Consider the following 72,089-nt stretch of genomic DNA (forward strand, 5'->3'; position numbering starts at 1 on the left):
TCGATCTTATGCCCGGTACCGCGCCTATTTCGAAGGCCCCCGTATCATATGACACCGTTGGAGTTGCGGAAACTGCAGAAGCAGTTGGACTAGTTGCGTGAGTTCGGCTTTATTCATTCGAGCAGTTCATCATGGGGAGCGCCGGTACTCTTCGTGAAGAAGAAGGATAGCTCATTGAGGCTCTGCGTGGATTATCGCGAGCTCAACAAAGTCACGATCAAGAATAAGTATCCACTCCCGAGGATCGATGATTTATTTGATCAGCTGCAGGGTGCACAGTTCTTTTCGAAGATTGACCTGCGTTCTAGTTATCATTAGATTCGGGTTCGAGAGGAGGACATCCTGAAGAAGGCTTTCAGGACGCGTTATGGTCATTTTGAGTTTCAGGTCATGTCCTTCAGACTGACCAATGCACCCACTGTCTTCATGCAGTTGATGAACGAGGTCTTCCGTCCGTATCTCGATCAGTTTGTAGTAGTCTTCATCGACAACATTCTGATCTATTCGAGGATCCATGAGGAGCACGAGCAGCATCTGGAGATTACCTTGCAGACCCTCCGCGCACACCAACTATATGCGAAGCTGGAGAAGTGCGAGTTCTGCCAGGAGGAGGTGAAGTTTCTCGGTCACGTAGTGACGAGGGAGGGCGTCGCAGTGGACCCCTCAAAGGTTGAGGCAGTGCATTAGTGGGGCCAGCCCATGAATACATCCGAGATTTGCAGTTTTCTTGATTTGGCGGGCTACTACCAGCGTTTGATTAAAGGCTTCTCTCATATTGCAGCCCCGCTGACCAGGTTGACTCGGAAGGGCGCAGAGCTTGTTTGGAGCGATGCTTGCGAGCGAGCATTTATGGAGTTGAAGGACCGCCTCATATCTGCTCCTATCCTCACTCTTCCCTCTGGGAGCGATGGATTTATTGTATTTACCGATGCCTCGCATATTGGTTTAAATGTTGTCTTGATGCAGCACGGGAGACCAGTGGCCTTCGCGTCTCGTCAGCTCAAGGTCCATGAGTTGAACTACCCCATGCATGAACTGGCTGCAGTTGTCTTCGTAATGAATGTGTGGAGGCACTATCTCTATAGGGTTAGGTTTGAGTTCTTCTCCAATCACAAGAGCTTGAAGTACCTCTTCTCGCAGTCTGAGTTGAACATGAGGCAGTGGCTCTGGATGGAGCTCCTGAAGGACTATGATTTCGATCTTCAGTATCACTCGGGCAAGGCGAACGTGGTGGTAGATGCCCTCAACCATCAGCCACGTGGCTTGGTGGCGCATATGATGGTCCAGGAGTGGAGGATGCTAGAGGAAATCATAGAGTATGATTTTGAGTTCGGCCTGCAGTCTTCTATCGTGCAGTTATCGAGCCTGTCAATTCAACCCTCTTTTGTCGCAAGGGTGATCGAGGCTCAGCAGGCTGATGAGTCGTTGCAGAGTTATGTGCCTAAGGTGGCATCTGAGAGTCAGGCAGATTGGCAGATTGGTTCAGATGGTGGACTTCGCTTCAGAGGTCGATTATATGTCTCGAATATTCTTAAGTTACGCAGAGATCTTATGATCGAGGCACATCGATCGTGGTTTTCTATCCATCCTGGCTCGACAAAGATATATTGTGATATGAAGCGACAATATTTTTGGGCGGGGATGAAGCGCCAAATCACCAGTTTTGTGGCCGAGTGTGACACATGCCAGCGTGTCAAAGCCGATCATCAGAGACCCCCTGGTCTATTACAGACATTGAGTGTCCCGATGTGGAAGTGAGAGCACGTATCAACAGATTTTATTATGGGCTTGCTAGGGACTCAGCGTGGTCATGACGTCATCTGTGTTGTTGTGGATCGCCTGACAAAGTCGGCACATTTTCTTGCGATGCGTGCAATTTGGTCTATGGACTAGCTCACGTGGTTATTCATCGAGGAGATTATGAGACTGCATGGCATTCCAGTCTCAATCATTTCTGACCGAAATTCGAAGTTCACGTCTCAGTTTTGGGGGAGCTTTCAGAGAACGATGGGAACTGATTTGTAGCTCAGTACCGCGTACCAACTGTAGACCGATGGCCAGACTTAGAGGGTTAACCAGATCCTTGAGGATATGCTTTGGGCCTGCGCGATTATTTTCAAGGGTAGCTGGGATGAGCATCTGCGATTGGCTGAGTTCGCATACAACAACACCTATCAAGCGACCATCGGCATGGCTCCTTTTGAGACACTATATGACAAACCATGCAGATCACCGAGTTGTTGGACCAAGGTTGGAGAGCACCGTCTCCTGGTCCCGAGTTTGTACAGAAGACATCAGAGGTATCAATATCATCAGGCAGAGGATGCGCACAGCTCAAAGCCAGCAGACGAGTTTTGCTGATCGCCTGCATCGTCCCTTAGAGTTTGATGTAGGGGACCATGTGTATCTCAAGGTCTCGCCTATGAAGGGCGTAGTTCGATTTGGAGCGAAGGGCAAGCTTACCCCCAGGTTCATAGGACCTTTTGAGATCACTGGGTGCGTTGGCGCCGTGGCCTACCGGCTTGTCTTGCCATCTCAGTAGTCTGGCATCCACAACGTTTTTCATGTCTCTATGTTGTGGAAGTGTGGGTCAGACATCGTTCCTTTTATTAATTGGCAGTCGTTAGAGGTTCGTGAGGACGCTTCCTATATATATTAAGCAGCCGATTCGCATCCTTGATTGGAAGGAGCAGGTCCTCCGGACCAAGGTCATTCCATTGGTGAAGGTTCAGTGGGGCCACCATTCTATTGAGGAGGCTTCTTGGGAGAGCAAGGCCGAAATTTGAGAGCATTATCCCCATCTTTTTTATGATTAATTATGTGTTGTATTTTGTATGATGTCCCTGATTTTATATAATGATGTTATGTTTCTCATTCCTCATGAGTTATGTCTAGTTGCGATGATTGTGTAAATTTCGATGATGAAAATTGTATTAGGAGGGGAGAGCTGTAAGTCCCGTATCCTAGACCGTACCGTTCCTTAGGCTTTCGTGGTCTTCCTAGTCGAATTCCGGCAACCATCGACTTGTATCCAACGTTTGTGCGCGATCCTAAGCCCAGTCTTACAAACCAGAGTCGGCTCGACCCGAGACTTATACCCTAGCAACCGTGCCGTCACCGCAATTTCGATACCGTGTCTCGCGCGCTGAGGAGATACCCAGGCCAGGAGATGTGGGCTCGCGTTCAGTTCGAGGAAAACGCTACGCGTTGTAAAACCCAAGAGAATCTCTACAACATGTCACCTCAATCAATCAATCAATCCCATCAAGGGTCAAGTACACATCACCTCACACCCATCCCCAAGCAACCTCATAAGTCAACAAAGTTCTTACACCTCCCATACCTTTCTTACACTATCTACCCCTAAAGTCAAAAAGTTCTTACACACCCATCACTCACTACATCCATCACTCCATCACCCATCCCTCTCTCTCTTTCTCTCTCTCCTTACAACACACTCTCTCTCATTTCTCAAACTCATTTCCAGCAACCAAAGAGCCACATGTCCAAGCTCTCCCAAAGCTCGCTTTAGTGTGGCCCACTTCCTACCCTCTCATCTCCCATCTCAACCATCCAAACTCCATCTCTTCCGTTAAGATCGAAGCTAAGGAGTAAAAGAAGCCAAGGGAGTAAGAAGAAGTGGACGGTGGGTGATCTTGGACCTACATTCTTATTTTTTTGTGATTTAAGGGTCCACTTGTTGTAGGACCCACTTGATGTATGTATTATTCAAGGGAGGGCCCAATAGTGGCGGGGTCCCTCCCCTACACGTCCCTTTCTCTCTTTCTCTCTCTCTCTCTCTCTCTCTCTCTTCCTATGATCAATGGCCCACCTATGATGTGTGTATTTTATCCATGCCGTCCAACAAGTGGGCCACTTTGATCCCGATTCGGGGTCCGTATGAATGGACGGTCACACAGGCCCAGATGAAAGGGAAAAATAAATATCGGCTTAATCCAATTCTAGTGGCCCACTGTGTGGGACCACCATGATGTAGGTGCAATCGTCCAGCATCGTCCAGCTTGCTGGACAGTGGCTGGACGCTGGATATAATGTGTATTATGTAAGGTATGTATATATTATAATATATTATATTATATGAGATGATATAATATATATATGTGTGTGTGTGCGCGCTGTACGTATGGGCCCCATGTGGGACCCACCTGTTTTGGGAATGGATGGTTGTTGTACGTGTACAACAGCTGTAGAGCTGCTGTAATGACGTTGCCCAGCAATGTGGGACCCACCTTAATATATGTTGTATATTCCCACCGTCCATGGCCTAGGACAGTGGGTCTGATCATGGGGTGTGTGTTTTATACACACCGTCCATCCAATTCAGCTGGGCCGTTCATGCATGTTGGACGGCCAGCAGCAGGACGCTACATCCTTGACGTCAGCAAGTTCTGTAGGCCCCACATGAGATCCAGACCGTCCAGATAGTTGGACCCAGATCCATGACTCAAATGGTAGACGGAGTGATAGATACCTCATTTCAACGCTGAGGTCTTGGCATTGATTCCCTAGTACGGTAGCTGCCAGTGAAGTGTAAGCTGACGGTGGGACCCAGATCCATAGCTCAAGAGGTAGACCGGGTGAAAGATACCTTGTTTCAATGCTGAGGTCAATGGGGTCCATGGGAACCATCTATGCCGTCCATCCATTGGGGTGGGCCACACAATCATGTATGTGTTGTGGACGGTGGGACCCATCACATGTGTGGGGATACCCCCCTCCCCTGTTGCATGTGACTATCCAAGTCGTCCAGGCCTGGACGTTGATATATATTTTATATATTATATATTATATTATATATACTATATGTTATATTATATATAAATATTGATGATGGTGGGCCCTACATGGGACCCACCACTGCCTTTCTGTGCAGTAAGTTGCACATACAGTAGCTATGTGGCTGCTCCTCTTGACAGCAGCAAGCCTGCAGGCCCCACATGATGTATGTGTCATATTTACATCGTCAATTGTTTTGACGATGGGGCCCACCATGATGCATACATTGTATCCAAACCATCCAACCATATCGAGATATCATTTTCATGGCATGAGCAAAAGGATGGGTTAGATCTAAAGTTCAAGTGGACCCCGCCATTTAAATAGTGGACCGTGACATCCACCGTTCAAACTCCTAAGAACCACAATAGTTTCCAATTAAGTTGATATTTGTTTCCATTTCATCTCTCTCTATGTTAACTTATGAATAGGTTAGATTACAAAATACATAAGGGGTGGGCTCGATTGTTATACCTGAGGCCCATTGGTGCGGCCCGATCGTTATACATAAGGCCCATCGGTGTGGCCTATTTGATATACATGAAGCCCATTTGATTCAGTCCATCAATTCAGCCCATTTGGTCAGCCCATTTGAGTTGGCCCATCTAAATCGGCCCATTTGATCGGCCCGATGCGAGGTATGTAAGGCCCATGAGCGAGGCCCAATGTAATGTATGTATGTGGCCATTACATTATTTATGAATTCCTTATGTGGGCCACTCCTTGGGAGCAATGTTGGATAGATGTCTACATTGAAGGGCAATGATGGTTAGATGTCCTCATTGTGACCTTCCCTTAGGCCTTGTTAGACTCATTCTCTTCGTGGGTTAAACCAAATAAGTAGGCCCCATTTGCCGTAGATGGATGGTTTCTGCCATCGTATTTGATATAACCACGGCCAAGGGCCAATCTTTATATTATGGTTTGATCGGTTGTTCATGTATGGGCCTCGCCTTGCTTATAGGCCGATTATCGATTTCGATTTTCGATTCCGATTATCGATTTCGACTTTCGATTTCGATTTTGAGTATGTGGCAACATAACATTATGATACATGACCATACGCATCATCTACATGCTTGTGATGAGATGAGTGATTGATCATAGCACATGCCATTGGGCAGATTGTTAAGGACTCCCTGGTAAGGGGAGTTGCCCACATGAGCGCGCGATACGTGCATGTTTGCCGTATGACTGAATTGCATGATTCATGCATCTTGCATTGTGTGACATATATACTGAACTCCCTAGCGACATCAGGGTCGTAGCCTTGACAAGCGTATCGTGGTTAACAGGATTGGATACCAGAAATCTTATTTTACATGGGGTACTATAGATATCCCTGGGTGAAAGTCCCTAAACCCTTATGGTACTAGGAGGTTGCTCCAATGTCTACACCGAGTGGGTGCATGAGCGTCAAGTGCCGATTACCAGAAGGCCGCACTTTCCACTGTGTCATGGTTGGTTGGAAGCGGGTGCGGCCTTACCCGCCTGAGAGGAGGGGGCAAAGCTAGGCTGAGTTTGACCAGCTTAAGGAATGGGTCCAGTATTGACGAGTCGGGCCCGATATTAGCAGACGGATAGTGAGGTCTCTTCCACTTACCTTGTTATGCGCGATGGGGCGACAGTCTAGCTTGGAGTGTACTAGACCCCAGTGATATCCCAAAGTTGAGCTGTATTGATATGTGGACTTAGATGAGGATTCGTATGCTTGAGTTGCATCTCGCATCGCATGGCCTTGGTATGGCCAATATCATTCATGCCTTACATCGCATAGCCTTGGTACGGCTAATATTATTCATGGATTCATCAACATATTCTGCATTACTCTGGTACTGCATAATTATATTACTACCTTGTACACACACTTTCACCACCCTCTAAGCTTTCTGTAAGCTTATGCACGACCGTTGCGTGCAGGTGATGTTGGACGCAGCCGCGCTAAGGCAGGAGCGCATAGTAGATCATCTTGGAGCTTTTGTCCATTATCATTGTATTTCCATTTATGCTCATTGTACCTGTAAGTTTTTTATCATAGTAGAAATGTGATGGAGTTTTTGGTTGTTGTTTATGGGTTATGCCTTTGGTTATGCTTATTACTAATTAAACTGATATTGAAAATCCTCATCATAGCATCTCAGGATCGGAACCTGGCGAATGGACGTTGGGAGCCGAGAATAGGGTACTACGGAGGCTGTCGGCGCCAGATTCGGCGATGGAAAATTTTTGTAAGCCTGGTTTCCGAGTTTGGGGTGTGACATGTGGTGTTTTCTTGAACTAAATGCGGGCACACATCTCCCGGCCTGGGTATCGCCTCAGCGCGAGAGACGCCGCATCAGAATTGCGGCAACGACGCGGTCGCTAAGGTTCTAGTCTCGGGTTGAGCAGACTCTAGTTTGCAAAACTTAGCTTAGGATTGCGCGTAAATGTTGGATATAGGTCGAGGGTTGCCGAAATTCTACAAGGAGGATCGCGGGAACCTAAGGAATGGTACAGACTATGATGCGGGTCTTACAGTCCTGCTTTATTTCTAGGTTATCCCACTGAATTTCATGCTTGCCTCGCTGAATTTTCAGTTTGCACTGCTAAATTTCATGTTTGCCCTGCTGAATTTCTAGTTTGTCCCATTGAATTTTATGTTTTCTCCACTTAATTTCCAGTTTGCCCCGTTGAATTTGATGTTTGCCCCACCGAAAAAAAGACTAGTGGGGTTTATAATTACTTCCCTTTGTAGTATTGAACGACAATGCAGTGACAATTCACTTACTACCTGTGGAAATTCAGCTAGTAATTCGCCAAGAGTGCTTGGTCAAACTTAGCCATTGCACGCTCAAATTTGAAGAAGAACTCACGGAAATTGAGGCGAGCCCAAGTCGATGACAATTGATTGACTACTCGTTCAATTTCATGTGAAGTTCGGTATACTCCATGTTAGGTTTAGTGAATTTTATGTCAGGCTCGTACAATTTCATTTGTTAGGCTTAGTCCATTTTATACATTGATCATTCAAATTCATGTGAAACTCGCTTAATTCCATTTGAAGCTCACTCAATTTCATGTTAGGACTCACTTAATTTCATGCTAGGATCGTTCAATTTAATGTTCGCCTAGCTCAATTTCATGCTAGGCTCGCTCAATTTCATGTTTGCCTAGCTCAATTTCATGCTAAGCTCGCTCAATTTCATGTTTGCCTTGCTCAATTTTCAGTTTGCCCTGCTAAATTTCTAATTTGCCTTGCTTAATTTCATGTTTGGCCCACTCGATTCTAGTTTGCCACACTGAATTTCCAGTTTCCCTAGCTGAATTTCATGTTTGCCCCGCTTAATTTCTAGTTTGCCCCGCTGAATTTCATGTTTGCCCCGCTAATTTTCATGTTTGCCCTGCCCAATTTCAGTTTGCCTCGCTGAATTTCATGAGAGGGAGTGGGTAAGTTTAAAGGGTTGTGTGATGCATGATAGAGGTGGTCTTTTTGGTTCGTGGTTTTATGTTCTTGATAAAGATTACAAAAGTGACTTGCTTCTAATTTTCTCCTCAGCTTTTGGTGTTTCAATGGTTCCCTCAACCAATGACTATGTCAACTTATGGAACGATTGTGAATTAAATGGTCAACATGAAGTGAGTTTGGCGTAGTGTTGCTCCTTTTAGACTCATGCACTTGAAAATTGGAACCCGAAAACTGAAGAGATTCTCAAAGAGAATAACCAAGCTGCCCTCCTACACTGCATCTGGCGATGGAATTGGTTCGTAGAGAAGGACAAGCTCTTTATACTAAATGACCTACAACTAAAGAAAATGTTTATGCAAGCTAGCGAAGATGGTAGTCTATTTGTTTGGTACCCGCAAAATTTCATGTTTGCCCCACTGAATTTCATGTTTGCTCTTGTTGAATTTCATGTTTGCCCTGCTGAATTTCATGTTTGCCCCGCTCAATTTCTAGTTTGCCCCGCTGAATTTTCAGTTTCCCCCGCTGAATTTCATGTTTGCCCTGCTTAATTTCTAGTTTGCTCCACTGAATTTCATGTTTGCCCCGCTTAATTTCTAGTTTGCCCCGTTTAATTTCTAGTTTACCCTCTGAATTTCATGTTTGCTCCGCTCAATTTCATGTTTGCCCCGCTCAATTTCATGACAGGGAGTGGGTGAGTTCAAAGGGTTGTATGATTCATGACAGGGATGGTCTTTTTGGTTCGTGGTTTTATGTTCTTGATAAAGATTACAAAAGTGACTTGCTTCCAATTTTCTCCTCAGCTTTTGGTGTTTCAATGGTTCCCTCGACCAATGACTATGTAAACCTATGGAACGATTGGGAATTAAATGGTTAACATGAAGTGAGTTTGGCGTAGTGTTGCTCCTTTTGGACTCATATACTTGAAAATTGGAACTCGAAAACTGAAGAGATTCTCAAAGAGAAAATAACCAACCGATGGAATTCGGTTGGTAAAGAAGGACAAGCTCTTTATACCAGATGATCTATAGTTGAAGAAAATGTTTATGGAAGCTAGCGAAGATGGTAGTTTATTTGTTTGGTACCTGCAGTCCAGCTTATAGACCATTGATTCAAGTAAATTGTACAAGGTTTACAGTAATCCTGGATTGCAGAAAATTTCCAAGTCTGTGCATTTCAGTCCGAGTTCTTTTTCTAATCACGATAGCCTTAAGAGGGTTGATTCGAGGGATGGATTGATTGCAAAAGGGCAGATTAAAACTATATTGGGTTATCTTGTTGGTCCTCAAATCATTATGCCAGTTAAAGAGAGGCACAAGGCTGCACAAGCTCTTATTGATCTTGTAGTTTTCAAGACAGGAGAATTAACTGTCGATGTTTACTTGTCGCTAACTTGTGCTGGTGTAAGTTCGATATTTAAGTTACAACATTAGGTATTTGGCATACCGTGAGGGCCTGTTTGGATACCACCAAATAAGTTACTTTGTCTACTTACAACAGTAGATAAGTAACTTATTCGAGATAAGTAAGCTTGGTTTAAGATCAATTATGAGTAACTTTTTTTAAGGTTTGAAGTTGGTAACATCCAAACATGAAATTGAGGGAACTCGGTTTTCTTAAGGTTTGACTGTGAAACAGGTTACAATGTTCATCTACCATGACTCATTTATGTTATAGCAACTAGCCAATCATGTGCATAAACATGGTATGCATTCATGCCAATAAGCTCACACAAATTAGGGCCCCTATTGTGGATGGAGCATGGCCCATAAAGCCACATGTATCAGAGAGTTCCAAGCCATCAATATTAGCATAATGTACCATCTTATTGCGCTAATTGTTAGTTAGCATAAGGTACCACCCTATTGAGCTAATTGATGATGAAAGCCCACTACATGAAAGGAGAGACTAGTTGTAACAAAAAATAAAAATAAAAACCTAAAAAATAAAAAATTTGTAAAAAGTGCTCCTCGATAATATCGAGTACCCTTCGATAATATCGACATAAGTTATCGATATTATTGAATTACCATCGATATAATCGATGACTCAAGTCATTTTGTCTAGTAAGCCAAGATCTCGAAGCTAATATTGACATATATCAACCATACATCGATATTATCGAAATCAACAGCTCGATATTATCGACCATGGTTTGATAATATTGAGGATGAATGCCAAATGGTCCAGCAACAAAACTCAAAAAATGGATGAATTTTCGATATTATCGAGAATGGTTCGATAATATCAATATCGATATGCAAACCTCGATATATCGACCCATTATTGATAATATCGAGTAAGGACATTCTTCTATACGAAAAATTTGGCCGTCGATATTATCAATCTATCGTTGATAATATTGAGCATAAGTCATCGATAATATCGAGCAATGATTGATAGTATCGATGACTAATTATTTTGGTCCAGTGATGTAGCTGTAGAAGCTTGTATCGACATATATCGACGACCTCTCGATATTATCGAAATCAATAAATTGATAATATTGATCACTGATCGATAATATTGAAGATGATAGCCAAAACCGCCCAACAGCTAACACACAAAATTACATAATTTGTCGATATTATTGACCAAACCTCAATAATATCGAGATTCAAATCTCGATATATCGAGCATTGCTCAATAATATCGAACGGGGCCTGATTTTTATAAAGACCCTTCATGCGTTTTCCTTTTCATCTCCACTTTGCATTGCTTTTTCTCTCAAGCCATCCTCTCAAGCCCTTCTTCAAGCCCTCACTCAAAGCCCTTCTTCCAAGTCGTTTGGAGTATCGGAGACCATCTTCCAAGCCATTCCTTGAGATATTCGTATTGGTTGGGTAAGATCCTCATTCTATACTTGTGATTCTTGAGAAGCATCAATAGAGGTTGTGAATTTTCTGTGGGATATGCTACTTTATATAGAAGAGAATCAACAATAGTTTTGGATCTCATGGGTTTGAGCTAACAATAGTTTTGAGCTGATTTTCTCTGGGTTTTTGTTTTTTTTGTTTTTTTTTTAAGATGGAGAAATTGGTTTTTGGAAGATGTATTTGATTCTTTCTCTTCCCCACCACAATGGGAAGAGACTGACCATAAACATATCTTTCTTTGCTTCTATTCTCCCTTTTTCGAAGGTGGCTGTGTAAGGAAGCATTTGGACTGGATTCTTTGATGTGAATTCTGATGGAAATAATGATGGGCTACAGAAATGTTGATATTTGATATGATAGAGAGATGGATTGTATATTTTCATGCAAGATATGTGTTGTAGATTTTCATACAAATAGAAAAAATTCTATTATGACAATTCTATTATGTTTAGAGTTCTATAACAAGTTCCGGATCTCAATTCCATTTAGCTTCCAATAGTGTAGTCTGTTTGTCTTGGATATGCAATTTATCTTTTCCTTGTACTGCGAGATTTCGTTATGTAGAAAGGTGGGGTGGATGGTCTCTATATCTTGCATAAACATATAAGATGCAGGGAGGAAAATGGATTTAAAAAATGTGGTTATATTTTAGAGTTCTCCATGCAGTCTCTTTCTTTATATGATGATACAAGATGTTCTACGCTTGTAGATAAATCCTTTATAAATATATCAGTTCTTAGTTCTATGACTGTACTTTATAATTTCCCAAATCAAAATTCAATGAAAATTCATGAATTGGCCAGTTTATGGATTTATTGAATTTATGTTCTCATTTCCTTTGTCTGAAACAGGCCCTAACATCCAAACAGTTGTAATGCCGAAGGATAAAGGGAAAAGGGCTACGGTTGGAGAGTCCTTGAGGGGAGATAGAATTAAACTCCGATCAAGACCTAGATCGGAACAGGCATAGGAGCCAACTTCCCCAACTGAATCGCCGGCTAGACGATCTCATACTCAACGAAGTGCTCCCACTTAGGCTCCTCCTCCACTTATTCAATCAGAATTATTGATCCCACAGGTTCCTCCTCCTCCTAAGAACCTGTATGATAAATTTCGTGGCCGAAAAATGGTGTACGAGAAAAAGATTGATCGAGAGTGCATCCGACCATTTGGGATACTTGAAAATTTGGAGAAAGTTGGGTGGAGTAACATCCTCGATTTTGGAGGGACAATTAGAAATGAACAAGTGATCAGATTTCTATCCCATCGTCACTCACTAGTGTTGCACCCCGCATCTTTTGTAGTCACCATTGGAGAGACCTCCACTACCATTACTCCTGGGGTAGTTGCCTCACTTATAGGGATTTCAGCCTCATTTTGAGGGTTAACTAATCATGACATTGATTCCGTAGATGTACGGATACAAATCACCAAGTATTTTTATAAGGGACAGAATGTGTCGAGGTATCAAGGTAATTCACTGAGAGCATCAAACATGGAAGACAAGTATAGGGTGCTCCACAATATCTTCTGCCTGAATGTTTATCCGAGGGAAACAAACAAGTTTGACATTACCCCGGTTATGTTAGATATTCTCACCAACATCTGTGAGGGTATTCCTTTGTGTCTTCCCAGCATCATGGTTCACCTCATTGCCGACTGCATTCAAAGCACGAGAAGCACGGCCATTCCATTCCTATACCTATTATGTTTACTCTCTCGCCATGTTGGCCTGATGCCCACCACTGACAGACCTAGACCAGTTCACATGTTTATAAAAAAAAATATTAAGCGCATGAAACTGGGGACAAAAAGGGCATCAACATCAAGAGCGCGCAGTGAAGATTTTGAGGGAGAAACAGAAGCACAGGCAGCGGAGACAGAGGCTGCAGAGACGGATGCAGCTGTGATGGAAGCAGCCGACACCAACTATCCTATAGAGGGAGAGCAACATGAGGTGTCACGACCCTCATATAGTCGTACCAGTCGGCGGATGCCATACCGTGACCGCAGGGAATCCATTATTTTATGACTGGATGAGTAGGACAGACGACTTACGCTATTAGAGTAGCTTTCTGAAGCTATGCGGAAGGGTTTGGAGTAGGTGAAGCAGAAGATTCAAACCCTTATCGCCACAATCACCTGTCAACGTGATGATGTCGCTCCACCAGAGGGGGGGTCCGTCCAGCTAGCCTGAGCTTAGTCATGACTGTTCGCTTACACATCAAATATCTTTTTGGGTTGCCAAGCCAGATAGATCTTATTTTCAAACATTTTCCTTAGATAGTCCAACTTAAATATTATTTTGATTGATGATTTTACTACCCAAACTTGGGGTAGTTATTTTGATTACAGTATGTGGTTTTATGATGAAATTTTTTATGCGCTTCATGTTATTTTGCATGTTCTCATTTATCCCAATTCAACTTGTGCTTGATAATATCTCGATCTTATCGGTATCGCAACATGCACGATATTGAGACCACAATCTTTCATTTTCCTTCCAATTGTTGATGGATTTCTTGCTGAAGTTTCACTGAAAGTTCCAATACTATGTGCAATAGCATGCATATTATGGTTGACTAATATATTCATATTTACAAGTTTATCTTTTTGTAGCATTTGCACAAGGAATCATTGGTTCTTTCAAATTCTCATGCATTTAGGGCCTGTTTGGCCAGTGGTATTAAGTTGTATTAAATGGGATTGCATTGCTAATCCCACTTCGAAATTGAGAATGGCATGTTTGGAAGGAGTGTAAGATGGGATTAAAATTAACTTTATAGGCTTTAGAAAATGAGCCTTATGTTGGAAAGTGTGAGATGGGATTAAAATTAACTTTATAGGCTTTAGAAAATGAGCCTTGTGTTGGAAAGTGTGAGATGGGATTACAAATCCCATGGATGATGAATTTTTCCTTTATCTAAGTTCACGGAGATGTAAGCTGAAAGTAAATCCCAGGATTTACTTTTTAATGCATACGTTCTAAACATGGTATTAGAAAATATGGGATACACCCAATCTAGGGACAATACCTTACACATACATTTGTTGTTACTTTTACAATTCCATCCACCTCAATCCCACCAAATGCAATTGGCCAAACGGGCCCTTAGTGCTGTAGATTAGTTTCATTGCCTAGTCGAAGTGATAATTGGGCTAAAACTGAATTTCATTTCAGCAAGGCATGTCTTCTTGTTGCTTTGCCTATTAATGGAAGCATGCCATGTGAAGCTTGAGGCTCCTCATGTTACAAGTTCCTCAAGTTCAGGGTGTTTCTCATCTCTATCGCCTTCACATGGCATGTTTCCATCAACTAACAAGTACTTCTTACGACAAAATGGAAGGGGTAAGCCTTGATATGTATTATTCAATCGATTCTAACAACTAACAAGAAAGTTGCTGCATTATTCAATTGATCCTTAGACGTAGCTGACATTGGTTCTCTCTTAGAAGTTTAGCGGGGGAAACTAGACATTCAGCGGGGGAAACTAGAAATTCAGGGCAAACTAGAAATTTAGTAGGGGAAACTAGAAATTCAACAGGGGAAACTAGAAAATCAGCGGGGCAAGCTCGAAATTGAGCGGGGCAAACTACAAACTGAGCGAGGCAAGCTGAAAATTGAGCGGGGCAAACTAGAATTTTGGCGGGGGGAAACTGGAAATTGAGCGAGGCAATCATGAAAATGAGTGAGGCAAGCAGAAATTGATTTCATAATTGTTGAGGGTCAAATATTGCATATTACACCCTAGTTATTACCTGAATTTACAAACATGATACTGTTTAACGGCCTATTTTAATCGTGTTTGTGTTGCAAGGTGAATTTGGGAGCTTGGACTGAAAAAAGGTACTAAAAGTATGGATTTAACGCTCAGAAATCACCATGGCAAGGGAAGGACCCCAAGGGACCGAGATTGAAGAATTTACACGCCAACGATTCGAGAAAATCAAGTGATTAGGTTTAAACGGGCCTGAAAGTCGTCCAGAATGCAAGATCACAGGGTTCTCACCATCCGTTCGGCTCGAAACTTTATATCTGGCTTGAGGACCATAAATTAACCGTACACATTAAATTTTAGCCATTGGATTCTTGTGGAAGTGGCCTAACGGACAGATCAGCCCCTAAAACACTGATTTGGGGCCCACCTGATATCTGGATATGCTTCAATTTTAGTCTCAACCCCTTAAATGAGGTGGCAAAACGGATGGATGGAGCAGATTTCTCACATGCATCACAGTGGACCCCACATGACCTGTCCGGTTAACACGCAGATACTCGACTTCTCTCTCTCATGCATCCAATGGACGGACGCTGGTCGTCCGGGTATGCTCAGTGGGCCACCATGACTGCTCCTTTCGATGATCTGGACCGTCCATTCATCCCAAGGGGTAGGCACGACCCTGGCCATACTGGCCTTTTAGCCCCATGCACACGTATACACGTGGATCGCCAGAAAACACAGGATGAATGGCGAGTTGATTTGATATAGTGGACCGCACTAAAACTCGACCAAAACCACTCATTTTTTACTGAAACTTCACCAAGAATCCAATGAACAAGGTGGATTTCACCAAAAACATTACTATGGGGCCCACCGAACACGTTAGCGCAATAAAATTCGCAGGTTACGCACGTCTGGTTCTTCTGGATGTTGCGGGGAGTTGTGGGCCACTGTTTGTGGTCGGATGGGTGATCCAAACCGTTCAGAACCTTCAGAGGGGGGTCTTTACCCTAACCATGGAGCCAAAACAGGTTTCTTTGCCATGTACCATCCTGAAACTCAATCCAAACGCAGGTTCTTACGCTTCTTTCTTATGCACAGTGCTGCGTAAGAGAGCACCGACTTCCAGCCCTCTAAACCGCCCCTGGGGCTTATAAAAGAGAGAGAGAAGGACGTGGGAAAGCATCTTGGGACATGAAGACGCAAGGAGGAAAGAGAGAGAGCGTAGAGCACGGGCTGGCTAAGTTTTCTTCTTCCCCTTCTTTAGTTTTCCTTGTTTTCTTTGATATTTTTCTGAGTTTTAGTTTGATCATGACTATGATGAACTAAACCTCTTAGCTAGGGCTAAGAGGTGAAGCTTGTAGTGTGATGAGATTGGTTCTATGTCTTTGATTCAGGTTTAAGTTGAACCGATTTTGCTTCTAGTTTGATTATAAGGAATGCTTTTAGTTTTTAATTGTTTGTTGTCACTTAAATTACAATGGATCTGCAATAGCTTTGAGCATGTTCTTTTCATTATTGTGATTATGAGTTAGGAAGCCCTGTTGTTCACCATCATCTCCTGAGCATGGTTAGATTATGGAACCCTTCCTAGCGTTCATAACTCTCTCAAATTGGATATAGATTGGTTAAATTCTGTTGTTTGTTTTGTCTCATGGGCATGGTTTTGTGATGGAATCAAGTCTAATTCACATCATTCTCATCTCTTGAAAATTAGATCAAAGGAAGTTCAGATTTCATTTTTATTGTTATATCCTCCAACTGGATGAAGATGAGACTCTAAATCCAGTTGTGTTCATAAATCAAGCATAGACCTCCCTGATCTCTACAAGTGGATCCTTGGCACCCTGGTTTTCCACCTTTAATTTCATTAGTTTATCTCACTTTAATTACAATTATTTCCTCAATTATTCCAGATTTAGATTTCATCTTTTTCTAGTTCTAGTTCTAGTTACTTTCAGATTACGTACAAGGTTTAGTCCCTGTGGATTCAACCTCGGTCTTACCGAGATTATTACTACATCGCAACCCTATACTTGGGGTGTGAACAATAATCCACCAAAATTTAATTACAAAGCATGTATCATACAAAACACTATATATCATACATCGGGTATAGGAAACTGGCACTCCCGGCGATTATGTCATGTTTGTTTGCATTGACCGCATTTTATTGTTTTCCTTTTCTCTCCATGCGAGAGAATTCTTAGCTTTTTTGGTCTTCTAGCTAACATCCTCTGCCTTGGGGGTTTAATCTGCGCACAATACTCCTTGAAGGCCGTTGAAATTTTTCATTCGCTCTTGTCACGTACTGGGTACACCGATTCGCTATATGTGGTTAGGTAATTTTGCACCATGTAGAATGGAGAGTAGTATGAGTAATGAGGAAGATTATAGTGTATACATGCTGACAGGACATGCATACAAGGGTACCCATTCACGTCAAACTCGCGACATGTACACGTAAACTCACTGAGCTTGACTGTATAATTATACTCTCCCACAAAAGAATACTCATCTCGAGAAATTGCGACACAACGAACATCTCGCGCCTTCTACACGATCCTTTAACTGTTCCTCCGCCCATGGTGTGAACGGACCTACAAACGATGCTGCAGATTCTCTTCTCTTGTAAAACAATTCTTGTATCTTAAACCTTACCGCCTCTTTCAATTTAGTAACGGGGTATTCGCGTGCTTCTTTGAAGAGAGCATTAACACACTCGGATATGTTTGTAGTGACCAAGTTGAATCTTTTTCCTATTAAGTGCGAAGATGCCCATCTCTCGTACCCGATTTCTCTCAACCATACATGAACTGGGGGGTTGGCCATTTTCAATATCATGCATTAACTTATCGAATTCAGCCCTCCTGCATGTTTTCACAGCCCGCCAATAGTACATCTCCAACGACTTGTCTTTAAAAGTGTCCACCAAGTTTCTATAGATATGGTACGTGTAGTTGTCATGTATTGCATGTGGGAAGACTTGGGGAACCTCTTTCATTAAACCTTTATGTTGGTCGGATATAATCACAAGATCCGAAAGAGACCCTAACGTATGGTTGAGGTAGGAAAGGAATCAATTCCAGCTGCTGTTGTTCTCTGATTCTCCGATGCCAAACGCAATTAGAAAAATATGATTATCCCCATCTAAAGCCATGACAATGAATATCACACCCTTATATTTGCCCTTTAGGTGTGTCCTGTCAATGGCCAATACCTTCCGCGTAGAATTTTGAAAACTTCGAACACATTGTCCGAGTGCTACAAAACACCTCTTGAACATGTTAGTCTCTTTGTTAAGTTCCAATGCAGTCACCGTCCTTGGGTTGGCCCTCTTCAACTCATGCAAATACAATGAGAGTTGATTATAGGAGTCTTCATAAGATCCCATCACGTGATTTATTGCAAACTCCTTAACTTTCCATACCTTCTTATAACTGATAAGAATATTATATTTCTCTTGCATAGCGAAGATAATATCACGTGGCCTCAACCCTATGTGTTGCTCGATGCGACTAACAACCAGTCACACGCTAACTTACTGCTTGCTTGCCGGTGATCGCTCTTCATCCATGACATGCAGCATGTGTGTTTAGACGTATAAGCCCGTATCTTAAATATCCCAGAATCATTCACCCGAGATACATGAACCCTCCATTCACATGTATCTTCGAAGCACGCCACGATGAATCTCGTAGAATTTGAGTACAATACTCTATACTGGAAGTTATTGCGAATTGCAAATTAGCTCAAAACATACTGGCATCGACTTTTATCCTTAAACGTTTGCCCTACGGCTATCTCCACCTGTTCACCCGACGAATCCGTATATTCTAGCATTTCTGCATTGGTGAATGTCGCATCATCGAACAGCACGGGAACTTGACAAGTGATGAAGTTTGATGTTTCGGAAAGTTCTAGAAGCGAAATGTCGCTTTCACGTTTGATGTATCTTTGGGTGGTGGATGATGACGGCAAATCTGTTATTGTTGCTAAAGGCAGTGTCATGTAATCATAAATGAGATCAAGGTCACGTGCACCGCTGACTTGGCTACTTACAAAGTTTGATGTTTGGGGCAGCTCGGGCAGTTGATCATTTGTTCCTCCCACTTATAATGGACTTGGCTTATATTCAAATTCAACGCCATGCTCCTCAACCACACTGTCCACGTGTGTTGTCACATTAATGTGTTGCATTGTCTCGATGACTAAATTGATGAATTTTTTCGAATGCTCCAACAATGTTCCCAGGAACTCTCTCACGTCATCGTCGTCTTCGATTTCGGTTGGAGGGATTGATTAATTGGAGCAAGGATACAATACTTTCATCCTAATATTACAATCTATTGGTTAACTCTTAATAATCCTGTACATTTTGGATAGAAGCTCCTCGTACATAGTATCGACACATAGCGTAATAGTTTTCATACTTCCACTCGTGTACGTCCATGTCTTGTTTTCACATTCTAACTCCTTGCCATAACAAGAGATGATCGTAGCCATTATCTGAAAACCAATACAATGACAAATTATCAATGAATCGTTAAACAATGGAAGCTTGCCATGAAACAAAACTCAATTAAATAATAGAAGACTGAGAACTCACTTTTCCTTATAGATGAGAATGATACAAAGCTTAAGGAAATAAAGAGTAAGCAACGCGTTACAATTTCAAGTAAACAACCAGATCTTATAGGAATTAGGCCTTCAAAGGTACGAATGATTTCATGTGGTATTTTATTAAATTAAGCGAGGCTATTTATCATGACATTGAGCGGGGCAAACTAGAAAAATGAGCGAGGCAACCTAGAAATTGAACGGGGCAAACATGAAATTGAGCGGGGCAAACATGAAATTCTGCAGGGCAAACTGGAAATTGACTGGGACAAACATGAAATTGAGCGGGGCAAACATGAAATTTAGCAGGGCAAACTGAAAATTGAGCGGGGCAAACTGAAAATAGATCGAGCCTAGCATGAAATTGAGCTGGGCAAACATTAAATAAGCGAGCCTAGCATGAAATTCAGCTGGGCAAACATTAAATAGAGGGATCCTAGTGTGAAATTGAGCTGGGCAAACATGAAATTTAGCGATCCTAGCATGAAATTGAGCTGGGCAAACATTAAATAATTTCATCCTAGCATGAAATTGAGTAAGCTTCAAATGAAATTGAACGAGTTTCACATGAATTTGAACGATCAACACATAAAATTGACTAAGCCTAACAAATGAAATTGTACGAGCCTGACATGAAATTCACCGATCGTTACTAGCTGAATTTCCACAGGTAGCGTGAAATTGAGCTAGGCAAACATGAAATTTAGCGATCCTAGCATGAAATTGAGCTTGGCAAACATTAAATAATTTCATCCTAGCGTAAAATTGAGTGAGCTTCAAATGGAATTGAACGAGTTTCACATGAATTTGAGCGATCAACGCATAAAATTGACTAAACCTGACAAATGAAATTGTACGAGCCTGACATGAAATTCATCGATCCTTACTAGCTGAATTTCCACAGGTAGTTAGTGAATTGTGATTGCATTGTTGTTCAATACTACAAAGGGAAGTAACTATAAACCCCACTAGTCTTTTTTTTTTTTTTTTAAAGATCTGTACTTTCAACAACCGTAGTACCGGTTAGATGCAAGTTGAGGAAGGGTGCTTTGGGGTGAGGGAATATTTTGAACCTTTTCAAAGATTGCAGCTGCAACCAGTTTGGAGGATTTCACGTAACCCTAACTAAGATGGAAAATGACAAATGTAGAATAATAATATGTAGATGATAAATGGAGATTTTAGTAAGGAAAATGGGAAGAAAAACACGCTTACGAGTGTTTTTCGTTGAAATAGGGTGAGAAAGGCATGTGTTTTGAATATGCACGTATGTGTTATCTGTTAAAGAGAGTGAAAGCAACGGCAGTGAAGCGTAGGGGTATTTTCATCCTCAAATGCTCTGGCCGTACATGCCAAGTCTAAGTGGGGAAGTTAAGGTTTGTATCGTTAGTAAAAGATGCTGGATAGAAGGTGGGGCCTACGGTGTGTGTGTGTGTGTGTGTGTATAATCCTAAAACCTAAACTCGATGCTCATAGGCTCGGGTTCAAAATCGCTCAAAAGATCAAGCTCAAGCTCGGCTCCAGCTGGCGGAAGCTGTTGACTGAGCCAGGCCAAGCCGCCCAATTAGGCTTGAGGACCCCATTGGGGTAGCTTGCGGGCCAAAGCTTGACTTGATTCAGCTCCTGTACAACTCTATCCATGCCGTACATCCGTTCCGCCAGTTCATTTTAGGGCATGAGCCCAAAAATGAGGCAGATCCAAAGCTCAAGTGAACCACACCATAGTAAACAGTGGGTATTGAATGCCTACCATCGTTAACTTCTCGGGGGGCCACATAAGTTTTGGATAGAGCTGACTTTTATGTTTTCCTTTATCCATGTTTGTATGTCTGTATGACCTTATGAAATTTGGGTGACAAATATACATCAGTGTGTTCCCTGAGAAGGTTTTACCTTTCAACGGTTAAGGTCCGTCCAAACCACTGTTTCATGCAGCGTGGTCCACTTGAGCTTTGGACTTGCCTCAATTGCCCTCAAATGAGTTTATAGAACAGATGGATGGCATCGATATGACATAATCATCACAATGGGCCCCACAATTTGTAAGCGTGTAAAAACACATGGAATTAACATAAGATTTAGAGAAATTGACCATTGTATAGACGCAACTTTTTACCCTTCTTTTTTTTTTTTCCCATCCCCCGAAGAGTCCAAAACTTACCTTCCCAAATTAGACGTTGAATGTACGGACGACGTCCGAGGACCAAAATACCCCTGCCTTCCTTTCGGAAGCGGATTGGCTGGTGTGTGAGACGGATGGACGCGGATTTCCTGCGCTTGAAACTTAGGAAGGGTCTATCGTGATGTTTTTCAGAAATCCACTCCATTCATCCGTTTTGTGAGCTCATTTGAGGAGATGAAACCAAAATTGAGCAGGATACAAGACTCGAGTGAGCGTACTAAAGGAAAAGGTAGTTAGGGAAATTTCCACCGTTGAAACCATCCTAGGTTCGACAGTGATGTTTAAATGTCATCCATACCGTTAAAAACGTCATTTGTATTGGGATGAATTGAAAACACAAATAACACCATGATTCAAAACTTTTTGGCCCCATGGATATTTCAACTGTAAACGTTCAATTATCACTTTTTTGGCCTACTTGAGCATTGCATACAGTTCATTTTTGGCCAACTGAACTCAAAAAATGGATGAACGGAGAGGATTTATCACAAATATGACAGTGGGCCACACTTGGGTTCCCAGCACAGGAACTTCCTACAAGGCTTTTCATAGGAAATTTGCGTCCGAGACGGATTGGCTACTCCCCCTGACACCAGCATGTGGATGGTGGTCGGTGCTCTGTGGGCCCCACCATGATGTATGTGTTTCATCCATCCTGTTCATCCATTTTTACAGATCATTTTAGGACTTTATACAAAAAATGATAGGGATATAAATCTTAGGTGGACCACACCACAGGAAAACAATAATGATTGGATATCCACCATTAAAATTCCCCTAAGGCCCATTAATGTAGGACATGAAAATTAAATATGATATGCAAGATCTCAGGCTTTAAATCATACTAATTCAAAACAATCACATAATAATTCCATATCCTACACAAAAGCTCAATCATTCAAACAGGGAAATCTGCACGGGTCTAGGCTTACACAGGCTAGGGCTAGATCTGTAAAAAATTATAAACCAAACGATGCTAAAAAATAAGTAATAATCATCCACATATACATAGTAATCAGTCCCTAATCCAAAAAATTCACCAATTTCAATTCAAGGAACCCTAGGATGAGAAAATGGACAAATAAATTAAGGATAATGCAATCTAAAGTTAGGGTTAGGGAAATCAGGTGAGAGAGGAGTGAAGGAGAGGAGAGAGAATACCTGTGATCGGCCCGCACGAGTGGACAGCAAATCGGCCTGACGCACGTGCTTGGATAGTGGCCCGCACGTGTATGGGGCCCACGAATCTGGGATCGGCCAGCTAGGGCCTGGTCGGCCAGGGATGGGCCACATTCCTTCCAAATTTTAGGCCAAACGGATGATCGGTTTGAACACGGTGCTCCGCCGAAGTTTCAACCCTCTTGCAGGGCCAAATTCTGAAAATCCGCTGTAAGGAAAAGATTAGCTGCAAACGTGGGTGGATTTGATGAGGGGATGGTTGTAGGATATGAGGAATATGGATGGTAGGAGATGGGGATAATTTGGGATGGATGCGGCTTCGCACCAAGGTAGTTAGCCATTCGAATAAGGGAGGGTTTCGCACTCAATTACGCTTCACAATTCAAAGAGAAGCAAGAAAACGTAGAAATTTTATTCAATCTTTAATGAGATAAAAGACTATAAGGGGTGCCTATTTATAAGAAAAAACCTATACTCCAAACTCGCGCTATGTGCGCAACCTATTACTTGGCGATGAAGTAAACCAAAATAAAAACTAATTAAAGAAATCTAATTCGTCCATGATATTCTAAATAACATTATTAAGCAAAACCTAAAATATAAGATCAATCAGATTAGTGGGCCACAATCATGAGATCTCATTATGGGATTTACTTAACTATCGAGCCCACTCCAACGAACCAAAAGTCCATCTTCTAACTAGGAGGCCCTCCTTGGACATCGTCATCGATCCAGATCGACGATGGGGCCCTCCTCCTTGCGTACAACGTAGGGGGTGGCATGCATGTGCATGATGTCCTCATCACCCACTGTACTGTTTATTTGACATCCAATATGTTGATTAGGTCATAAAGACCCAAACGAAGGGAAAAAGTAAATATCATCTTGATCCAAAATTTTTATGCCCCAAAACATTTTTAATGGTCAATGTTCATTCAACATTGTTTCCTGTATTGTGGTCCACTTGAAATTGAGATATACCTCATTTTTTCCTTTATACCATAAAATGATCTACAAAATAGATGGATGAAACACATACATCATGGTGGGGGTGCTCTATATCATGGTGGGGCCCATAGAGCACCGACCAACAACCAATGACAGGTGGCAGGGGGAGTAGCCAATCCGTTTCCCTGGTGTGCGCTGACGCTCCTTGAACTCCGAGTTGCACGATCGGTTCAAAAGAGATCAAAGTTACATGGGCCCACAGTTACGTATTTATTATATCCACAACGTTCATCCATATTTCGAGATCATTTCAGAGCATTATCAAAAAAATAAATAAATCATATCCAAAGATCAACTGGTTTGGATCAATTGGACCACACCACAAATAGCAGCGAGGAAATTGATTTTCACTGTTAAAAATTTCGTAAGGGCCCACCATAATGTTTATTTTCCATCCAATCTATTCATAAGGTCACAAAGACCCGATAATTATGGGGCCTATGTAACTTTGATCTCTTTTGTACCGTTCGTACAACTCGAAGTTCAAGGAGCGTCAGCACTTAGGGTATTTTGGTCCTCAAATGCTCGTCTATACGTCCAACGTCTAAGTTGGGAAGGTAAGTTTTGGACTCTTCAGAAAAGAAACTGGATAAAAAGTTGCATCTACAGTGGTCAATTTCTCTAAGATTTACACATATTTTGAGACAGAAATCCTCCTTCAACCAAACAAATTTGAGAAGTAATAATAGCCCATTTGCAGGCATTTACCATGTAATTGGAAATCAATCTGCACTTTTTAGCTTCAGCCTCAGCACTGAACCTTGTTATTTATATTTGGTGTGCCAAACACCAAAAAAGCCGAACCTATCTCCAAAAGACTCCTTCCCTAGGGGCCATACCAGGCCCCCCTTTACATCTGGATCTTCAGTTGCAGACTTGCTCTCTCATGCTTTATTCCTCCTCATTCTGAAAACAATGCATATGGTTGGCCTGCAAAAGGTAATCATATGTTAAATCAAGGGTTAGATGCAGCATTCATAGCCATTTGCTTAATGGTGGGAGTGAGACTTGTCTAATGTACACTCGGCGTACATGAAGGTCAATCCATGCCATCCAAATCATGGGCCCCATTATGGATGGAGCAAGCCCAAAGATAACACTGGATGAACAATCTTAACCATTTGATTTACCATCAAATTTGGACTGCTAAGTTGATAACCACCAAAATGGATATCAGGATCAAGCAATCAGAACTACACTAGTTAGACGATCTGGATTGATGTACACATACTGTGCGTATGGTGGATGAGTCACTCCTTTTTTTTGGTGGATTCATATTGTGCTTTTGTCCAAAAATCAACTAAAATTCAGTCCTGTGCTCTTCCTCTCCATATATGGCAACAGAGGAGACAACTCATCAGTATTCTAACCATCGACAATGTGGAAACAAAACTCCACATTAGTTGAACATTCACATCATATCAATGACAAATTGTCGATATTTGTTGATATATCACTGTACTGAAACTATCATGATATATTAGCGCACTTTTAGTGCAAAGTTACGATTGAAACTAGTGATTTTTTGCAAGTCTTGACCAAAACCAGCATAAATCAGGGCAAGGGGAAAAAAAAAATGTTTTTTGCCCAAATTTTTTGGGTATTTCCTTTGTTGATGTCTTGTAAACTCCATGTGAGTTGCCTTGCATTAAAACATGGATTTGGTGGAGAAATTGTGATGGAAGAGGGATTTCAAAAAGTGGAACCCCAAAGGTTCAAAAATTGTGATTTTTTTTATTATTATTAAACATTGTAAAAATTTACGTGATACCGTGATATTTCCAATCTTTGAAGGTGAGAAACTGTGTGATGACAATATTTAAAACATTGGAACTCACTACCAGTGCTGTTAACATCCTCTTGGTGGACAGCATCAACGATTGAGATCTGTATCAATGCATGATATGTTGGCTACCAAGTGCCGCACTTGCTTTAATTCAGCCTGTAAAATATAACAGAGTATTTCAATGTAAGTTGCTAGGAACTTCAGAATTTCTTTTGATCCAAACCAAGACCATCCTCAGCTAGTAGAGGAGTTTCCACCATCAAGCTAGAATACATGTGAATTTCCACCATTTCTTAAATATTTGTGATGCATCCACCATAAGTTTGGTCTACACGTATGTCAATCTGGACTATCCAAATCATGAGCACAAAATCTGAATGGACAACATCTCCAATATCACACTCATTGGACAATCCTTACCATCTAAATTGGTAGCCATCAGATGGGCCGTTAGAAAGAAAATGATCAACAGTCCAGAGTCAATAGCTGAGATCAGATCAGCATGATTTTGGGATTCTGAGGCTCCATTGACATTGAGCTCACAACCTGATTGTCTAGATTGACGTAGATGTATGTCGAGCGTATGGCAGCTGAGTCACCACTATCGAGGAAACTGTAAATGTGCATGTAGTAGTGCAGACCCAAAACATTTAATCGTGATCTAAAACTGTTTGTTGTCCATGTTACAACCTGTATAACTACAAATATCAGAAACGAACAGCAAAATCCATTTCCCAACAGGATGCATGAATGAGAATGCATATTGGTGCCAATAGTGTTAGAATGTTAAATGGTCATAGGGTTGGTCTTTATGGGCTGTTGGGCTTATTGTCTATGTTTGGGTAGTATTTAGGCCCGTAGGAGAAGTCCTTTACATTACTTAAGCAAGGAGGGTACTTTGTAATTTTACTATTTTTTAAGCGAAAGCCCTAATAAAACACTAGAGGTGAGAACTTGGGAGGGGTGGATCCACTCTTTTCTTCCTTTCACTTTTCTCTTCTCTATTTTCATTGATTCCTCTATTTCACATGAGTTAACATGGTATCAGAGTACATCTGTGTGTGATTCAGGTCCAAAATCTCCTCCATTCAAAACCCCAAAACCCGTGTGCTGATTGGACCTTAAGGGAAGAGTGTCTCCTTGTTTTTATTGCAGAAAACAAAATGTTTTTTTTTTTTTTTTAATCATCAAACAAAAAATTTTGATTGGAGCCTTGGCATGAAGATGAAGGCTTGCTGAATTTCTCACAAAGGTGATATTTAAATTGATTTTCTTCTGTTATTTTGTGTTGGGGGTAGTTTTTTGGTAGATTTTTGTTGTACGTAAGATGGGGTTGACACATATGAATGATGATGAAGTGGATCCTAGATGATAAAGGGCTGGAAATTTCTGTGGTATTGTTGTAGCGTATAATTGTGTGCAAATCTGATCATAGGTCAGTGTTTCCATGTAAGTTGAATTAAATTAGTTACAAGGTGGTTATGAAGCCCAACAGTGTTGTTATTGGTCCCTCATCACTAGGAGAAATACCTGGATCTTCACTTAATGCATCAAGAATATCAGTGAAACTGAATGGGAAAAAGTATCTACTCTAGGCTAAATCCATTGAGGTGTTTCTTTTAGCTTGAGAGAAGGATCAATTCCACATGGAATCTAAACCAGAGTATAAACAGTGGATGCATGATGATGCTCACATTAGATCTTAGTTTTGGAATAATATGGAACCCAAAGTGAGTTCCAACTTGGTGTTCTTGAATACTGTGAAGGATGTTTGGGATATTGTGAAAAAGATATACTACTCATAACAGTCTCTCAGGTGTATAAGTTGTACGAGGAGAATACTGCAAAGGATGTTCTCAATTACCAAGAAGGACCTTTAGGATACTGTGAAAAAGATGCACTCCTCATCATAGAATCTCTCTCGGGTGCATCAGTTGTAGCCTGTATGAGGAGGATGAAGTCTCCTGGCGAGTATTTGGCCAAGCTAACTAGCATGTGAAAAGACCATCAATATATCAACCTGTTACTTCAAATGTAAATCTTATGAAGAAGCAGTTGGAAGATACGGAAGTTGTGAAACTCTTCTCCAACTTGCCAAAAGAATATCAGTCTACTAAAGATCAAATTTTGAGTGGTGCATTAGTCCTTTGAAAATGCACCACTTATGCTAGACTTCAGAGAGTTGCTATTACAAATGGCTTTGACAATGCTCACATTAATGCTTTTGATAAGGCTAGCTTATCTGGTTACATTGGTTTGTGTGGAAGTTGTGGTGGACGAACTAGTCGTGGTAGGGTGCTAGGGGGATGTAGAGGTGGTCATGGTGGTAGAGGAGATCATGTATGCATTCACTGTGGCCTGATTAATCACTCGATAACTTTAATTGGGATCTTCATGGGAAGCATCCTAGGGCCAACCAAGCACATGGTTGATAATGTTTCTGCTGATGGTAGAATCGCTACTTCCACTTCATCTAATGTCACTGGTGATCAACTTAATGTCAAATTATCATGAGAAGAATGTGCAGTTCCTCTCTTCTAGTGGCTCTACATCCAACAATGTACCTTCCACCTCTACAACCACTTTGAACCAATCAGATAAAGCGTGTTCTGTCATCTCATCCTTCCCCTTGGACATCAATTTTGGGGCGTCAAATTATATATCTAGTAACCGTAGCTCTTTTTCTTCCATTGATCGTGTTTCATCAAATATATTTGTTATTTTAGCATATATTATCTCATCTAACATTGTTGGACTTGATACTACCTAGCCTAATGCGTTTGTGTCCTTATCATCTGCCTTGTATGCCCCAAAATTTCTTTTAAGTAAACTAACAAAATCTCTAAATTGTTATGTCATCTTCTTTTCTTCTTATTGTGTTTTTCAAGACCTCAAATGGGCAAGACGATTGATAGAGGTTGTGAGCGGAAGGTCTACACTATTTGGAGAGGGAATTCGTAGATGTTGCGATGCTTCCCGAGGGTCCTGCAGGCTACAATTCAGTGGAGTCATTGTTTGGGCCATCATCTATCCAGAAACTACAAACTCTTGTTCCATCATTTCCTAAGGTATCTAGTTTGGAATGCAAAACGTGCTGGTTGAGTAAACATCATATAGTTCATTTTCCTTGTAGGGTTGATGAAAGGATTGATATCTCATTTAAACTAGTTTATTGTAATGTATGAGGAGTAGCTCGAGTCCTTAGTTTGTAAGTTACTAGTACTTTGTCCTTTTTATATCTTATGAAACATTGGTCAGAAATCTTTTGTATATTTTAAATTTTTCATAGTGAAATAAAAACTCGATTTGGTGCAAATTTGTGTGTTTAGATCTAATAATGCTTTGGAATTTGTCTTGGGATTTTTTTCATAACTATTTACAAAGTCAGGATATTACTCATCAGACCTTGTACTTGCACACCTCAACAAATGGGTGGTTGAGCGCGATAATAGGCATCCAGTTTGCCGACAATACCCTTATCCTTTCCGAAGCTTCCTCGGTCTTCATTGACAACCTGTGCACAGCGTTACGCTGCTTCGAGGCCGTCTCAGGTCTGAGAATCAACCTGGCTAAGTCAAAGCTGTTTGGAGTCAACCTGTCGGAAGCTGAAATATCCAACTATGCAGACACCCTCGGCTGTCCTTCGGCTTCCTTCCCTTCTTTCGTGGGGCTCCCCCTTGCTATAGGCCCTCCCACGAAATCGATGTGGGATAAAATAGTTGGTAAATTTCAGAAATACCTCGCCAGATGGAAGTGCCGTTACCTATTGTTGGGAGGCCGTCTAACCCTCATCAAGGCAGACCTGTCCAACCTCCCTTTATACTACATGTCCCTGTTCAGATGCCCCTCTTCTGTGCTCCTGTCCATTGATAAGCTAAGACGCGACTTCTTGTGGTGCGGGAAGGAAAATCAGAAGAAGCTACACCTTTTAGACTGGAAAGAGGTCTGCAAACACTTCCAAGAGGGAGGAGCTAGTGTCAAAATTTTGAAAATTATGAACCAGGCCCTTCTCGGTAAGTGGACCTAGAGATTGGGAGCTGAAGGTGGTGCTCTTTGGAACACAATCATCAAAGGTAAATACGGTGCTTCTCCAGGTGGGTGGTGGACAAAAGATTCCTCAGCCTACAGGGCTTCTTTCCTATGGAAGGGGATCCTTGGTCAAAACAGGCTGTCCTTGAGAGTATCAGCTATGAGCTAGGCAATAAAGTTTCCATTCGTTTTTGGGAAGACCTTTGGGTGGGTGAAGAGCTGCTGAAATTCCGCTACCCGAACATTTTCTGCCTCGCCCCAGACAAGAACATCCCCATCGCTGATTGTTTTACAGTTTCGGCTGCAAACATTATGTGGGATGTGAAATGTATTAGAAATCTTCATGACTGGGAGCTTATCGAATTTGTGGACCTTCTCGACTGCATCTCTAAATCCAAGCCTGATCAGTCCTCTCCAGATAGTCTCAACTGGACGCGCAATAAATCCAGCATGTTCACGGTCAGATCCTTCTATTCCCAACTCCTCCCCAATCTCAATCCAGCTGCTCCCTCTTCCCCCTTCATCTGGAAGTACTCTGCTCCCCCTAAAATCATCTGTTTTGGTTGGTTGGTTGGTAAGAATAGAATTCTTACGATCGACAACCTTAGAAAAAGGGGAATGCAAATCATCAATGTCTGTCTGTGCTGCATGAAAGAAGAAGAAACGGTGGACCATTTACTCGTTCATTGCTCGTTTATCACTCAAGTTTGGTCGGATTTCTGTAAACGTTTCAAAATCAGTTGGTGTATTCCTAACTCTACCCTTAACCTCCTGTCGTCATGGCCTGGGTTCAAGCTAAGAAAAAACAGAACGTGTGTTTGGAGATTGGCAATCCTTGCTATTTGGTGGTCCGTTTGGGAAGAAAGGAACGACAAATGCTTTACTGACAAGTCTCCTCCGTAGAAGTTGTTTGCTCCAGGGCCAAAAGCCTAATTTTCGAATGGGTGGTCAATGTAAATTGTCTGAAGGATTATGACCTTCATTTTCTAGGCTGTTAGGGCTGTCTGCTATCTCAGCAGATTTTGTTCTTTCCTCCCTGTTCTTCTTTTATTTTCAATATATTTCCCGTTACCCTTGAAAAAAAAATAAAAAATGAATGTTCCACAGTCTTTCTATGGTGATGCAGTTCTTATCGCATGTCAATTGATAAAATGATGTTATCGTCAGTTTTGGATGGAAAAACACCATTCTTGTTGTTGCTTCTTGCGGTTAGTATTTTCTATTCCTCCCAAAGTGTTTGGTTGTACCTGTTTTGTTAGTCTGTTTGGGTCAGGTCAAGATAAACTTGCACCTTGCTCTGTTAAATGTACTTTTCTATGATGCCCTTGCACTAAAAAAGGGTTAGTGATGCTATTGTCCTTCATTTAAAAAGCATTTTGTGACAACTGACATTACCTTTTTTAGAATATCCCATTATATGTTAAAACTAAACATGTTACCAAAGTCACTCCTGTGGAAGTTCCTTTACCTACTGTATTTCCACCAGGTACTGTCGTTGAAGAGCCACCACCTCAAAAAAAATTCACACAAACATATTATAGGAAAAGAGAAAAAGACCAAGTCTTATAGACTATTCCCTCTCACTTCACACCATTAACTACTGCACCTAATGAGGTTCTCACTCCTGAGTCTACCAAGGTAGTCAATGATCTACCTATTATGGTTTATAAAGGTACATTCCTGTGTTTCACATCTAATTTCCAATTCTGTTTCCTTTAACCATTTATCTACAAATTATTAGAAGCTTGCCCTCGCTTTGTTTGTTGTTTCTATCCCAAGTCAGTTTAGGATGCATTGTTGGATGAAAATAGGAAAGGGCTATAGATGAGGAGATGAATGCCATGTATTCCAATGATACATGTGGGTTAATTGATCTTCCATTAGGTAAGACACCGGTTAAATATAGATGGGTTTACACTGTAAAATTTCTGCCTGATGGATCAATTGATCGTTACAATGCCAAATTGGCTTCCAAGGGGTACACCCAAGTTTATGGAGTAGATTATTTGGATACTTCTTCAGCGGTAGCTAAGTTCAATTCAATTCGAGTTGTCATATCTAATAGCTGCAAATCGTGATTGGCTCCCTTTTAAGCTAGATCTGAAGAATGCCTTTCAGCACAAAGACTTTTACGAAGAGGTCTATATGGAGTAACCTCCTGAGTACGTTTCTTAGGGGAAGTCTTCCAAAGTGTGGGAATTAAATAAGTTTATACATGGGCCGAACAGTTACCAAGAGCATGGTTTGAGAAATTCAATAGTGTAGTGATATTGTACGAGTTGAAGAGGAGCATAGCAGATCATTCAATTTTATCGAGGCATACTACATTTGGTTATATTGTACTTGCCTTTTTTTATGTGGAGGACATTATAGTGATTGGTGATGACTTGGAGGGTATTGATAAATTGAAGTTGTATCTGCACTCTCAATTTCAAAGCAAAGATTTTGGTTTTCTTCGATATTTTATGGGCATTGAAGTGGTGAGATCCAAAGCTGGAATAAATTTACACCAAAGGAAATATATTTGTGACTTATTGAAAGAGGCATGTATGCTAAGTGCCAAACCTACAGACAATGTTTTAAATATCGACGATATCGGTTGATATATCCCACGATATCTTGTATCCCACCTATGCAATACGAAATGCACAAGTAGTGCCGATATATCCCACATGTTCGATCCGATAAGCATTTTCAATTTCCGATCCATTTTTTTTTTGTTGAAAATATATTAAAGCAGTGTCAAATAGTTAAAAATCCATTGGTTCATGTTTTGCACGAAAAATCATAGAGTTGGAGCTTTGATTTTGATATCCATAGCTTCTTCATGTTCTTTATGTTTTTTTCAAAAATTTCCTTCAACCAACTGTCAATTAAGACTAATTTCGAAGTATTTAGGAGTATTTGATGAAATGGTCATCACATACACTCTAATTTTAAAATTTGAGTGTAGGTGGTCTGATTTGGAAAAATTCAAAATTTTCCTAATTTCTCCCAAATTGCTTGCAATGTTGCACTCCAAACATGAAATCAAGCATGTATGAGGGCTGATCTACTGATTTTTTAAGTCCTTGTCAATTTTCGGAAAGTAAAAATTAATTTTTAATTAAAATTAATAAAAAAAATATTTTTTTTTTTCGAAATTGCCCTTCAACCAACTGTCGATTGAGATTAATTTCGAAGTATTTAGGAGTGTTTGATGAAATGATCATCACATACACACTAAACGTTATGCATTTAATTTGAACATAGTTCAATTAGTTTAGTCAGACAATGCACAGCTTAGGACCCCATAGAAAAGAAACTTATTATTTGCACTTCTTTTTTGAGATATTATGATTTAAAAGAGTGTTTTATGGTTTTTTTTTTTTCTACAATCCCTGAAGTTTCATTGAAAAATTCAACCATTTTCTCAATGTTTCCCCAAAAGTGCGATAAATTACCCGATACAAACGATATATCCTATGCGATAACCGATACGTATATGTATCCTACAGGTGCAATGCGTAATGCGATACCGATATTTTGAACACTGCTTGCAGATACACCAATGGACCTCATTTCACACTTGAACTTGAAGAATGAGAGTTATTGGTAGATCCTAGTGTGTACAAAAGACTAATTGGCAAACTCATCTATTTGACCACTACTAGACCGACATTGCCTTTTCTGTCAGCATGATCAGTCGGTTTATGCATAGTCCCAAATCTCCATATATAGTTGTAGTTATGAGTGTGCACCTCAGAAAGGTATCTTGTACAAATATCATAGGCATCTCCGGGTAGTAGGTTATATAGATACAGATTATGCAGGGTCGAGGTATGATAGGCGGTCCACTACAAGTTACTGCACCTTCCTTGGTGATAATATGGTTCCCTGGAAAAGCAAGAAGCAGAATGTGGTGGTTAGGTCGAGTGTTGAAGCGGAATATAGATCAATGGCACACATAAATTGTGAATTTGTTTAACTAAAATCTCTTCTTGAAGAATTGGGGTTTGTAGTTCAAGTTCTAGTGCCTTTACATTGCGATAATTAAGTTGTTATACATATTATCAACAATCCAGTGTTCCATGAGAGAACAAAGCATATAGAGGTCGACTGCCATTTCATCCAGGACAAGATATTTAAGAAGGAAATCTAAACTACTTATATATTTCATCCTATGATTATGTTACAAATTTGTTCACCAAAGCACTAGGGGAAGTCTTAGTTAAAAAAGCTTATATCCAAGCTAGACACGCATGATATCTATGCTCCATCTTGGAGGAGAGTGTTCGAATGTTAAATGGTCATAAGGTTGGTCTTTATGGGTTGTTGGGTTTATTGTATATGTTTGGGCAGTTTTTAGGCCCATAGGAGAAGTCCTTTACTTAAGCAAGGAGGTTACTTTTGTAATTTTAGCATTTTAAGTGAAAGCCCTAATAAAACATAAGAGGTGATGACATGTGAAGGGGGCATCCACTGTAGTCGATCCACTCTTTTCTCCTCTCTTCTTCCTTTCACTTTTCTTTATTTTCATTGATTCCCCTATTTCACATGAGTTTACATAGAGAATAGGAGAGACAACATTGATTTCATCACGTGATGAAATCAAGGGTAATTCAAACTTGCCTTCACTCAGTGTAGGCCCTTCCCCTTCATTTATTAGTCAGAGAGAAGAAGATGACCTTGGAAAAGATGAAGGTGGGCAATGTGTGCATGTGCATTCGTATGAATGGGTGTATACATTCAAAAGAATGAAAAGGAAAATTGAGAAGAGAGGGCAAACCATGTGAGACGAACAAGAGGAGATTAGCGTCTAACAACCATAATCACAACTTCACTAATTTAAAAAAATGAGTAAAAGGACAGAAATGCCCTTAAGCATTAAAAACCAACTAAAACACCACCATACACACATGAACAGTAAGTACACATGTTCGCATGAACACACAACCTCTTTAATAGTTCATTCACCAAATTTAATTGCCTGGGGGAATTTCTTAAAGTCTATCAGGGCATGTTTGGTTTTCCAATTACAACAATAATACAAAGTAGATGAGCCATCACTATCATTTCAAGGTGTTTGTTTAAACAATAATTACGGCTCATAAATTGAGAGTCAAATATAGTTGTAAAAGAAATAGGTAAAGGAAATTGTAATTATTACATTTTTAAATCATAAAACTACCATTTTTATAGCGATTTCGGGGTGAAACAAATGATGGCAGCAAACTAATCATTGCAGTCAAATGTAGGTAATGTCACCAAACAATTACAAAAGTAATTAATCAATACCCATTTCCAGCCATTTACCGTTGTAATTGGAAAACCAAACACCCCTAAATGAACTTGTGATAAATAAAACACATGACTGTGTGAGAGTGCACCGATGACACATACATGTACAAGGGTAGCATGTATATTACATGCATGGGCCAGAAATCATGTTACTTTTATAGTTAGACTTAAGTCATGACTCATGTGTGATAGGTTAATCACAAGCAACACCAAGTAATTTGATTGACAAGTTGGCCTTAGTCCCTCAATATGAATACTTAATGTTTGAAATTTGGTCATTTCTCTTTATTGTATAGTTATTGCAATTCAATTCTTAAGAGCATCAAACCACAGCTTTAATCAGCATGATGAATTCCTCTAGTCAATGCATGGTTAAAAGACTTGGGGACTTGGACCAACTCGTTGGGTCCTGACTCCTGAGTCAAGTCAGGACCCACCTGAGTCAGGGCTGAACTGGCCTGACTTGCCCAAGCCAGAGTTGACTCAGGGTATCGAACCAGATCGGTGCTTACTCAGTCCAACTCAACTCAGACGAGTCACATCAGAGTCATAAAACCATGAATCAATGTTGACATGTAACATAAGGTATCATAGAGGTAGCAAGCTTAAGAAATTCCTTCACATCCTAATGGTCTTCCTCTGATTCAAAATCAAATCAGATATGGGTCCTTACTCTTGCTCGGGTGGTAGACTCTCAGGAGTTTCAGCATCCAGTCAAGGGTTCGAGTACCCATAGGTGGTGAAATTCCACTAGCATGAGTGTGTGTAAAAAAATAATAATAATTAATAAATAAATCAAAACAGATATCTTTGGGACAACCAAATGTAGAAAATATTCCAAATAAACACTAGGAACATTTGTGTATAATGATCTTCTGACTTGATTCCTAGAAGTGGTTTCAGCATAACTCTTCCAAATAGTGTCAAGGCTGATGGAAGGGCTTTTGCATCACATACAGTTAATGCTTAAATTGGAAGTCTAACTGTGTAAGAGATAATTGACTACCAGTCTATTTTTCAAAAAATAAATGCAGTCCCTTCCTCTTCCTGGCACAATGCACATTTATTAGGTAATGTCAGCTCTCAACTCTTAATATGATCGAGGGTGAGAGCCTTATTAAAAACAGTAATCCAGATGAAAGCATTAACCTTCAGAGGAATTGTGCATTTCCATATTTTAGATAAGAAACCTCTGGGGGATGTGAAGATCCAAATAAAGCAAAGGGAAAGAGACCTCAATGATAATCTACCCTTGGTATCAAACTCCCAAATAACATATCAACACCTCAGTGGGGGATATGAGTCTCTTCCAACAGAGCCAACAACAGCAATAACAGCAGGATCTTGCATCCTTCAAGTCGTCTGAACAACAAGCACTACAGTCTTGCCCCAGATATGCCAAAAGCACGTGTTTATAGTTCCCCCTTTGTTTGAAGTTTGAACCCAATACAAAAGACCTCTGAGCACCATCGGTACTCCTGGAACCACACTTTGGCTCCCTCTCCCAGTATGAATCTAGCATGACTGAAGAAAATACCGCAGATTGACGACACAACTCTCTGAATAGCTGAGCTAATCTATGATCAGCACATCCAACATCCATCCATTGTCAGCCAAACTAGATTTTGCAATCAAAACATCCCTCATGATCAAATCCTCACCGCTTCCCATTCTCCACCACCACTTCCCCAATGAAGCAGAATCAATAAGCTTAACTTGCTTGAACCCATGACCACCAAATCTTACAGGCTTTACAAAAATCCTTCCATGCCAGCAAATGGTATTTATGAGCCTCATCCATATCATTCCCCATAAACCTTTTCTGCACAGATTTAATCTTAGCCGCAACTTTTGATGGGCATTTGAGAATGAATAGGAGATATATGGGACTGTCCTTTAAAGGTCAGATTTCCTATGATCTATAGTTTGGTCAGAGAATGACACATCGCCTTGAAAGAGTGATCGAACATAATTGGGGAAAGAGTAATATGGAACATTGTTCTCAGAAGAAATCTGAAGGAAGAGGAAAAGGAGGATTTCCAATCCCTTCTAAGCATGCTTGAGGGAGTCCGTTTGTCTCATTTGGCATCAGATGAGAGAGTTTAGAAAAGGAATCATCACGTAAATTCTCAGTTAAGTCCTTTTATCATTGCACGGTAAACAAAGAAACAGTCAAGTTTGCTACCCCTCTTAGGAGTATGTTTGTTCCCCCCAGAGTCTCAACTTTCTTATGGCTCATGATTAGACAGAAAGTCCTGACCGTCAACAAGTTGCAGTGTGGTATCTCCCTCCCTAACTAGTGTATCATGTGCCAAGCAGATGAGGAAACAGGCTCCAATCTGTTTCTTGATTGCCCGGTAGTGGCCGCAGTCTGGAGTTTTTTGCCTGGCAAAATTTAAGATGTCTTAGTCCAGGAATCTTTAATGATGGCTGACCGAGAGGGCAGTGCCACTGATAAGCTGAGATATCTCTTTGCGCTGTTGCACCTGTGACATCACGGTCAAGGTAGTACAGTCCATCATGCCCATGTCCACCACCAATCTTCATCTTCATCTTTAGGTCCTAGAAAATACTGTATGAAGGATAAGAAGGTGACACAACAATTAAGGGATTTTGTAAGTTTGCTAATGAACGAAAGGCTAAAAGAAAATTTTAGAACAAACGGAACAAATGATAATGAAAGAGAATTTGTCTGAACGGTACCCATTCCACATACTTTCGATTAAGTACTATTTGCCAAAGTGATAAGTGAACCTATTAATGAGCCATTAGTGGACAAGAGGACACTAGACTCACCTGTCATATAGTCAGATGCTCCGGAGTCAATGACCTATCGAGTCAAAGACTTGGATCCTAAACAAGTAATACTAATACCTGAAGTCACAAATGTAGTCGTAGAGTTGGAAGTGGCTGCAGTAATAGAAGCAGACTGATTTTGTAGATTGCTCAGCAACTTGGAATATTCTTCTTGAGTCAAAGTAATTATTTCATCAATCGTATGTGGTTGTGGAGCCTTAGATGTAGAGTTCGCTAGAGGAGGCCCACTACTCTCTCCAATATGGGAAGCTTGATTAGTCCATGCAAGCTGCCCATGGAAGTCCAACAATTTTCAACAGAATGATTGGGGAGCCACAATATGTGCACTTTTTAGGTTTGCAACCTCTATCATGGCCACCTCCCATGTTTCCATGAACAACTCTTCCACCACGGCTGCCATTGCGGCCCCAACCAGAGAATGATGTGAGAACCGAGCTATCATTGACTCCATTCGTAGAGCCCAAAGACACGTTGGAAGCAAGCATACACTTCGTTTAAGGATGACACATCTTTGCACCCAAAATTTGTGCACAAACTAGTTCATACTCACGTTTCAAACCTAATACGAACTTGCCACACAAAAATTTTCACATTGCTGACGTAACTTCTCCAAGTCGGTAGTCAAAGGCTGATACATATTCAACTCTTCCCACATTCCTTTGAGTTTAGAATAGCATTCACCTAATGATTTCTCCTTATTGAGCTCGAAATTTTCTTCATATAAGTAATAAGTGCAAGAGATGTTTTTTCCAGAAGAATATATCTCTTGCAATGCATGCCACATTTCCTTTGTCGAATCCAGAAACATGACATTGGCACTTATGGAAGGTTCCATACTATAACCAGGTCATTATTTGGGTATTTTCCTAGATCCATTGGTCATAAGTACTGGAGTCTTCATTAGGTTTCTCTATGGTTAGATATTTTAATTTTCACTTGGCCATGAAAAATACTTGAATTGACTTAGACCATTGTAAATAATTTATCCCATTTAACTTAGAGCTTATCTGAGCTCCTAAAAAGTCAGATGAGTTTATAAATCCATATTTTCCATCACTTTTTATCTGCATGACGAGAGAGAGAGAGAGAGAGAGAGAGAGAGAGAGAGAGAGAGAGAGAGAGAGAGAGAGAGAGAGAGCACCTCACTAGCACAAACGCGAGCTGACCTGCACAATCGAGGAGCACCATACTTGTAAAATTCACACAATCCGCACGTCACCTTCGATAAAGAAATCTACCCACACGCCCACTACTTCCAACTAGCCACGAACAAATATGATCGCAAACACAACGTCTAACACTGGTAAACAACCCACATGTTTGCAATAATCACATGTGAGGTGATATAATTCAAGAAGCTTTTGTCTTCATTCACCCATGCACGCACGAACTATTAAAAAAGATCTGACACAAAAGAAACAACAAAAAACCCTAGGTTTATTAAGAAGTTTTCAGCACAAGCAAGATATGAGACACCAAGAGATAAAAGAAAAGAAGAAAGGATGAAATAAGAGAAGATTTGGAGAAAGGTTGGATCAAAACCAATGTAGCTCTGATACCATGTAAAAGAGTAGAAAGAGAGAATAATGGAGAAGAGAGATAGAGAGAATAGGGGGGTGAATTAGGGTTCAAGCCCCCTCCTATATTAATAAACTTCAATAATCACAATAAAACCCTTAAGTAACAAAACCAAAAATCCCCAACATGTCCTAGACCACTAAAAGCACAATAATCTGCCTAAATGGGCCCGCATAGGCCCATATCACATTTATTAACAGTATTCATTTCTCACCCTCAGTTCATAGGTGATCCTCTATACCCATTTTTGTTCACTATTGTTGTTAAAAGTCTAGCTTTGCTTCTCGAGGAGCTTCCCATCTAAGATGAATTAGTGGATAAACAGTTGGATCACTTGTGGTATCCATTTCTCAACTTCAATTCACAAATGACCCCATATTCTGTGGAGCGTCACTTGAGCAAGAGAACAACCTTAAAGGTGTTTTTTGATGTTATGAAGATGTATCAGATCTTTGTCTCGATTTTGGAAAACCAAAAAGCTCTATAGCAGGCGGGGCAATTTTTAATGATATCATTCAAGGCTTGGTGAATCGTATGGGATTCAATAAGGTCAATCTCCCAACTAAATATCTTGGCCTCCTACTTGGAGGCAATTCCTCTGCTCAAGCATTTTGGGACTTGGTTATTGAAAAGATAGGAAAAAAGGCTCGTGGGATTAGGGCTGAAAGTCGGGTAGGTTGGGTCGGGTTGGTGCTCAACCCTAGCCCAACCCAAGGTTCCTATACCTTAACCCTAATCCAACCCAACCCAACCTCGGGTTAGGAATTCTCAGCCCAAGCCCAACCCAAGCAGGCTCGGTCAGGTTGATTGGGTTGGTCGGGTTGATACATACTAATATTTTCGTTATTACATTAGTCCATATATTTTCAATACACATCTTATTTTTTGTACCTATGATTTTATTAATTATATATGTCGTTATTTATCGTAAAGAACTTCACTTTTTCTAAACAAACAAGCTAAAATATAAAACAACTACTTAAAAAGTTGTATTGTGTAGCACAGAATCTATTTGGGAGAGAGAAATTTGATGTATCTTGTTAGCTTGAATCATCGGAAATGACGTGGACCAATGAAAACCGACGGCACTGGAATTTCTTGTGCCTTTAACATAGACGATCAACACTCAATTATAATTTACAAGTAAATTATATATTGATTGGGTTCGGGTTGGGTCGGGCAATCCGAGACCTCAACCTGAGCCCGACCCAAGTTTTATTGGGTTGGTATTTGTATAGCCCAAGCCCAATACCGAACCCAATACATCCTGCACAAGCCCAACCCATTGTCGGGTTGGTCTGGTTGAACCCGCTCGACTTTCAGCCCTACGTGGGATGGAAAAAGTGTCTCTAGGGGGGGTTAGATTGCTCTCATCAAGTCAGCTATTGCTAATGTCCCGATTTATTACTTATCCTCATCCAAGTTGCCAGCAAGGAAAATTGTTTAGCTTCAAATAGACTTCTTATGAAAAGGGAATAGCAAGGTGAAGCATTGGCAGGAAGTACAAAAACCTAGAAGAATGGTGGCATCGATTTGGGCAGGGAGAGGGAAAGAAAAGATGAACTCTCTTAGCAAAGTGATGGCAGAGATTGGCCGAACTGTAATCTAAAGGAAATAAGAGATTTAGCAGGGAGGACACTTTCCAAGTGTCCCTCCTAGGACCAAAAGCTCAGTTGATAAGAGAGACATTACTTGGGTTGGCAAACGCTCCTTTGGTGGCGATAGGAATTTTGCTCACAGGATCTACAAGGCGTTTAAATAGGGTATCAGGCAAGGTATTAAAAACAGTTATGTAATGGTCGTAACATAATGGTAACTGTGGGAACTGTTATGTGTTATGAGCCAATACAATTTTTTTTCTTTTTTTCTTTTTTTCTAAAAAAACAAAAGAAGGCGGTAACGGCTGCTATGGCTCGTATCATAACGGTAATGGCGGTGGCCATGGCCACCATTACTGTTATTGAATACCTTGGTATTAGGTTCATTGTTGAATGTAGTGATAGCATAATCTGAATATGTGTATCATATTGACCAATATGGATGTATCATATTTGCATTAACCAGATACGATACGCAATACAAGGCCAATCGACCCACTCAAAAAATTTTGGGTCATATTGACTGACACAGGTTTGTATTGGCACCGATACGGGGCCGATATGGCCATAAAGGCTCAAATTTGTTTCTTATTTCTAGTTTGTTATATATATATATATATATATATATTAAGATTCTCTCTTCTTTTTTAATTTCAACCATGAAGTAAGCTTAGAAGTCATTTTAGACTAGATCTAGACATGTGTTGGAGTTCAAAACAAAAGATCTGAGCCGAAGCAAAATGGATCATTATGGAAAAAGAAATCAGAAAAAGGGTAAATCATTACTTTTCTTTTTCATATTTCATCTTCCTTTTGTTGAATTTTTATGTGATGGGCCCTAATTCAAGAAACCATGCTTGATTTGTGTTCAATCAAAACCCATTCTTTGGTTGAGTTTTGACGGAACAAGCAAATAGATAGCATCCCTTAGTTCTTTGGGCTAATTTTTTTTGCCTAATATGGGCCGATACCATTGCACAACAATTGTATCCTATCATTTTTCATCTATACAGATACGCCCCTGGTACCAATATCAGAACCATGGGTGGTGATAGGGTGAGCATTTGTAATAAATGTGGATCGATGGGTCTCCCTTCCCCCCTCTTCAATCTAGTTGTCAATAAAGAAGCTCAAGTGAATTTTTTTTTTTTTTTGAAGATTAGCTCAAGTGAGGGATTGCCGCCCAATTAGTGGCAGTTCAATGAATGGAATGTGACTCTGCACCTCAATCTCAATGATGAGGGGATGGCCAGCCTCCTCACTATTCTACTTGAGAAGCTATACAAATTACACAACGATACCCATGCTTGGGAAAGGTCCAAAGATGGGAGCTTCTAAGTCTTTTCTTCTATTTTTATTTTTAATTTTACTTTTCATGCTCTTTCAGATACGGAGGGGTCCCCCTCGTCACTTGCCCAGATGTGGAAAGCCTTGGTGCCCCCAAAGTTCAAGCTTTTGTGTGGTTTAGCTATGGAGAACAAGATCCTTATCGTCAAGAATCTAAAAAACAAAAAGAAATATGACCATTCCTAATAGATGATCATCTGCAAGAAGAATGAGAAGACGCTAAACGATCTTTTTCCTCCATCGCAAATACGTTAGGCTGCGGAACCATGTGTTTTTCCAATTCAGCTTGTCCTGGGTAATCAGCAGTTCTAACTAGGATTTTACTTGTCAGCTGGGGAAATGGTCCCTTCAACCCCCATGGTAAGATTTTGTGTTCATGGATCTTTCATGAAAAAATCAGCATGTATCTTATATTGAAAGATTAAGAATTTCATTCTAGAGCTTTTTGAGGCATCATGGGTCTTTCATGAGAAAATAAGTATCTTATATTGCAAGTCCTTTAAAATCTTTAATTATAATTTCTAAACTATCACAAGCAATCTTGTTCCTCAAGTAATGTAAGTTAAAAAATGAATCATTGGATTGGCATGCTCACATATAAAACTTACTCCTGCAGCCAATATATTTTTTTCATCGATTACACCTCCAATATAAATTATCTGAGGGTTCGTTGTAGCCAAAAGTGGATAAAGAGAGCTAATCCAAATGATACACAATGCTAGTCCTTAATTCCGTGGACCGCCAATGAGGTGGCCAATAGGCTCACCAAAGGAAGTGAAAAGAGGGTCTCGGTCTGTTGTTTCTTTTGTTTTTGTTTTCAATAAATTTTGTTGCCTTAAAAAAAACATCAAAATCAATACCAGAACTTAGTGCTAAGGACCATAATGGCATTATTAGTTCAATCTGTTTTCTAAAAAATTGTTGATACATTGCTTATGAATTACATTTGGAGAATTATATAACTACTTGAATAATAGAGACCATTGAAGCTCAATGCATAATGTTACCATTTCTTTCTTCACCGGGAGAACTATGGGTGTCTTATCACCGATAATAGGTCTAACTGTGTGTTAAAACTGTCAGTCAACAACATAAAATCTAAAAACTGATCCTTCTGATTGATAATGCTAAAAGTTTCATCAATGGCAAAAAAGAAGGGATCAACCAATGCACAAAAGCCAATTGCCCAGTTAATAGACTATGTTGGTGAATCTCATAAATACAAATTTCAAATAAAAACAATTAGATCACTATTATCAATTAAGATAATGCACTCTTTACCTGTATGCTTCCAAAAAAAAAAATTGATATGGGTAGTCAGTCACTCTTACCTTTCAATCTCCAACGGCGATTTAGCTTTTATTTGAATGCACCGCCCCTTAGTTAGCCACTGTGCATGGCATCAGTGCCAATCAAAACATTCCCAACTTCAATCTGCAATACAATATAATAAAGCGCCTGGTATAAGCACAGAGTACCAAATCATGGTGCCCGCGTGTGTGTGTACCCAAATTTTTTGTAGGCATGGTGAAGGCAGCTATGGAGAATAATAATGAGATACAGAACACATTATATTAACTGATACTATGCAAGATATAGAATACCTTATCTAAGAAGAAATTGTGTTATTTCTTGAACTGGAAAACATTCATTGAGCACAACTCATGGATGGTTCACCAATAAAACGCCTGCAATGGAATAAACCAGAAGCAGGCATCAATGAAATATACAGGATTTATGAACCCAGTAATTACAATTTCAAAAAAATAAATAAAATAAGAATCACTGCTTTAAACAAAGCAACTAAAGACTCTATTTGAAGCCACATGCATATCCCATGGATTCTAACCTGTTAGCATTTGTTCAGAGGTCATTAATCAATATCGACTTCCACCCCCACTCAAAGGGCCCATCCCAAAACAGAAATGATTTATTGTCAGGGTACATAGCAACACCAGCATATTATCAAATCTGGCATATCAATCAACGTCTCTAGCTGTCTTTCTTTGAAGACTGTTTATCAAGCTTGGAGAGGTCAGCAATGGATGAAAATGGTTTTACATGCGGAGGAACCAACTTCTGCTTGATAAGGTTTTCAGATATCAAACTAGCTTCCCTTGAAAACCCAGAACTTGACAGTCCGTGAACCAACGTAGTATATGTAATTTCATCCAAAACATGACCACTTTGAGACATTTGATCACATTTCTCAAAAGCCTCCTCCATTTTCCCTCCCTTGCAAAACCCATTAACCAAGGCATTGTAAGTGACAACATCTGGAGCCACACCATTCTCCAACATCTCATCTAGAAACTTAATTGATTCTTTCATGTCACCCATTTTACAATACCCATCGATTATGACAGTGTAAGTAATCTTATTTGGAGGTATTCCGTTCTCACGCATTTCCTGCAAGACATCTATTGCTGCATCCATCTGCCGCATCTTACAATACCCATGAATCAGTGCGGTATAACACGCAACATTTGGCAACAATCCTTCCCTTCTCATTTCATTCAGAAAACGCTTTGCCTCCTCAATATGACCGACACCGCATGTCCCATCTATAAGTGACGAATATGTCACAACACTCAGATCAATGCCCTTGCTTCTCATTTCATCACGAAGCTTCAAAGCCTCCGTCATATTCCCACTTTTACAGTACCCACCAATGAGCGTGTTATACACAACATGGTTCGACTCTAAACCACGAATGCCCAATTCCTTGAATAACTTTTCTGCCTCATCGAGTCTATTAGCCTTACAATACCCATCAATCATTGCACTGTATGTAAAAACATCAGGCATGAGACCATCTTTCATGCTCTCATTCCAAAGCCTAACAGCCTCTTTCATTTTACCCAAATTACACAGCCCATGTATAAGTGCATTATAAGTGAATTTATCCGGTTTCAGTCCCCGTTTAACCATATCATCCCTCATCTTAAACCCGTCTTCCACCTTCCCAACTTTGCAACACCCCGAGATGAGCGTGTTATATGTCACGCAATCCAACGCCACCCCCCTCTCTAGCATCTCCTTCAGAAGCTTAACTGCCTCTTTCATATCCCCCATCTTACAAAGCCCGTGGATCAAAGCATTGGAAGTAACCGTATTAACTGCAAATCCCTTAGCTGACATCTTAAACCAAATCTCCATTCCCTCCTGACATCGCCCTTCCTTACATAGCCTATCAACCAACGTCGTCAAAACCGCATCATTCGGCTGCAGATTCCGCAACAGCATTTCCTTAAAGAGCCTAACTGCAGAATCCAATTTAGATTCCATGCATTGCCAATAAATAACTGAATCAAATGCATTGCTGTGTGGACTAATACCACTTGATAGCATTTCTTCCAAAACATATTCCGCCTTTTCCATCTGACCCCACTTGCACAAACCTCGCATAAATGAATTATAAGTAACTGAATTCGCCTCGATCCCTTTACCCACCATCTCATCCCATACCTTCGATGCTGCCCTGAAATCACCGGTTTTACAGTGCCCACCAATCAACGTATTGTAAATTACCACATTGGGCTCAAGCCCCTTATCTGACATCTCATTTAAAACACAACCCACATTGTGAAATCTCTCCAATTTTACCATGCCATTTATAATAGCACTATAGGTAATAAGACTTGGGCTTATTCCATTTTTTATCATTTTGTCTTTGAATTGAAATGCAGCATCCAAATCACCTTTCTTGCATAACCCATCGATTAGGATATTATACGTAATGACACTTGGTGAAATTCCCAACTCCTCCATCTTCGAAAACAATCCAATTGCATTGTCAATCTTTCCACCCTTGCAATACCCTTTAATGGCAGCCCCAAAGGAGTAGATGTCCGGTGATACAGTTTGACACATGATTTCAAAAACTGCAAAACTCTTCTCAAAGTCATTCGATTCGATGAGCGAATTCAATAGGAAATTACATGTTTTCAAAGATGGAAACAGAGAGCAGCCCGACACCATCCGGAACACATCAAATCCAAATGCCGCCTGTTTAAACTGGGTACAGCAAACATGGATCAACATATCAATCGCAGCGGTCGAGTCACCATTGTTGTTTGTATCAACGAGCGATCGGGCAACCTCAAGATGAATGGCATCTCGTTTTTCAATGTGCAACAGGAGTTTCCGATCCACGATGCGGATAAGAAGCAATCGAGCAGGGGCGATGAGATTGGATTGGATCAAGGCGTGGATCAAAATCGAGTAGGATTTTAAAGTGAATTTGAAATGGGTGTGATCGGATGCATAGGAGAAGAAGTGCAGGGTAGTTTTAGGGTTTATGGATGGTCGGATCTCGGCGAGGATGCAATCAAAAACAGGAGGCGAAAGAACGGTGAAGATTTGTTTCAATTTGGATGCATTTAGAGATGGAGAGGAAAGAAGTTGGGCTGTTACGTCTTTGAGGTGTGGGGTCTGATGTAGCTGTTGTTGTTGCTGTTGCTGTTGCTGTTGCTGCTGTTGCTGCTGTTTCTGTTGTTGGGGCAGAACGGAGGCGGCGCAGGATAAGGGGAGGGTGAAGGATAAGGAGCGGGAGAGAGAGAGGAGTTTGGTTTGTGATTTGACAGAAGGGAGTTTTGAGAAGTCCATAAGAGGGCAATATTGTGGGGATATTTGGGAATGTTAGGGAGAAAAGTGGGGATAGAGATTTGGGGGAGGGCAGAATGGGAGGTGTGGTGCAGACATTGGAGTTTCGTTGTGGGTCTCTCTGTCTCTCTCTCTTTCTTCTCTCTCTCTCTCTCTTTGAAAGGCCTTGAGTGTGGCCGCGTTGCGGCAAAACCTGCGAGAGGGAGGGTGGAAACGGTTTAGGGGAAGGTTTTCAGGGTTATTAGTATATGGGCTTGAATTCGACGATGGGACAGCGATGGGCTGGGCTGGGCTGGTGAGTGACGGGAATGGCTCCTACATTTTCGGATTCGGTAGTGACCCCTCTAGAACCAAGCTCGGTACTGGTCGAGGCTACGCGGGCCCTACCATGATGTATGTGTTTTATCCATGCCTTCCATCCATTTTTCCGGATCATTTTAGAAGATGAGTACAAAAAAGAGGCATATCTATAGCTCAAGTAGACCACGGGGATTGAACACCTACCGTCCAAAACTTCCTGTGGCCCACAGAAGTTTTCGATCAAAGTGATTTTTATTTTTTTACCTTCATTCAGGATTGTGTGACTTTATGAATAGGTTGGATGGTAAATAAACATCGTGACAGGCTTTAAGAAGGTTTCAACAATAGGTTTCACAGTGGTCCACTTGAGCTTTGGATTTGCCTGAGCTCATGCCCTAAAAAAATGAGATTGCACGATGATAAAACACATGAACCGTGGTAAGGCCCACGGCTTTTTCGGTATCGTATTGAAGGGTCACTACGGCCACAGTATGTTCCTGTGATCGAAGCTATGTGGGGTTCACAGAGATGCCGGTTAGAAATCCACTCTGACCATTAATTTTCAAGCTCCAGTAAGAAAGGACTCCAAAAAACAAGCAGATTCAAAACTCGGGTAGGCCCCACCATGGGAAACAAGCATAATGAAAATGTCAACTGTCCAGAACTTTTCGGGCGTGTTTGATTTTCCAATTCCCGTGGAAATGTCCCGTGAATGGTAATAAATATTTCCCTCCTTAGTTGCCCACCCTTCCCATAATTGATTTCGCGGCTTACTTTTTGGGTGAGAAAATGGCAAATATTGTGAAATATTTGTGGGTCCCACTGTGATGCATATCATATATCTACACCGTTAATCCATTATGTCAGATGAATTTATAATATAAACAAAAATAATGAGGCATATCCAAAGCTCAAGTGGACCAGGCCATAGAAAAATGTGAATCAAATACTTACCATTAAAAACTTCCTGAGGCCATTGTTTCTTTTGGTATGGGCTAATTGAGTTTTGGATCAACCTCATTTTTCTTTTTATCTCAAAATGTTGTGATAAAGTGGATGGACGGAACAGATATGTCATATACATCAAGATGGGGTTCTAAAATAGCCGCTACTACTTTTGAACCGGTTTCCAATAATGAAATTCCCATGAATATTCAAACAGGTGAAATGGTAATAATAAGCCATTTCCACGGTATTTACTGTGAAATGATAAAAATCAAACAGGCCCTTAAGAGTCCACAATGATGCTTTTATGTCATCCAAACTGCCCGTAGTGTTATTAACACTAGCATGCACTCTTGGCACAAATATCACCCAAATTCAAAACTTTTGTGAGAAGTTTTCAATGGTAAGCATGGGATTCATGCTGTTGCCTATCATGTGGCCCACATGAGTTTTTACGTTTGCCTGATTTCCTATTGTGAGGCTGAGAAACTAACGTATAGAACACGGATTTGGTACTGCCCTCCCTTGTCCAAGCTCAACGCAGGCTAGGGCTTTGAGGGGCCACCATGATGTATGGGTTTATTTACCCTATTTATCCATTTTTCTATATAATTTTAAGGTATAAGCCAAAAAAAACAGAGAGGCAAATTTAAAGCTTAAATGGAATACACAATGAAATTTAATCGTATACTGCTTATACCCATTTTTGGCACACTAACGTGAACTAATGAGATGCTGCCACATGTTGGCACTATGCATTAAATGATGGGCGAAATCATACTCACGGATCAAGAACATTGTTTATACATGATCTAGCGCGCCCAGATCAAATAATTCAGGAGACATCACATGGCAGTCGTGCCACATGTGGTGTATATAACTTCAAAGAAGAGTTAGAGACGTGCATTTGAGAGACCATTAAATGCTAGAAATTTATCAAAAGTACACTATATAAAAAAACAAGAGTCTCGTTAAAGCAAGTTTCTCTCTCTTTCTCTTTAAGCATTAAATTCCAGGATTCTATCAAAGAAGATTTCTATCTAGCATTAAATGTTAGAGCTTTGCCAAAAGTACTCTTCATCGATGCCACGACCAAGTGATATAAGACTTATGCAACTTTCTCTAATGGGAGTTCAAAGATGCGAAGACTCTGGCCAACACATGACCCAGAATGAGAGTCTCTCTTGTACATGTAGGTATACATGATAAGTTACCTTAACGTGGAAGAATCAACGTCCAGATCTTTCACGATGTTGGAGGCTATGCAAGGCCACCGCCTCTCAAAAGGCTATAAAAACAATAATCGAACAGGAGCTCGAGGCCTCACGCTAATACAATTAAGCATAACATTTATCTTATTTGTCCACCGTGGACATTTATCTTTTTATTTTATTTTCATTTAGTTTCAGCCCCATTGCTGCTCAAAGCATGGTGCCCGTAGTTTTTAGTTCTTAGCATCTTTCCACTCTTCATCCACGACATTCCACTAGATCGCAATGAAGGTCGCTCAGTTTCGAACGGAAGGCTGCATGGCTTTCTTGCTACGTGTGAGATGATTCTACCTGTCATCTTGCCACGAATTCTGGTCCACACCAGACAATGAATGGATAGTCGATTCACAACCATCTTACCAAGTGCTTAGTTCCGACTAAGACTATGAATAGGTTGTCACCCCAATGACCATCTTGCCACAGAGCACGGTTCCAACTGATTAACAAATAGATTGTTGAAGATCCCCCTTTATTGGTCATCTCGCCACGAGACCCGATTCCGACCGAGCAACGAACAAATGACCATCCCGCACATCACGACTATCCCACTATGAAGCTCAGTCCTGATTGGACAATGAATAGATCGTCGTCCCTCAAGTTGATCGTGAGTGCCATTATTGTAAAAATCATTAACAAAAGAACATTTTCGGCTCATATCCTATTTCTCTATTTTATTGTTGAACTTTAGTAGTGAATCACGCTGAAAGAAAAGGTCCTTAAGTCATAAACTCACGTCTATTGTCACGAGAGAAAAAGAACTCATTTAAAAGGTTTAGCCTCCTACCCTTCCACAAATCACCTGAACGAAGCGCAATTTAAGTAACCGAAAGGACTATGGATTCTATGTCTAGTCTTTTATATGTCTGTCTCGATGTTAGGGACACAAACAATTCAATCAACCCTTGAGTCAGGCAAACTCTGGCATGCTCACGTGTAACATCCTGTAAAAATTCTGTATAGGGAAATCCTAGTACATACACGATCGGAACTATCAGGGGGCCGTACTGGCCCAACAAGATACCTTGATCACGTTAAGAATTGGCGGATTTAGGATAATTGAAACCAAATACCCATTTTCACTAATCATGAATGGGTAACGTGATGAACTTAGCTAATCCCGACACTAATTGTCACCCACGAGAAATCCTGAGGTTTGACTTAACCTAAAAATGCCCTGATTAACTGAAATAGTTCTAGACCTCTCGTTCGTGGTCCACTAGACTTGAAACTATATGGAAATGTTCATCTTGTTGCCTTGATATCCAACGTGGATATTGGGCTGATATAGTGTCCAGGATCACTTCACTTTAGCTCGCAAGCCGAGCGCGTGGGCTGTGTGAGTGCATTAGGTGATAACTTACACTTAAGTTAAATGTTCACCCTTCATTGTTTGTCGAAGTTGTGACTTTTGGACCGTTAGATTGTGACCAAACTTAAGACACTAATCTAGGTCATTACCCTACACATATTCATACTGTGGTAACCTCGATCGACACTTGGGGATCGTCAAACTGAATTAGGGCCTTCCCCGTCGATCGGTACATCCGATCATTAGGTGGTCTCCAAACATAGATTTTCAAATGGGTCACCTATCCTGTGGCGTAGATGAGAAATAACCTCCTATAAGCTTAGAATACTTATCACATGGCCATTAGGCCCATTTGCACCACACCTAATAATGTAAAAAGGCCCAAATTAGGCAACCCTCTTTTCTATACAAATTTATGCCCTAAATTGTTGAGAGAGAGAGAGAGAGAGAAGAAATAGAGAATAGAAAGAGAGAGAAAGAGGAGGGAGACAAGGTGGATTAGTGCTTGAGAGTTGGTGTTCCTCTAACCTTCATTCCCTTTCAACTGAAGCCATAGTTGCACCCAGATCCCTTGTCGGATCTCTTTCATTGGCAATTGGAGGTAAGAATTGAACTACACTTCTCAATCTAGGTCTTTTTATGTTGAGTTTCCTAAATCTTACAATAGTATGTGTATTGATTAGGTTTTGGTAATCTTTTCTAAAACCCTAACCATAAAAGTGCTCTAAGTTGGGTGAACCATCACAAGGTGTGGACCATTACTCTTATATTACCTTTTATCAACTTTTGAGGGTCTCAGTTAATGATTCCTTATTATGAATAAGTTTTCTTAGGATAACACGACTACATTTCATTTATTACTCCAAATATTACTATTACTTCTTCCAATTGTTTACATGCTCGATGAAATGCCTAAATGAATAAGTTGTTGATTATAGGGTTTGCGATTAATCTTAGTGTGATTAATTAGTGATTATCTAGTTATTAGCATGATGAGTATAACTGCCTTTAATGTGGGGTCAGCTGAAAAATCGTCTAAATTAAGGGGTGGCCTGTGTTAGGTCGGCCACCCTAAGCTTGTTTGATTAATTGGGGTTGAACACGATTGACTAACAATAACTGGATTATGATTGATGCTTTGCACCCAATGTTAGTTGTGTCGGGGTTCTCCCATGTTAATCGGATCAGTCTAATGCATGGTTAACCATGTTATATATATAATCTTCAATAATGCTCGATTGAATATAGGATACCACTGTTCCCCTTGAATGAGTCTACTTATAATTGTTAGCATTACAATCCTACAAGACTCATGAGTCGAGCATGGTGGTATGGGACACTGTGTTCGAGTTGTCGGCTTACACTGGAGTGACGAGCCTTGTCATAACGATCGTTGAATGATGATGAAAGCAATCTCCCTGTCATGTGTGATTGAATGGGGTGATGAACTCAAAAATAGATCAAGGGACATGGGTGAGTAGTTGCTATGGCCGCTACATGTCTCGAGATCCGGATAAGACCCGTGATATAATGGTGGTTACTCTAGCTTCCTCAAAATACTGAATGAATATGACCTAATAACTACGTAACTAATCATGCATATCATTCGTACTTATTGGTAATGCTGGTGACGTGCCACATTACATTAGGTAGGTAGTTTGTGAATGAAGTGTGAGTCGCATGATAGGGAATGTTGGCATTTGTAAAATGGGTGTTGAAGTCACTTTATTGAGGGAATGTTGGATTGTAAGGTTCATGTATCATTTCATTATAACATTCATGCACCTAGCAAGATTAGATAGGAAGTGTTTGTTTACTTGTCTATCATTATCTATGTTAATTAAGTTGATGGCATGTGCAACTTAAGATTAATAGAATCACTGAATTGATTACTCACTCCTACTCTGGGATAATGTTTTAAAACACCAACCAGACATTGCTGTAGATGCATGAGTTACTAAGACGAACGCGTTAGAGGATGTGTACATGGATCTAGAGGAGTTCTTTTACTTCCAGCTTTCTGATGGCCAGTTGTAGCCAACTCGCCGCGCAGTCGAATTTGGCGGATATTCTTTTTGTTGGATAGATTATGGTCATGTGACATTTTTTGTTTATTTTGGAACTATATATTGGGCCCCAATAGTGGACCCTATGTTCTGGATGGATGTACATTGTATATTTTAGATTGTTACTGTCAAGCCCCGAACTCGGAAACCGGGCTCACAAAATTCCCGATTACCGAATCCGGTGCCGACAACGTAGAACCCCAATCTCGGCTCCCAGCGCCCATTCTCCAGATTCCGATCCTGGGATGCTATAAGGAGGATTTCCAACATCAGTTTGATTCGTAATAAGCATAACCAAAGGCATAACCCACAAACAACAACCCAAAAACTCCATCACATTTCCACTATGATCAAAAACTTTACAAGTACAATGAGCATAAAGGGAAATACAAGGATGATGAACAAAAACTCCAAAATGATCTGCCACGCGTCCAAGCCTCAGCGCTGCTGCGATCTAACGTCACCTGCACGCAACGGTCGTGCATAAGCTTATAGAAAGCTTAGAGGGTGGTGAAAGTATATGCTCAAGGTGATAATGCAGTTATGCAGTATCAGAGTAATGCGGAACATGCTGATGAATGCCAAGAATCCCATTAGCCGTACCAAGGCCATGCGGTGCAAAGAATGATGTCGGCCATACCAAGGCCGTGCAATGCGAAATGCAACTCAAGCATGCAAATCCTCATCTAAGTCCACATATCAATACAACTCAAAATCTGGAATATCACCAGGGTCTAGTACACTCCAAGCCAGATTGCGGCCCCATCGCGCGTAATAAGGTGAGTGGAAAAGACCTCACTATCTGCCTGCCAATATCGGGCTCAGCTCGTCAATAGCGGACACATTCCTCGAGCTGGTCAGACTCAGCCTAGCATTGCCCCCTACTCTCGAGCAGGTAAGGCCACCCCCTTCCAACTGACCACGACACAGTGGAAAGCACAACCGTCTGGTAATCGACACTCAGCGCTCATGCACCCACTCGGTCTAGACGTTGGAGCAACCTCTTGGTACCATAAGGGTTTAGGAACTTTCACCCAGGGATATCTATCGCACCCCATGTAGAACAGTATTTCCGGTATCCAATCCTGCCAACCACGATATGTCTGTGGAGGCTATGGCCCTGATGTCGCTAGGGTGTACAGTAATCATATCACACAATGCGAATGCATGAATCACACTATCCAGTCATACAGCAATCCTGCGCATATCATGCGCTCATGTAGGGCAACACCCCTATACGGGGCCCCTAGACAATTTGCCCGAAGGCATATGCTATGATCAGTCATTTCTCATATCAAGCATACATATGATGCATATGATAATGAATCATGGAACTAAACATGTTATATAGGATGGATGATAATCATAACAAAGATGGGTCTAGACGGCCTACACATCAGACGTATGAGCCTAATAATGGGCCCTAGGGAAAGTCATAATGTGGACATTTAACCACACTATACTTGCAATGTGGACGTCAAACCACCATTGCTCCCAAGGCATAGCCTTGACGTGAACATCATTACATAAATCATGTTGGGACTGCACATTGCAATGAACCTTAGGTATATCTCATTGGGCCTTCAATACATCAAATGGGCCGTATCATATGGGCCTCATGTTCATCAAGTGAGCCACATCAATGGGCCACACCAATGGGCCTTATGTGCATTGCAATGGGCCATAACCCGTGGGCCTTAGAATGCATTAAATGGGCCTAATCTCATGGGCCTTATGAGTATCAAATGGGCCACACCAATTGGGCCCCATATGTACATCAAATGGGCCTCGACCCATGGTCCTAATACATCTTAATGGGCCTTAACCCATGGGCCCCTAACACATCAAATGGGCCTCGACCCATGGGCCCATAACACATCAAATGGGCCTCGACCCATGGGCCATAAGTACTAAGATGGGCCTCCCATCACCATAAAAAAAAAAATATAATAATATATAATATATATATAGTACATAAAATATTATATATAATATAATATTAGATATATCCATATATATATATATATACATACACACACACGTACACACCCACACACGCATGCATAAGGGCACCCAAACATCACAGTGGGCTCCACACAATCATCACAGTGGGCTCCACCATCCAGGCGGACGGTGGAAATGAAACACATACATTTTTGTGGGCTCCATGTGGGGCCCACCATAATGTTTATATTCCATCCAAACCCTTGATAAGGTCGCATGGACCTAGGTGAAGGGTAAAAACAAATTTCATGTTGATCCTAAACTTCGGTGGGCCCCAAAAGGGTTTCAAAGGTAGAGGTTCAATCCCATTGTTTCCTACGGTGTGGGCCGCCTGAGTCTTGGATCAGGCTGATTTTTGGGGTGGGCCCACGTCAGGGGGTGGCCCACACTATGAACGGGTTAGATGACATATAAACATCAAGGTGGGGCCCACGGCTATAGCCGTGGTGGCTGTACGTCCGTCGGTCTGACCGCCCGCTGGCGCTGGTACGCAGGCAGCGCTGCTGCCCTCTCTGACACAGCAGCCGACGTTGCTGTGTTGATTATTTATTTATTTTTTTTGAATTTCTATTTTTCCATGGTTTTCGTAGGTGGGGTCCACATCTAAACAATTTACTCCGTCCAACGGCCTTCCATAGCTCCTGACAAGCAAAACAAGCCCAATATTGGGCCTGTTTCGGCGTATAGAAACAACAGGGAATAATTCAATGGTAAACCCGTTGTTTGCCGTGCCATGGCTTGCCTGAAAGTTTGATTGGTCCCATCTTTCGGCTTAACGCCTAAAACAAGCTTGGGAAAGGAATGGACGGCATGGATTTAATACATACATCAAGGTGGGGTCTACATGAGTGGGCCATCCTCATTGACTTGGAACCAAGCAAATTTGGTTTCTTTCCAGCAAACGTCCAGCGTCCCTGGACGCTGGACTTAACACATTCGTTGGAGGTGGGCCCTGCTTAGGTGGGCCACCACATGCTTGAGTGGTGTGGGTACCATACATAAAAGGTGGGCTCCACTTGAACATGGTTTGGATAAAATACCTACCTCATGGTGGGGTCCATTCAAGTGGGCCACATAACCTCATTATCATCACAAAAATAAAATAAAATAAAATAAAAGAGAGAGGGATAGAGAGTGAGACCCGCGTGATGGAGGGACCCCGGCACTATGGGCCCTCCCTTGTACTAAATCATACATCAAGTGGGTCCCATTACATGTGGGTCCATGAAAATCGAAATCCAACGGTGGAGATCCCTTTTCCACTAAAATAGATGGTCTAGATGACCCTAAGCATGCAAAGAAATAAACATGATGATGGGGTCCATGGAGAATGGCCCCATCATGGAATGATCATGATGATCCAAGTGGGCCATCGGCCACGTCTTAGGGTCCAAAGTGAGATCCAAACCATTGATCGGTTGGCCTCACTTGGCCCATCTTAAAAATATCAAAATCTACCCTATCAAAACACCCACCGCTTGATCTTCTTGCTCCCTTGGCTTCCTTAACTCCTTATGCTTCTCTTTGATGGAGGAAGATGAGAAATGGATGGTTGAGATGAGAGATCTAGGGATAGAAAGGTGGGCCACACTCGCATTTTCTCACCATGGGAGGGCTCATACGTATGGGATTTTTGCTTGGGAAAGTTGGAAATGAGAGAGAGACTTGTAAGGGAGAGAGAGAGAGAGAGAGAGTGATAGGTGATGGAGTGATGGATGAGAGAGAGAGGGATGGGTGTGTAAGAGGCTTTTTTTGACTTTTTTGGCAAAAGTTGTAAGAGAGGTATGGGTGGTGTAAAAACTTTTTGACTTTGGGGGTTTGCTTGGGAAAGAGTGAAAGGTGATGTGTACTTGACATGATGGGATTGATGAGATTGATTGATTGATGTGACACCTTGTAGAGATTCCTTCGGAATTCGCACGCCTGGCGTTTTCCTCGCACCGAACGCTGGCCCACATCTCCCAACCACAGTATCACCTCGGCGCGCAAGTCAATGCATCGGAACCGCGGTGACGACGGGGTCGCTAAGGTATAAGTCCTAGGTTGAGTCGACTCGGGTTGACGGCATGAGAATTCAGGTCGCGCGTAAATACCGGTTAAGGGTCGAAGGTTGCCGGAATTCGACCGGAAAGACCGCGGAAGCCTATGGAACGGTACGGTCTAGGATACGGGGCTTACAGCTACTTGCTTTAGATACATTTATTTCAGAGTATACTTCAATGTTTAACTTAATTCTATGATTGTTCGGATATTAGGTTAAAGTACAGTTAATTCATGCTTTCGCATAGCGTAAGTGACACCCGGAATATCAAGGATCGAGTTTGTGCTTGACCCCTGAAATTTGGGGCATTACACTGTGCATCATACTCACATACGAAAACCCAATTTACGCCCTTGTCACACGCGAGGCCTAATTCGATTGAATTGAACCAAAAAATAATTTTTAGCATGTCTGGTGGGACACGTGTGCAACCAAAAGCTCAACAATTTAACAATATGGTTTGAAGATCTAAATTAAGTAAGAAGCCAAAAGATTAAGGAAGGCAAGTGCAAAAGAATGTGCTTTTAAAATATAATTATCTCCTAACACCTGTAATCCATAAGTCCGGATCATCCTCCAACAACCATTCACTAAAGATTACATGCGCCTTAAATAACATATGCGCACTCGTAGATGACTTTCTGAAAAGGCCGAGCTAAGAGTCCTGTTTAGGGGGGGGGGGGGGGGTGAATAGGATTATGCCAAATTAAAAATTAAATGCGAAATTTAAACAAATATAAATAAAGATAACACTTAAACAATCCCACAATGCAGGAATGAATTGCAACCTCAAATGTACAAGTATTGAGAGGTTGATACAGATGTTGTTCTAAGGACAACCTTACACCAAAAACCAATGGCTTATGGTAGGACAACCTGATTCTTAGAACAGTCTGTGTATCAAAATCTCAAACCTATGCAGAAGAATAAAGAAAAGAATAGCAAAGAAAGAAACTAAGCTATTACAACATTCTCACACTTGCATAAAAGGAAATTACAACATTCTCCACAAATGCATAAAGGAAAATTACAACATCCACATAATGTAATAATCAATCAATCAATCACCACAAGACCAGAAATTATAGTGGTTCGCTTGTGTGTACACCAACTATCACGCCCCAAACTCAGAAATCGAGCTCACAAAATTTTCGATCGCCGAATCCGGTGCTGACAACCTCCATAGTACCCCATTCTCAGTTCCCAGCGTCCATATACTAGATTTCGATCCTGAGATCCTACAAGGAAGATTTTTTAATGTACATTTAACTCGTAATAAGCATAACCAAAAGTTTACCCAAATCACAAAGGCAACATCATCATCACATATCCACTAATATAGACATTTGAATACAGTGTTGAAAGGGAAATACATATGATAAAATCAAAGCTCCAGTGGTTCGCTGCATGCTCCAAGCTCAATGTTGCTGCAACCTAACGCTACCTGCACGCATCTATTGTGCATAAGCTTATAAAAAGCTTAGTAGGTGGTGAAAGTGTGTGCACAAGGTAAGTGCCAAGTAAGCAATATCAGAGTAATCAGAGTAAGCGAAAATACTGATAAGCCCATAAATCATATAATATCAGAAAAACTGGCAAGATCATAAATCATACGATATTAGAGTAATGCAAAAACATGCTGATAGGCCCATAAATACCATTAGCCTTATCCCGGCTATGCAATGCAAAAATATAATTAAAACAAAATTATATACTGATGAAGCAATGTAGATCAACTATACAATGTGGGGACAGTAAGCCAAATATCAAATGTTGATGATACAATGCAATATGTAATGCGAATGAAATGACCAAGCTGGAGTGAAGTCGGGATGATAGTACGTAGCATCGCAAGCTATGGGGTCCATCACAATGGACTTCTATCCAAACCAGTCCCATACCTAAATTTGGATAGCCAGACTCAATGTAGTAGATTCCTGATCTCAGGTTAGTGTCGCGCCCAACTGAAATCCTTGCCATTATAAAGGTACACAACAATTAGTTGCACACTATCAACCCGAGTGGATAGTGCATGTATGAATGAATGAATATGCAACTTGTACTCGATAAGTCCACATATTAGTATGGTTTCTCTCTCTGGGATCATCACCGGGGTCTAGTACACTCTACATGCAAATCGGCACCCACTGATGCGCGACCATGCAAGTGGAAGAGACCTCACCATCCGCCTGGTCAGTAGTCATCCAATATCTACCTGGCACGTTCATAGCGGACCCATTCACGAGCTAGTTAAACTCAGCCTAGCAATGCCCCCTACTCTAGGGCGGGTAAGGCCACACCCCCTCCTAACCGACCATGACACTTTGAGAGACGCGGACTCCTAGTATTCGGCCCTTATGCGCTCATATATATCCACTCGGTCTCAACGTTGAGGCATCTCCTGGCCACGGAGGTTTAGAGATTTTCACCTAGGGACATCTATGACATCCGTATGCTAGAACCAAACATTTCTGGTGTCCTATCTAGTCATCTACGACATGCCTGTGGAGGTTACAACCCTGATGTCATTAAGGCGTATAGTAATTACAATCACGTAATACAAGATGCATGAGTCATGTAGTCCAATCATGCATCAATCCTACGCATACCGTGCGCTCATGTGGGATAACTCCACCTATCAGGGAGTCCCATAAACCATCTATAGTATGGCATATGCAATGGTCAATCACATCTCATAATAAACATGCAGATGATGCGTATGGGCATGTATTATGATGCTATGCTTTCACACACTCATAATCGGTATCAATAATTGGCATTAACAATCGGCCTCGACAATGTGGACATTTAACCAACATTGCCCCCAAGGAATAGCCCACATAGAGCCTAACATATAGTGGACCCATGGCCTCACACAAGGACCTAATATACAACACCATGGGCCTTACTCAAGAGCTTAATACACATCATGATGGGCCTCTCACATGGGCCTAATATACATCACAATGAACTCCATCGTCTGGCCCTCAAATACATCACAGTGGGCCTCATCACATAGACCTCATATTCATCACATTAGGCCTTAAACACGGGTTGAATACACATCACAATGGGCCTCAAATATGGGCCGTATATACATCATATTGGGCCTCAAACACGAGCCACATATACATTAAATAAGTCAAATACACATCACAATGGGCCTTAATTATGGGTCGCATATACATCATATAGGTCTCGACAATCGGCCTCGACAATCAAAATCGGCCTCGACAATCGAAATCGGCCTCAACAATCGGAATCGACACTCGGAATCGGTCTCGATACTCGGCCTCGACAATCGGAATTGGCCTATACAATCGGCCTCGACAATCGAAATCGGCCTTGACAATTGGAATCAGCCTCGACAATCGAAATCGACCTATACAATCAGCCTCGACAAATCGGAATCGGCTTATTCAATCGGCCTCGACAATCAGAATCGGCCTCGATACTCGGCCTTGACAATCGGAATCGGCCTATACAATCAGCCTCGACAATCAGAATCGGCTTTGATACTCGGCCTCAATAATCGGAATCGGCCTATACAATCAGCCTCGACAATCGAAATCGACCTATACAATCGGCCCCGACAATCGGAATCGACCTCAATACTCGGCCTCGACAATCGGAATCGGCCTATACAATCGACCTCGACAATCGGAATCACCCTCGATACTCGGCCTCGACAATCAGAATCAGCTTATACAATCGGCCTCGATAAATCAGAATCGGCTTTGATACTCGGCCTCGACAATCAGAATCGGACTCGATATTAGGTCTCGACAATCGAAATCGGCCTATACAGTCAGCCTCGACAATCAGAATCGGCCTCGACAATCAGAATCGGCCTATACAATCAGCCTTAACAATCAGAATTGGCCTCAACAATCGAAATCGGCCGCGACAATCGGAATTGGTCTTGATAATCGGCCTTAACAATTGGAATTGGCCTCAATAATTAAAATTGGCTTCAACAATCGGAATCGGCGTATACAATCGGCCTCGACAATTAGAATCGGCCTCGATAATCGTAATCAGTAATCAGCTTTTATAATCGGCCTTGACAATCGAACTTGGCCTCGACAATCGGAATCGGCCTATACAATCGACCTCGACAATCGGAATTGGTCTCGATAATTAAAATCGGCCTTAACAATCGGAATCGGTAATTGGCCTCTACCCAAGGTGGGATCCATGGATGGACAACCGACGATGGACCAAGCAATATTAATGAGGCTCAATCGTTTGGGGTAACACACTAGAGAATGATGAGAATAGGCCTAACCAGGCCTAAGGGAAGGTCACAATGTGGACGTTTAACCATCATTGCCTATCAATGTGGATATCAAACTATCATTGCTCCCAAGGCATGGCTGCCATAAACATCATTATATACATCATGGTGGAATCTCACATCGCAACGGGCCTCATATACATCACATTCGGCCCACACAAAGGCCTCACATATGTCTCGTTGGGCCCACTCATGGTCCTTGTATACATTACATTGGACCTCAACTCATGGGCCAACATATATTAATTGGGCCACATCATATGGGTCGCACCAATGGGCCCATATACCTTAAATGGGCCGCATCATGTGGGCCCCAAATACATCAAATCGGTCGTATCAACAGGCCATTCCAGCTACATCATTCATCCATCTATAGAGATCATTTTAGAGCATTATCTAAACAAATGAATTATATCAAAAGATCATCTGGACCATACCACACCTAAAAGTGGTGATGATGATTTCTGCTATTAAATTCCAGTGGGCCACCGTAGTATTATTTCCCATCTATCCTGTTCATAAGGTCACAAAGGCTTGGATATGGAGGAAAAACAAATGTCATATTGGTCCAAAGTTCCTGTAACCCAAGGGGTTTCAATGGTGGATGTTCATCCCACTGTTTTTTGCAGTGTGGTCCACTTAATATGGATCTGTCTTATTTTTAGTCTCAGGCCCAAGGACGAGCTCACCAAATGTATGGACGGTTTGGATAAACACATGCGGCATGGTGGGCCCATGTCCAATCTAATGGATGGCTGAATATAGAATACATGCATCAAAAGGGGGCCCACCGTCCCACCATATGGACGGGGTGGATAAGACACATACATCACGTGTGGCCCCCTCAAAATTAGATAGATGGTAGGGATACAACACACGCATCATGGTGGGGTCGCTCCAATGGATGGACGATCTGGACGTTACTCCTGCTGCACCGTCAAGCAACTGGACGGTGCAGATGCAACCATACATCATGGTGGGTCCCACAGCAGATGGGCTCCACTGCAGTTGACGTATACTCAGCAGCTTCTTAGCTGCGTAAGGTGCAGCGTCAGCTGCTGCTGACGATTTTAGTACAGGTGGGTCCCACGTAGGGCCCACCACCATATATCTTAAGGTGTATATGCATATATATAATATAATATTATATTTATATAATATAGTATAATATCATATAATATAATATAATATATTATATAAAATAACATAACATTCAAGAGCTATAAAAAAGCCACCATCTAGACCCTTAGATGCTCTGGACGGTGCTGATCTTAAGCATAAATCATGGTGGGTCCCACACGTGTGGCCCACCTCTCATATATATAATGTATAATATATATATATATATATATATATATATATATTAATACTTTCTTTCTTTTTTATATAGTTGCTAGAGTGCTTTCCCTTACAAAGTCCAGTAGCTGAGACTGCTGGGCGTATAAGGTATGGATGCAATACCTTCATTAAGGTGGGGTCCACGTACTCGTGGCCCACCAACCACATATATATAGAGGTGGCCCCACTTATACATGGTCCTCAGATGGACGGTGTGGATCTAATCCATTCATCATGGTGGGGTCCATACATCCCAAAACGGATGGTATGGATATAATGTGTACATCATAAGCAGGCCACTCTCATCATCAACATCACCAAAAGAAAAGGAGAAAGAGAGAGAGGGAGAGAAAGAGAGAAAAGCGGTGAGATAGAGGGACCCCGCCATTATGGGCCCCTCTCTACATTGCATACATCAATGTGGGTCCCACAACAAGTGGGCCCTAAAAATTAAAATCGACGGTGGATCACCCACCTCAAGATCTTCTTCCTTCTTCCATCAACGTGTTCTATAGCTCCAAAGAATGTGATCCAACGGTTGAGATGAGGCTTGGAGGGTGGGATTGTATGGTAGGAAGGTGGGTTGCACATAGCTTCTCATTTCCCATAGAAAATGTTTGGACATTGGGTTGCTTGAAAAATGGAGAAAATGAGAGAGAGAGAGAGAGAGAGAGAGAGAGAGAGAGAGAGAGGGAAGGGTGAGTGAGTGATGGGTGATGGGTGGAGTGATGGTGTTGTAAGAAAGGGATGGGTGGAGAGAGAGAGAGAGTTGACTTTGGGAATGGAAAAGGGATGGGTTGCTTGTACTTGTAGTATGGTGTATACTTGATTGATTGATTGATGGGACATGTTGTAGAGATTCTCTTAGAATTCGCAACACGCGGCGTTTCTTTAGAATGAACGCAGGCCCACATCTTCAGGCTTAGGTATCGCATCGACGCGTGAGACGCGGCGTCGGAACCGCGGCGACGGCGCAGTCATAAGGGTACAAGTTTCGAGTCGAGTTAACTCTGGAATATGGGATACTACTCAGGATCGCTCGCAAATGCCGATAACAGATCGCAGGTCATCAGAATTCGATCGGGAGGACCGCGGAAGCCTACAGAACGGTACGGGCTAGGATACGGGTCTTACACCAACTGTTTAGGAAAATAGCCATACAACTACTCTACTTCTAATATCCTCACACCGTGGATATTAGCGTTCACTATGAAATAGGTTTTTCAAGGTTCACCTAAAACCTTCACAATTGTGTCTTTCAAGTGGGCTTACACAATTTAAAAACCCTACACTCTGAGTTTTCTGGATCACCTCAGACAAACCAAAACAAAGAGATTTTTCTATCACAATCTCAAAGAAACCAAAAGAATAGATTTACAAAACTGTAAAATACTTATCTGGATATTCTCCTTTGTTGTAACCCGGTAGAACCAATTCGGAGTAGAAGTTCAATTGTAGATGTTCAATGTTCACACTCACTTACGAAATGGTTTTAAGTTCTAAATGGATTTTAGATTAAATCACTTTGGGCTTGCTTGATTTGATTTTGATTCCAAGAAAAGGGAAAAGAAAAATTCCTTCTTCAAATAAGATTGGATTATAGAATACAAAATCAAATATAAAAAGTTAATTAAAGAGAATTTTAAATGAGCACTAAATAGCTAAAGAATATCACAAACTTATCTCTCAGAGTAGTGTCTTGATTTTGCTTGAATTTGATATCAAACTCTGAAAATCGTGCTCTATTTATAAGTGCAGAAACTGCTCACTTGACTGGCCCAGGGGTCAGCTCGACTGGTCAAAGGACCAACAAACATTTGAAATTTTGGGCTCGATAAGATCACGCCGTTCCATGACTGGTCGAAGGACTACTCGACCGGTCGAGTGGCCTCCACGACTGGTCGAGTCCTATCCACGATTGGTCGTGTGAGACTCATTTTAGTTGCTGGACTTTGAGTCAAGCCTGCTGGACTGGTCGAGCATTGTTCACTCGACCGGTCGAGCAATCTCCAGGACTAGTCGAGGCTTTAACAAAAAATTCTGAAAATTAGTAACAAACCTTGTATTGGTCGAGCCAATGCTAGGACTAGTCGAACATAGTCTAAGACTACTCGAGAAATAGCCTATAGACTTATAAAGTGACCCAATTAAAGTATGTAATCAACATGACCTAACCTATGGTCAATCTAGGGTCATTCATACCTTATAAGCAATGTTTGAACATTGAAACATCTTTTGCTTCGGTTGATAGTTGATCTTGACATACATGAAACTTGTTATCTTGAAGAACATAAAGCTTGAACTTGAGACATTTTGAAGATTCAAATTGAAGTACTTTGAGACTTGAATTTGTAACCTTTTGAAGCTTGAACTTGAAGAATTGTATTGAACATGAAGATGAGCTACACAAGATACAAATTCTAAGAGGTTTTGGCACTACAAAAGTTGACAATCATAGGAGCTAGAAAACATAGCACTTACACTTTCTCTCTTTCATGCAACGAATTTTAGAATTATGGAGAAAGTTGATGGAGCGCATCGAAAAGTCGATGGAAAGAAGATTACTTTATAAAAATTGATGTAAGATACTATTTCTCCAGTGAATACAAGCTTCAGAAGAACGACTAAGCCATAATTGAGGTTTGGCTGATTAAATTATATCGTCGTTTTCTCAAACTGATTGAAAAATGACAATCGGAGGTCAACCATGCGGCGAATATGATCGGTATGACCCATATAACTCATATCCTGGGGGGCAGTATTATGTCCGCGTTGATTACCTTGGGGGACAACCTCTCGTGCCCTTGGTGCCACAGCTTTAACCTACTTGTGTTAAATAGCTTTGGGGGGGGGGGGGGGGGTCATGTTGTTGCACATTAAAAAAATTGGCTGGATGAATAGTGTCATCGACTGAATGAATAATCAAATCGGTGGGATGGATAATGCCTGATGAATAACGTCGGGTGAATAGTGTTTTCAGTTAGATAAATAGTGTCACGTAAATAGTGCATGGATGAATAGTGACATTAGCTAGATGAATTGTAACACCCTGTACTTTTCAATACTCGAGTGTTACCGTGTAGCCTAACTTGGTATAAATACAAACCTAGCTAAGCGGACATTCACATGCATCCTAGGTTAAATCCGACTGTTGAAAGAAATCCCCACCTGTAGGACAAGCGATCCATTTGTTATTACTCGAGATGGACCATCACGTTATTAGAGAAACCTATTTTAGGACACCAATCACTTGATCATGATGATTAGACCACTTGATCACTAAACTTTCCAATAAATTTTCACCTAAACTAGGCCGTGAACCCTAGGGATCATCACTGATCATAGTTTGTAATGATCTGACTGTTAGATCTTCATAAATCATGAAATAACCTACATATGGCTCACTTACAAATTTAAAAATGATCTAATCTTTCTTATAAAACCCTACAGTAAATAAAAGGCGTTGGTCAAGATGCAAACCATGATAAACAACTTAGAAAAATAACAAATATAATAATAATAATGATAATTAAATATTTAATAACATAGAATCATGAGATAGATTGTCATGCCCCAAACTCGGAAACCGGGCTCACAAAATTTTCGATCGCCGAATCCAGTGCTGACAGCCTCCGTAGTACCCCATTCTCGGCTCCCAACGTCCATATGCCAGATTCCGATCCGGGATCCTATAAGGAGGATTTTTTTTTCAATGTACATTTAACTCGTAATAAGCATAACCACGAGTTTACCCAAATCACAAAGGCAACATCATCATCACATATCCACTAATATAATACATTTGAATACAGTGCTGAAAGAGAAATACATAAATAAAAAATCAAAGCTCCAGAGGTCTGCTGCATGCTCCAAGCTCAATGCTGCTGCAACTTAACGCCACCTGCACGCATCTATCGTGCATAAGCTTATAGAAAGCTTAGTGGGTGGTGAAAGTATGTGTACTGGGTAAGTGCTAAATAAGCAATGTCAGAATAATCAGAGTAAGCGGAATAAATCATACAATATCAAAAATACTGACAAGTTCATAAATCATACGATATTAGAGTAATGCGAAAACATACTGATAGGCCCATAAATACCATCAGCCTTATCCAGGCTATGTGATGCAGAAATATAATAAAAATAATATCATATACTGATGAAGCAATGTAGATCAGCTATGCAATGTGGAGACAGTATGCCAAATATCAGATGCCGATGATGCAATGCAATATGCAAATATTGATGAGTCCACGAATATCGTCAGCCGTATTTAGGCCATATAAATGCAGAAATGTAGCAACCAAAATTACCATATGTCGAGGATGTAATGCAATATGCAATATGTGATGCGAATGGAATGACCAAGCTGCGGTGTGAAGTCAGGATGATAGTATACAGTATCGCAAGCTATGGGGTTCATTACAAGGGACTTCTATCCAAATCTTTCCCATACCTAAATTTGGATAGTCAGACTCAACGTGATAAACTCCTGATCTTAGGTTAGTTGCACGCCCCAACCGAAATCCTAGCCATTACGAAAGTACACGTAACAAATAGTTGCGCACCACCAGCCCGAGTGGATAGTGAATGAATGAATAAATGAGTATGCAACTCCTGCTCAATAAATCTACATAACAATACCGTATATCTCTGGGATCATCATCGGGGTCTAGTACACTCCACACCAACTTGTTGCCCCATCAAGCGCATAACTGGGTAAGTGAAAAAGACCTCACTATCTGCCTACCAATATCGGCCCGGCTCATCGATAGTGGACCCATTTACGAGCTGGTCAGACTCAGCCTAGCATTGTCTACTCCCTCAGGCGGGTAAGGCCACACCCCCTCCCAACCGACCACGATATAGTGGGAGACGCGACTTATTGGTATATGGTACTCATGCACTCATATATATCCACTCGGTCTCGACGTTGGGGCATCTTCTGGTACCAAGAGAGTTTAGGAATTTTCACCTATGGCCATCTATAGCGGCCCGATGCTAGTAACAGATTTTCGGTGTCCCATTTGGCCATCCATGATATACCTGTGGAGGCTGCGACCCTGATGTCGCTAGGGCATACGGTAATTATAATCACACAATGCGAGATGCATGAGTCACACAGTCCAATCATGCATTAATCCTGCGTATACCGTGTGTTCATGTGGGATAACTCTACCTATCAAGGAGTCTCATAAACCATATGTACTATGGCATATGCAATGGTTAATCACATCTTAGAATAAATATGCAGATGATGCGTATGGGCATCTATCGTGATGTTATGCTGTCACATACTCATAATCGGTATCAATAACTGACATCGATAATCAACATCGATAGTCAGCCTCGATAATCGGCATCGACAATCAACCTCGACAATGTGAACATTTAACTAACATTGCCCCTAAGGGATGACCCACATAGAGCCTAACATATAGTGGACCCATGGCCTCACACAAGGGCCTAATATACAATACCATGGGCCTCACTTATGAGCTTAATACACATCACGATGAGCCTCTCACATGGGCCTAATATACATCATAATGGGCTTCATCGCCTGGCCCTCAAATGCATCACAATGGGCCTCATCACATAGGCCTCATAGACATCACATTGGGCCTTAAACGGGATAAATACATATTACAATGGGCCTCAAATATGGGTCACATATACATCACATTGGGTCTCAAACACGGGCTGAATACCTATCACAATGGGCCCCAAATACGGGCCACATATACATCACATTGGGCCTCGACAATCGGCCTATACAATTGGCCTTAACAATCGGAATCGGCTTCGACAATCGGCATATAAATAAGGCGGGGTCCATAGATGAACAACCGATCAACCATAATATAAAGATTGGCCCTTGGCCGTGGTCATATCAAATCCGATAGCATGGAGCCATTCGTCTATGGTGAATGGGCCCACTGATTAGGGTTAACCCACAAGAGAATGATGAGAATGAGACTATCAAGGCCTAAGGGAAGGTCACAATGTGGACATTCAACCATCATCCCTCATCAATGTGGACATTTAACCAACATTGCTCCTAAAGAGTGGCTCAGGTAGAGCCATACGTACAGTGGGCCCATGGCCTCACACAAGGGCCTAATATACATCGCTATGGACCTCACTCAAAGGCCTCACATGTATCATAATGGGCCACGTCCCATGGGCCTAATACACATCACAATGAGCCATATTAATGTGCCTATATACACATCAAGTAGGTCGCATTAATGGGCCGCACCAATGGGCCTCATACATCACATCGGGCCTCACCGCTTGGGCCTGATATACACCACATATGGCCCTCACATATGGGCCTCAAATATACATCAAGTAGGCCGCATCAACGGGCCATAAATACATCACATGGGCCTGATTCAAAGGCCATAAATACATCACATGGGCCTCTCCATCTGGGCCTCACATAGATCACAATGAGCCACACAGCAGGTGGGCCCTGCACAACAAGTAGGTGGGCCCTGCACAACCAGATGAACAACATGGATGTACAACACATACATTAAGGTGGAAAGATCATCTAGACCATACCACAAATAGCAGCGGAGATAATGATTTTCACCGTTTAAAATTTCGGGGCCCATCATAACATTTATTTTCCATCCAGTATGTTCATAAGGTAACAAAGACCTGAACTAAGAGGAAAACAAATTTCATATCCATCCACAACTTCTGACCCCAAATAAATTTTAATGGTAGACGTTCAAATCCCACTGGTTTTTACGATGTGGTCCACCTGATCAAGGGCTGGACACAACACGGTGTGGCCTGCTGTGATGTATTTTGAGATCCAACCTATTCATAAGTTAACTTAGAGATAGATGAAGTGAAAACAAATATCAGCTTAATTAGAAACTACTGTGGCCCATAAAAATTAGAACGGTGGATGTCACTGTCCACTATTATTGCAAATGGTGGGGTCCACTTGAACTTGAGATCTAACTCATTCTTTTACTCATGCCATAAAACGATCTCTCAAATGGTTGGACAGTATGGATACAACACATGCATCATGGTGGGTCCCATGGTCCAAGGGCTGGACAATGTGGATAACAAACATCAAAGTGCTGCTGCTGCACGTGTAGCAGCAGCTGGCCGCGGCTGCTGGCCCACATCACACGGATGAACAGTGGGGATAACTACATACATCAGAGGTGTAGCCTCACATGTGGGTGGGTCCCACCGTCCAAAGATGATGTGGATGAAATAGGTGGGACCCATAGAACTAGTTGTGTCAATACAGCAGCTGTATAGCTGGTGTGCGGTACACGTAGGGCCCACCATCAATACAGCAGCTACATAGCTGCTGTGAGATGCAGCGATTGCTGCTGTAAGCAAAACAGGTGGGTCTCACGTAGGGCCCACCACCATATATATTTTATATAATATATTATATTAATATAATATTAGTTTATCATTTTTTTTACAAGATAGTACACCCCACTATTAGCACCTTTACTGCAAGCCACGTCCAGCGTCCCTGGACGCTGGATGGTATGGATACAACACAAGCATCATGGTGGGTCCCACATGGATGTGGTCCACCTGAATTTGATCAATTTGATATTTATGTTTTTCCTACATCTGGCCTGTCCAGATGGGATGCTGAGTGGGCCGATTCGATGGATGACATGGATAAGATGCATACTTCAAGTGGGTCCCGTCCGGGTGGGCCATACGGCCATAACATCACTAAATAAGAATGAAAGAGAGGGAGAGAGATAGAGAAAGAGAGACGAGTGATGGAGGGACCCCGACACTATGGGCCCTCCCTGCCATGCTTTACAACATACATCAAGTGGGTCCCATTACATGTGGGCCCACCGATCAAAATCAACGGTGGAGATCCCTTTTCCACCGAAATGCAAGGTCTAGATGACCCTATTCATTCAAGGAATTTAAACATCATGATGGGGTCCATGGAGAATGGCCCCATCATGGAATGATCATGAGAATCATGGTGGGCCATCAGCCACACCTATGGTCCAAAGTGAGATCCATACCATCAATCAGTAGGCCCCACTTGGCCCATCATGAAAAAAATAAAATCTAAACCTATAGAAACACCCACCTTTGATCTCTTCTTCCTTCTTCCGCCAATACATGATAGAGCCCCAAAGGGACAATTTCAACGGTTGAGATGGGCTTAGGATGGTAGGATCGGGTGATGGGAAGGTGGGCCACACTAGCTTTCTCCCATGGAGCTTGGACGTGGGTTGCTCTCATGGAGCTTGGAGAATGAGAAAGAGAGAGGTGATGGGAGAGAGGGATGGTGAGTGATGTATGAGTGTACTTGATTATAAGAGAGAGTTGACTTTGGGGGAGGGGTGGTTGTACTTGGGGATGGGGTGATGTGTACTTGACATGAGATGTAATTGATGGGACATGTCGTAGAGATTCTCTTAAAATTCGCAACGCGTGGCGTTTTCCTCGAATTGAACATGGGCCCACATCTCTGGGTATCGCCTCGACGCGTAATACGCCGCGTCAGCATGGTCGCTAGGGTATAAGTATCGGGTCTAGCTGTAAGACCCGTATCTTAGCCTGTACTGTTCTGTAGGCTTCCGCGGTCACCTCGGTCAAATTCTGGCGACCCGCCATCGGTTATCGGTGTTTGCGCGCGACCTTAAGATGTGTCCCGTCTATCTGAGTTGGCTCGACCTGAGACTTATACCAGTGCGACCGCGCCGTTGCCGCGGTTCCGATGTCGCGTCTTGCACGCTGATGCGGTACCCTAACCAGGAGATGTGGGCCCGCGTTCAGTTCGAGGAAAACACCGCGCGTTGTAATTTTCAAGAGAATCTTTACCCTAAACGTCACATCAATCCATCAAACAAAGTCTAAGTACAAACCTTACCTAGCCATCCCTTTTTTCACCAACAAGGCATGGCACCCATTCCTTTTTCACCCAAAAGTCAACAAGTACCATGCTCCCTTATCCCATCACCACTCCTTTCTCTCTCATTTTTTTTTCTCTCCATCCCAAGCAACTCCCATGGGAGTGGACGTCCAAGCTCCATGGGAGAGAGTAGTGTGGCCCACCTTTCTACCACCCGATCCCACCATCCTAAGCCCATCTCAACCGTTGAAATTGTCCCTTTGGGACTCTATCATACATTGGCGGAAGAAGGAAGAAGAGATCTCAAGGTGAGTGGGTTTTTTTATGATTTTCTACCGTTGATTTTGTAATTTGAGGGCCCACATGTGGTGGAACCCATCTTGATGTATATTTTGTATCACGGAGGGGCCCGTAGTGGCGGGGTCCCTCCCATTTTCTCCGATCTCTCTCTCTCTCTCTCATGTTAGTTGTGGCCCACTTGATCCACGCCGTGCAAACCGTATAGGCTCACTTGGATGAATGTAGTTGGTGGGACATATGTATATGGATCCCACCTTAATGAACGTGTTGAATCCACCATCTAGTCGTGGATCGTCCAGCAGCTGCTGGACTCTGTGATGATAAAACAAATATCAACTTGATATAAAGCAAGTGGGCCATACGTGGGACCCACCTGATGTGAATGGATTGGCTATTGCACCTTACACAGCAGCAGTAGCTGCTGCTGAGACGTCATCAAGCTGCCACCATGATGTACGTGCTCCTCCAGCTATC

At 41.5% G+C, this 72,089-nt stretch overlaps 2 protein-coding genes across 7 annotated transcripts; one reads left to right on the top strand and one right to left on the bottom strand.

Annotated features, from left to right (window-relative positions):
- Positions 1-24,384: 24,384 nt before the first annotated feature.
- On the bottom strand, positions 24,385-47,077 carry LOC131251204 (pentatricopeptide repeat-containing protein At4g19440, chloroplastic). 6 transcript variants are annotated; one of them, XM_058251785.1, is made up of 7 exons: positions 44,111-47,077; positions 43,866-43,949; positions 43,593-43,695; positions 37,357-37,483; positions 33,382-33,517; positions 25,665-25,768; positions 24,385-24,756 (listed from the first exon to the last, which is right to left on the bottom strand). In XM_058251785.1, the coding sequence occupies exon 1, from the start codon at positions 46,867-46,869 to the stop codon at positions 44,254-44,256; it is 2,616 nt and encodes an 871-aa protein (XP_058107768.1). In that variant the 5' UTR covers positions 46,870-47,077; the 3' UTR covers positions 24,385-24,756; positions 25,665-25,768; positions 33,382-33,517; positions 37,357-37,483; positions 43,593-43,695; positions 43,866-43,949; positions 44,111-44,253. The 6 variants fall into 6 exon arrangements, with proteins under 6 accessions (XP_058107768.1, XP_058107766.1, XP_058107767.1 ...); XM_058251783.1 differs by having other exon boundaries at positions 37,357-37,493; XM_058251784.1 differs by lacking the exon at positions 37,357-37,483.
- LOC131250593 (uncharacterized) lies at positions 28,950-29,810 on the top strand. Its single transcript, XM_058250881.1, has 2 exons — positions 28,950-29,625; positions 29,707-29,810. Exons 1-2 carry the CDS (start codon positions 28,950-28,952, stop codon positions 29,808-29,810), a joined length of 780 nt encoding a protein of 259 aa, XP_058106864.1.
- Positions 47,078-72,089: the final 25,012 nt, after the last annotated feature.

Source organism: Magnolia sinica, chromosome 7, assembly GCF_029962835.1.
Source record: "Magnolia sinica isolate HGM2019 chromosome 7, MsV1, whole genome shotgun sequence".
NCBI classification, from domain to species: domain Eukaryota; kingdom Viridiplantae; phylum Streptophyta; class Magnoliopsida; order Magnoliales; family Magnoliaceae; genus Magnolia; species Magnolia sinica.

Bases quoted from the DNA above. Each gene is read 5' to 3' on its own strand.
- LOC131251204 (XM_058251787.1), bottom strand. From the start codon at position 46,869: ATGGACTTCTCAAAACTCCCTTCTGTCAAATCACAAACCAAACTCCTC.
- LOC131250593 (XM_058250881.1), top strand. From the start codon at position 28,950: ATGCTTTGGAATTTGTCTTGGGATTTTTTTCATAACTATTTACAAAGT. The intron at 29,626-29,706 runs GTAAGTGGACCT...GTGCTTCTCCAG, and splicing joins TATGAACCAGGCCCTTCTCG to GTGGGTGGTGGACAAAAGAT.